The 72089-nt window shown below is 44.9% G+C and overlaps 4 protein-coding genes across 4 annotated transcripts in view; 3 read left to right on the top strand and 1 right to left on the bottom strand.

Annotated features, from left to right (window-relative positions):
• The window catches only part of ptpn1 (protein tyrosine phosphatase non-receptor type 1), a 9543-nt gene extending 2423 nt beyond the window's left edge, over positions 1-7120 (bottom strand). Inside the window, exons 1-7 of the mRNA XM_080533349.1 lie at positions 6958-7120; positions 5979-6069; positions 5175-5275; positions 3968-4066; positions 3597-3734; positions 2743-2952; positions 1-139 (exon numbers count right to left, since the gene is read on the bottom strand). The exon at positions 1-139 is cut by the window's left edge and continues 23 nt beyond it. Coding sequence (XP_080389475.1) covers positions 1-139; positions 2743-2952; positions 3597-3734; positions 3968-4066; positions 5175-5275; positions 5979-6069; positions 6958-7014 — 835 coding nt within the window. The 5' untranslated portion in view covers positions 7015-7120. The remainder of the gene's footprint in view (positions 140-2742; positions 2953-3596; positions 3735-3967; positions 4067-5174; positions 5276-5978; positions 6070-6957) is intronic.
• A 1925-nt stretch (positions 7121-9045) lies between these two features.
• klhl12 (kelch-like family member 12) lies at positions 9046-27392 on the top strand. The gene is made up of 12 exons (XM_080533348.1): positions 9046-9361; positions 9657-9907; positions 10377-10530; positions 11100-11317; positions 16790-16939; positions 17183-17297; positions 17753-17859; positions 18273-18468; positions 19120-19278; positions 19524-19622; positions 20302-20488; positions 26126-27392. Exons 2-12 carry the CDS (start codon positions 9725-9727, stop codon positions 26250-26252), a joined length of 1695 nt encoding a protein of 564 aa, XP_080389474.1. The 5' UTR covers positions 9046-9361; positions 9657-9724; the 3' UTR covers positions 26253-27392.
• A 1006-nt stretch (positions 27393-28398) lies between these two features.
• On the top strand, positions 28399-34397 carry tuba5 (tubulin alpha 5). Its single transcript, XM_080533353.1, has 5 exons — positions 28399-28541; positions 30711-30942; positions 32183-32331; positions 32674-33354; positions 33799-34397. Exons 1-5 carry the CDS (start codon positions 28539-28541, stop codon positions 34096-34098), a joined length of 1365 nt encoding a protein of 454 aa, XP_080389479.1. The 5' UTR covers positions 28399-28538; the 3' UTR covers positions 34099-34397.
• Positions 34398-36060: 1663 nt separating this feature from the next.
• Positions 36061-69586, top strand: kdm5bb (lysine demethylase 5Bb; the record flags this gene model as incomplete). The annotated part of the gene is made up of 28 exons (XM_080535031.1): positions 36061-36213; positions 38284-38361; positions 40961-41083; positions 41442-41612; positions 43101-43157; positions 43998-44189; positions 44776-44872; positions 47254-47300; positions 48098-48256; positions 48613-48732; positions 49096-49254; positions 49807-49988; positions 50745-50907; positions 52457-52576; positions 53454-53648; positions 54174-54355; positions 55084-55208; positions 55749-55899; positions 58009-58123; positions 58874-59229; positions 60659-60797; positions 61412-61591; positions 61907-62077; positions 62737-63297; positions 64912-64996; positions 67028-67242; positions 67702-67977; positions 68603-69586. 28 exons carry the CDS (start codon positions 36061-36063, stop codon positions 68738-68740), a joined length of 4710 nt encoding a protein of 1569 aa, XP_080391157.1. The 3' UTR covers positions 68741-69586.
• Positions 69587-72089: the final 2503 nt, after the last annotated feature.

Genomic DNA, 72089 nt, shown 5'->3' with positions numbered 1-72089 from the left:
TGCTCTTGGCCCCTTCGATGACAGCCACGTAGGAGAAGCGGAGTTGATCGGCCGTCTGGATCAGGCCCATGCGATAGCGCCGCATCTCCAGCAGCACGTCACGGATGCGCACCGACGACGGGTCCTTGCGGATAGACATCTGCAACGTGTCACAAACTGTTACCACCAGTCAAAAACCTGACAGGAAGTCAGCAGCAGGTATGCTGTACATAGTATTCGCATGATATACTTGATGAACACCTTTTCACAATGGCTTACTTGGTTTGATCTCCTGTATTTTGTTTGTTGTTATATCTCATTTTGCTTTGTTGATTTTAATGTTTTGATATGTGGTTTTAAACTGTTTTGTAAGGTGTCCTTGAGAGCCTTGAAAGGCGCCCATAAATAAAATGTATTATTATTATTATGATGGCCGGCAGCTTCACAGGCAAGTTCCCTGATGTCACAACCAGCACCGTCGGGGTCCATTCTGATTTCCTTGCGTTCCACGCCTTTTACACACTCTCCAAATACTCCCATTTTGAAAAGGTGCGCGTTGGTCATAGCTCACCAAACAGGCCTTCCAGACCGTAGGCACTTAGAAAATCCGATGGGTGGCCAAGAGAAATAAATCATCTATGAGTTCAATTCAAGACAGATTTGTCAGAGGAATGTCCTATGGCTAGAAAACCTTTATTCTGAAGGCAGTCCTTCTGGATAGTCAAATAGAAAACCACTGGAATCTCATTATTAGGCTTTAAAGAACAACTAAATAGTTTGTTCTGTGCCATAGCCCATCTGCTTCGGAGTGGAATTGAATTGTATTGAATTCAATTGAATATTGAATTGTGAATTGGAGAAAATGGGCCATGTTTGCCACATTTATTCTATTCTATTATGGGGATTAATTGTGCTCTTTATCACTTAAAAAAATAAACTAAATCAATCAATCACGATCACCTTCCATGGTGCTTATTGCGTTGTGAAATCAGTGTTGGAAACGACAAGCCAAGACGCTTACTATTCTAACCGTCTGTCAGAAACGTCATGGAGCAGCACACAAGTATTTGCAAAGTATGTAACATTTGTTCTCAAAAGTATCTTCTGTAAAAAATAGTCACAGAACATGTTCAAAATGTACTTCCAATGGCTGTGCTTCTATGACCACAACTCCGCAGTCCCAATATCTACGATAGACCACACCCTCTTGTGTTACTGCGAAGAGCTGGGCATGAGAATAAGAGCGTAATTGTACTGTCATAGACTCTACTGTGTCCCAGTATACAGAAATATGACAATACAACTTTCAACTGTTATTCTGGGACCAGCAAGGCCGCTCTTTCTGATTGCAGGGTTCCCACACCTTCTGAAACATCAAATTCAAGCACCTTTCAAGGACTTTCAAGACTCAATTCCCTCAAATTCAAGGACCCAACACGGCAAAGTTTGAGACAAATCTAGATGAGAATTGATATAATATGAACTATCCGCTCACAGACAACAATTAAAAAGAGAGGCTTGAATGTGTGAACACTAGATGGTCTCTTGGTCTCAAACAATATATTGTGAAATATGTGTAAAGTTAAGCAATACAGAGACTTATTTACTAGTTGACGTGCTAAGTAAAACATTTTTGAATACAGTTTTTTAGAGAGAGAGAGAGAGAGAGAGAGAGAGAGAGAGAGAGAGAGAGAGAGAGAGAGGGGGGAATTCAAGCACTTTCAATCACCCATGTCTATTTTCACTTTTTTAAGACCTTGATTTATTTTTCTCAAATTCACAAACTTTCAAGGTTTTCAAGGACCCGTGGGAACCCTGTGATTGGTAAACAATAATGAGACACGTTTGTAACGATCTAAATGTAACACATTTAGGCTATTTTAGTCTATTTAATAGCAACTGACCCCAAGACGGTAGGCTAAACGAGACCACTAAAAATGTAAACGTACCACCACAGATGAGTGCTGCAGTATTTGCTGCATCAATGCTGCTACATATTAGTTGTTGTTTTTTCCATGACATGAGAAAGTTTACACGATACCTGATTAGCGTACTGTTGAATTGATAAAATCTTGATAATACAAGATGCAATTTCGAACCCTGCCCAAAGTGTTTAACTTATCTGGATGCAGTCTCTGGAGCACGCAGGGAATGTGGACATGTTTATAATATCAGATGAGAATATCTGGCATATCTATGATCTTCACGAGACACACCCCTAAAATGTGAGTTTCTCCCCCCCCCGCCCCCCAAAAGAACAGTTAGAACAAAGATGCGTACTAACATTAGAATACCCGCTGTAGTGCCGCACACACATAAATTGGTACATAACCTTTTGGTACATAAAGCCCAGATCAGCACGCATAAAGTGGTGGGCAAGGAAATTAGAATAGAGAGAGATAAGAAATCAGTGGCAAAACTGTTATAGAAATCAAAACAACTGACTGTAAGAACTGTAGTTTTTTTGGGGGGTTCCACAATTCACAGGTGCAAAAACCACTCAATCGATAGCCTTCACTAGTTGCCCACAAACAGGGTGAGGAAAGTAGCGCTTACGGACACTATAAATACTCTTAATGGGTTGAAAGAGAAGTAAGTGCTAGCCTAGCCCTCCGTAAACAAACAGATTCATTTCAGACCTCTCTCTCTCGCTCAGTAAGCTCTTGACCCATCATAATGCTAGAGGCCATTTACGCCTATAAATTACACCTATAAATAACACATCCTAAACAGCAGCGCTTCCCACCAGATCGCTGTACTGACCAGTACGAGGCAGGTGTCCACGAGGCAGAAGGTTCCGGAGCGTCCGATGCCCGCGCTGCAGTGCACCACCACCGGCCCCTGGTCGGAGGCCAGACACCCAGACTCCCGCACCTTAAACAGGAAGTTGAGGAAGGAGGCGGGGGACTCTGGTACCCCGAAGTCAGGCCAGGTGGTATAGTGAAAGTGGAGGATCTCCCTGGTTTCCTGAGTCTGTGGAGAGACGAAATTGTGGCAAAGTGGCACAAGGTTTTAATACAGAACAGAGAGATCACTGTGCTGCCCGCGGAACAAGTACCAACAGGCCAGTGGAGATAAGTTCCTAGATATCATGTTGTTAAAACGGAGTAGACAAGTCCAATAGGAATTGCTTGTGGTGGTGGGGGGGGGGTGCTATTATTGTATAAACCAATTCAAAAACCAATTCAAAGTAATTTCCAGCAAAAAGTAATCCCTATTCCTCTGAGTAGATCTCATCTTACATATAATGACCACTTTAAGTACCACAAAGGAAAGAGAAGATTCTCAACTCATTCCTCTGTAGAGGGCTCGCCAGTCTCATGACAGTGACATGGCTGTAAATTGTTCACAATTATGAATAAAGTTTGGTTTGACGACCCAGAGCTATGATTTAACCCAGAAAAAATAAACCTGAGAAGGGAAGGGAACAGATGATGGTACAAAACAAATGCAGTGGCATCATTAAGCCAGGGGCATCCGGGGCTATAGCCCCCCCCAATGTATTACGAAGGATCTCTAAAAAGTGAATAAAACTAGCGCATTGCCATCGATTTAGCGCGAATGTTTCAAGAACCTAACAGCTCCTCTCTGGTACAACGAGAAACAGGGAATCTCACCGACAGATTTTCTAGCTCCAGCTGACGGACAGTATAGTAGGACTTGATGTCTTCTGATACGAAGGTGAGCTTGAAGTTGGTGTCCTCGAAGACAGCGTCCCCCTCCTCTCTCGCTGGCCAGTACTGCGCACACTTCACCTGAGAGGCGAGATGACGACATTCAAAGTTCATAGTTTTTATCCACAAGGATAACAGATGTCGTATATACGGTTCACGTTATTCAGGTCAGCAGCACATCATCACAAATATATGACACATTCACATATGACACATTCACAGCTCTGATACTGGGGTTTTAAAAGTGGTAAGTGAGGTTGCCATCTTCTAGAAGGCACGAAAGAAAGAAAGAAAGAAAGAAAATGTCTACTTACAGATCCTTTCTCTATGACACGGTTCAGCATCACCACCCCTCTGGTCTTCTGCTCCCACACCATCTCCCAGAAGTGGCCGCACGTGTTTGGAAGGGGTCCCTAGAGGCAGGAAGGGGAGAGGCGCTGTTTGAGACGGGAGCGCATTTGTAGAGAGAGACGTTTTGGTAACACCCATGTAGTTTGACTTGATCAGTTTTGACTGAGGGTTGACAAAGAGGCAGAATTATTTTTGCTTATATATAGTTGTTTCTTTTTTCTTTTTTCTTATTATAATTTTTTCTGAGTGGGGCAGTCCCGGGAAAGTAAGGAGAAGAAGGGAGCGAGGACAGAAGGACACGGGCCGGATTCTAACCCATGCCGACATGGGCATATGTGTGCACTGTAGATCGTGGTGCTAGACCACTGAACCACCCCAGGCCACATATTGTTGTTTCGTATGTCCTATGCACCGACCTCAACAAGTCAATTTCCTGTACGTGCAAATATGCATGGCGATAAAAATAATTCTGACTCTAAACCTCTGATATAATGTTCACACTAACTGGAACAGGTCAAGGACCACTTCCACAATATTCCTTTTTTTTTTTTTTAAAGTTATTATTTCTGAGTGGGGCAGTCCCACTCATATTTTTCTTTATATTGTGATAGAGACAGTAGAGATTTGACAGGAAGGATGGGTGAGAGAGAGAGAAGGGATGACATGCAGGATATGTCCACGGCCGGAATCGAACCGGGAACCCTGCGGTTATATAGTCAATGCTTAGTCCGTTACGCCACCTAAGCGCCACTTCCACAATATTCTACCAGGAACCTGTTGTTGGTTCAACTTCTTTGAAAAGGAACACATGGTTGATAATTCAATAAAACGTTTATGTCAGGGGCGCCTGGGTGGCGTAGCTCACTAAAAGGCCCATGCCACGTAATCACAGGGTCCCTGGTTCGATTCTGGCCATCGACCTATCCTGCATGTCATCCCTCCTCTCTCTCTCTCTCACCCATCCTTCCTGTCAATCTCTACTGTCTCTATCCCAATAAAACAGAAATGCCCTAAAATATTTAAAAACTAAAACAGAAAATGTATTTCAAGGAAGCTTGACAAATCATTTGTGAAAGAAGCCCTTGCACAAGAATGACATTCTAATACCAAGTACCAAAACAGTGTTGGTCTCTTCACATAATAACTCCGCTCTAGACACAAAGTACAAACCTGAGTAAGAATGTAGCTCCTCTGTGCCTCTTCTACGGAGATCAGGCTTGCGTTAATGTAGTCGTTCGTACCCAGTTGTAGGCTGATTCTGCTATGGTCAACTGTTGAAAATGAAATGGGCTTATGGTTCGTGAAAAGAACAAACACTTCTGACTTTGTAACCTGAGATACCCCCTGTGCCTGTGGTTCAGCTGCAGAGCACAGACAGTTTGTCTTTGTCTAAAACACAGAAGTGTTCCTTTCAGGGTCTTGATTTTCTGAACCAGTCGAATAAACAAGAACAGAATTTGCCTATTTCTCCTGATCTAAAACAAACCGATAGATTCGGGATTGCGAAGTGAGTTAGTTTAATTAATAAGAGCCACTGGAATCCATAGATTGTTGTTTCACATTACTCATGTTCATGTCACAGCCAAACAGGAAACACAAACATATGAACAACACCCTGGGTGACATGTGACCGGGCTGTCCCATAGGGTTCACATTTGAATTTTGCATCTTTGAGAAGAGGAAACCACAACAGCTTAGCTATATCCAGGGGGTAGTCTATCGGCGTTGCTAAAAGGAAAATCCAGCCTTATTTTTCCACACGAAGTCTTGAAAGACTTGTCAGCATAAGCCTGGATTTTCCTTTCGCAATGTTGATGGAATACTCCCCACCCCCCAGTTAGCATTACGGAATAATACAAAATGTTTACAAAAAAGCTGTCCTGCCTGATGAAAAACTCCATGTTCTTGCCTCCATTTATGTTACACTCTAAAATGGACCACGTCAAGATTAAGTTGCAACATTGGAGAACTTACATGGACTGACATCTCTGTAACGATTCCGAGTTTTGTTTTCAGGTAGTTTGGCAAGTTTACAGGGCAGCTCGCTCGATTGCTGTCGGATTTCCTGTAAGCGAAAAAATACCCAATAAGAAAAGCTTCTCCAACATATAGGCTACTTTACCTGACTCACAAATGATTCTTGGGTGAAAAATTTATTATTTCTGACTCGTAAAGCATTACAGCAAATCACATTGCAACTGGACATGGACCTATACCGATACAGCAGCCTAGGGGATCTTTATTTAGCCTGTGCTCTCTCATCCTCTCTGGAATCTATTAAAGTCTAATTTCCCAAGTGAAGAGCAAACAGGAGCATCTAAACATCTGAGTATATTGTAATAGCCTAAATGGATGAATTCACAATGCAGACATGTTAAGGGGCCTGTTTCACAGACAAGGTTTAAGCTTAATGCTGGACTAAAAAGCATCTTCAATGGAGATTGTACATTGAAAGTGTGATTTAGTCCAGGACTAGACTTGAAGACCTTGTCTGTGAAGCCAGCCCATAACTGTATTAACCTACACCCTGGCATAGTCCTGGTATCAACTACACCTGAACTAGTCAGATAGGTGCAACTCAGCACACACACACACACACACACACACACACACACACACACTACACACACACACACTACACATACACACACTACACACACACACACTACACACACACACACACATACTACACACACTACACACACTACACTACACACACACAATACACACACTACACTACACTACACACACTACACACTACACACACACACATACTACACACTACACACTACACACACATACTACACACACTACACACACTACACAGCGAGATTAGTGTTTTATTAAGTCGTAGCAGATAGTACTAACATCTGATGACCTATCATTTCACCATACAAGAACTATTTGTACTTCTAACCCACCTTGGTGTTGGCAGTAACCCCCCCTACCCTACCTGGTAAATGGCGTTCCAACTCCCGGGTTCATCGATTTCCCGAAACTCGGCTTCCATCGCCTCTGTTCCCCCCACGACCAAACGGGTGGATATTCGTAAAGCGTTTGTCAATTTGACACAGACGGGTTGTCTAAGGAAAGCAGACAACTCTTTTGAAACTCTTTTTTCCCCCACTGTAAGCTACTGTATCTACATAGATAGATTGATATGACTGTGTTGAGTCTCTGGGCCTGGTCTAAGCGGAAACACGCCGTACGCTCCTCCTTATCACGGCCGCCCTGGGTGCGCTCAGCCCCGCCCTCAGCTCCTGACATTGGCCAGGGAGAATTAATATCACGGTGCGTTCATGACCTACTCGGAAACTCGGATTTTAATTCCCCCATCTGTGATGTCGGACCACCGAGTTAAAACCCTTTTAATCCTGGATTTAATTTGTTTTTATGGCTATAAAAGTGTTAGGAAAATGTCCCAGGAGAAAGTGCCTTTGCCCCTTTTTTCCAGGATTGCTTCAGCTTTCAATATATGTCAGTTGTTTAATATTACTGTATGTTATGAGTGTGTAAGACCAGTTTAAGAGCATTCAAGTGATTTAGATGGATAAAGGTACTTTATTGATCGCCGAAGGGAAATTAAGGCAGTAGCCTACAGCAGCAGCTCACATCACGAACGACAACAACAATAAAGTGACAATAGAATAAAAATATACATCTGAAACATTATATACAATAAGACTAGTATGATTTAACATCCCCCAGCCTTACTAATCAGCTCGATTACATGGAGTTGTACGGTCTTATTGCCGAAAAGAGCTCTTATAGCTACTTAGTGCAACGTGGTTGTAATAATTGTTGTAGTAAACTGTTCCTAAATGAGCTTCTCTGCTCTGCCACAGTGTCAAGTAGGGGATTATTAACCTTTATTTAACCAGATTGGTCAGTTGAGAACCAATTCTCATTGGTTCGCAGAATAGAGGCAAGTCTGTACACAAAACACAACACAGTATATACAATATAAAACACAACCCAATATATACAATATAAAACATGAGTGCAATACACGACAAGTATCAAAAACATCTATGGGATGGGAGGGATTGTGATGGTCAGGAGTTTGGTCCTCATCCTCCTATTGGCCGCCACCTCCACCATGCTCCATACACCATCAATTTTCAAGGTTGCTCCAAAACGCTCATCTAATGCACGAAAGCAAACATCAGTATGTATTGAACAGCTTAGAAACACATGGTTGTTATATTTCTATTTCGCATTATCGTAAGCTTCTAAAAAAATCCTGCCATGCTTGCGGTTACTTTCTTGTTATAATGACGTCAGATCAGATCAGTTTGAACAGGTCTAGGATGATACCCGAGTTTCCCACTTAGGGTTTCCGACTTGTCATGAACGCACCATTTGTCTGCTTGTGCACCGGGAGGGCGGGATTTGCACCTTTTCAACCATTTCATTGGTTCCCCAGCAGACCACACCTACCCGGCGCGTCGGGCGAGCCTGCTGCAAAAATAAATACATCTTCAGATCACAAACTGTGCAGCACCGCGCCGAATTTGTGCATCTGGAACGCACCAATCTTCATCTTTGAACAAGTCTTTGAGTTTCATACCATTTCTCAGTCTTTACTTTCTCACTTCCTGTAAAATGTGTTATTATTAAGAAATATATTATGAGAAACATGCGAATGCGTCGCGCCCGATAAATGAAACCGAACGCACCTTTTTGCACGTGCATTGTGCACGTTGTCAAGTCACCAAAATGATAGATATAAATACAGATACCGATATATCTATATGTGTATATAATATACTAAATACTAAAATAAGATTTAAAAATATATATAAATACTGCTTTAATTTATTTTCATTACGCACAGTTGCAGCCATAGAGATATATAATTATATAGTTGCATTCAACTCAAAGTGCGCGCACGTAATATGACGCAGCGCGCACGTAATATGACGCATTGTTTTTGTCAGTGCTGCTGTCACTGATGCTACTTTGATACCCTGCAGATTCACCCAGCTAGCTAAGCCTCATCCAGGACATAGACAACACGGTTCTGGGTTAACTATCTTCCCGACCATAAGACCACCTCGTCCCTGACCTGTCTGAGAGAGAAGCGCCATGGACCACCTCTGGCTGCCTCCGCTGCTGTGACTTACAACATACAAGTTGGGCTGCGTTCGTAAACTCGCTCTGAGAGCGCCGGAGCGCACACTTGGTTCAACGTCACAAAGGGACCAAGTAATTCGATTGGACAAGAGGCGTTCCATGAGTGCGGATCAGATTTCCAGAGCGTGTTTACGAACGCAGCCCCGGGACGTCTGTTGCTAGCCAAGCTAGCTAGCTCCTTAGCTTGGCTCGCTAAGCTAGTCGTCATAGCTGGTTTGGTGGTGGGTAGTTTTTCTGCTTTCTGCGCTGTGTCATATTTGGTGCTTATTTCGTTATTCGTTCCCAGTTCACATTCGCTCATCATTTGAATGTTTGAAATCTAAAAAATAAAATCGAGAATAGCTCAATAAATAGCCATGATAATAATGAGAAAGTTAGCTGGCTAGCTTAGAAATTCACCTTTTTGCTCAAAGGTGATCACCTTTTTGGCCATGCTCTCCTCCCCCCAAACTATCAGTCATGTTCCCAAAGACTCAAAAGTATCAGAAGTAATCTTTTTCATTTGTTTTCTTCCAGACATCGCCGTAACGTCGCTGAGATTGGTCAACCTCAGGGTTGCCAGTGGCACCCTGTCAAGCACCACCATGGCTCCCAAGGACATCATGACCAACAGCCATGCCAAGTCCATCCTCAACGCCATGAACGCCCTCCGCAAGAGCAACACGCTGTGTGACATCACCCTGAGGGTGGACGACACCGACTTCCCTGCCCACCGCATCGTCCTGGCGGCCTGCAGCGACTACTTCTGTGCCATGTTCACCAGCGAGGTAACTACTGTAAGCACAAGACATAGGAACTGGCATTCAAAGACACACAAGAGAACACACTCGTTCCAGGGTTCAGAAATTGCCCAAAAACAACAAAGAAGGTTGTCAAACCTCTTTGAAAATGGAAGCACAACAAAAGTAGGATATTCGTAAACAGAGTCTTATGTCACACACAATCGAGGCACATTTCAGAAATAGTCCAATCATTGTCATTCTGCAGCTCAGTTGACCCTAGCTTATCTCTCCTTTAACGTTATTGCCTCTCTAAGAATCACAAGGTGAGCATTACCTTTTACTAACAAAGCTGACTGTGATCCAAACGCTACCAACCCAGTATGACAATAAGAGAGAATGACGTGTCTCGTGAGAATGATGTGGTGTTTTTTTTCTTTTTTCGCCAGGGGTCAATTTTTGTTTCCTCCCCCCTGGCCATTTCAGTTGATGTGTGTTGCCATTGTTTCTTTTGCAGCTGTCGGAGAAGGGGAAATCCTTCGTGGACATCCAGGGCCTCACTGCGACCACCATGGAGATCCTGCTGGACTTTGTGTACACAGAGACGGTGCTGGTCACAGTGGAGAATGTACAGGAACTTCTCCCTGCTGCTTGTTTGTTGCAGCTCAAAGGTAAACAGATCGATCGCCTGGTCGTACCAGATCTTTATATAGCCTAGGAGGCTACAGCCAACTCCTATTAGTGTCGTTGTCATCCCCGAACATCTGCAGAAGACTTGACTATAAGCACCAGCTTAAGATCTTACACTTACACCATTTACCAGACGCTTTTAACCAAAGCGACTCTTCCAGTTAGAGATTACAGGGACAGTCTAACCCTGGAGTCATTTACGGCTATGTGCCTTACTCAAGAGCACACTAGTGGTGTTGTTGTTCCCAGGTGGGATTTGACCTCATGACCTTCTGATCACAAGTCCAACTCACTAATCCACTATCCGATTCTGTTCAAATAAGACAGCCAGGTCTGTGATATTTACAAAGATAAAATATTTTTTTAAATCGACCGCCCACAACAACTTAACGCAATGATCTACCCCAACTGAGCCACAGAGGACTTTGATGTGTCATTCTGGTTATGGACGATGCTATGTTAACCGTGATATACGATACGTGTGTGTCTGTCTGTGTGTGTCTGTCTCTGTGTCTGTCTGTGTCTGTGTGTCTTTCTCTGTGTACCTCAGGAGTAAAAAGGGCATGTTGCGACTTCCTGGATAGCCAGCTGGATCCCTCCAACTGTCTGGGCATCCGGGACTTTGCAGAGACGCACAATTGTTTGGAGCTGATGCAGGCGGCCGAGCTCTTCTCCCAGAAACACTTCCCCGAGGTGGTGCAGCACGAGGAGTTCATGCTGCTCAGCCAGTCGGAGGTGGAAAAGCTTGTGAAATGTGATGAAATCCAGGTAGGCAAAGAAGGTCGGACATGGTTAGATGATGCTGCTGATGATGATGTTCCGTGTGCGGTGTTAGTTAGTGCTGTAACTAGTCACATCATTTTGTTTCAATATAGGACATATGAATTGATTGATCCCGAATTGATCAACGGTTACAAAACTATTAACTATTGTTTACATTTACATTTTAACCTAGTTAAGCGCTGTTATCCAAAGCTACTTACAGTTTAGAGGTTACAGAGACAGTCTCTCTGGAGTAATTTGGGGCTAAGTGCCTTTACTCAAGGGCACACTAGTGGTGGTGTTCCCCAGGTGGGATTGGAACTCATGACCTTCTGATCACCAGTCCCACTCACTAGTATCCACCACTACCCCTATTGTGTTGAAAGAAGTTGCGGTATTACAAAATGGTTGACCATAGCTCTAGTTCAACGCTCAGTGTTGTCTAGTGTATAGTGCCCTTGGAAAGAGGAAGTATTTGTTGTTCTTCTTTTAGTCCTATGCTCCAAAAGTTTGGGTTTGAAATCAAACGATTGCTATGGGGGTTTAACAATACTCCCCTATTTCAGGGCTCCAAAAGTACTCATGTTTAGTATTTGGTCAACATTGACAAACCTTTGTGTGCAATTTTGCCTAAAGTCTGCGAACCGTTGACCCCACCAGACGCTGTTGGGTATATCATATCAGTTTTTTTTTAACAGTGTGGCGCTGGATTGCATTATCAAAATTCGACTCTGGATATAATTGATTCTTAATAGATTTAGTAGAACTTACAAAGCACAAAGAGCTTAGATCAATTGTCTCCAAAGAGGCCATTTTATGAAGCCAAGTTTACATGAGCGCAGAGATAAATGAGCAGACCATTAAGCAAGAAGCAAGCAGGAAGGCCCCAAAGATGGGTGGGACTCATATTTATAGACCTGTCCTTGGTCATGAGGTCAATATTCTTGGGAACCAATCATATTATACAAATCTGTGATTACACAAGTTATGGCCCTATCCATAGTCAGAATTATTCACTGCGCCACAGATCTTGGCTCATCCCTTACAGGAAGGAAATGGGCCTTCCTTGAGTGCTAGATTTCGCCCCTACTGTAGAGAGACTTACATTTCTCAGTATAACATCATATAAAACCACGACATTAGCCAGTTCTTGTGGCAGTTATACATGCCCAAATCACACCACCCCCTCCACCACGTTTCACAGATGAGGTATTATGCTGTAAATCTTGGGTAACGTAGATCCTTTTTTTCTCCTCAACTTTTCATGGCAGTCACTCTGGTACATGATAAAGTGTCTTATCTGTCTACAACACCGTTTTCTAAACCTCAGACTGCAGCAGGCGTTTTGGCAAACTAACTTGACCATCCCTTCTGAGGATAATAATAATAATAATAATAATACATTAGACTTATATAGCGCTTTTCTAGACACTCAAAGACGCTTTACAAACTGAAAAGATCGAGTGGTAATAATAAAAAGAAACAAAGAAATAAAAGAAAGTATAGGGGCCTAATTAAGGTAGTGCTGGGGTCACATGGGAAGGGGAGGGGGAGAGGGTTAACTGGTGAAGGCGAGCTTGAAGAGGTTGGGTTTGAGGGCCTGTTTAAATGTTGGCAGGGTGTTGGCCTGTCTGATGTGGTTGGGGAGGGTGTTCCAGAGGGACGGGGCTGCGGCTGAAAAGGCCCTATCACCCCAGGTCCGGAGCTTGGTCCTGGTGGTCTTGAGGGTGGTTTGGTCGGCAGACCTGAGGCAACGGGAGGGGGGTGTGGAGGGGGACGAGGTCGGCCAGGTAGGAGGGGGCCAGATTGTTGATGGCTTTGTAACTAGTGGTTTGCACCTTGCAGTGAAGCCGCTGTAGTTGGGCTGGTGACGTATTCTGAGGATGTTAGTCTCTGACACGTTCACACCTACCTCCAGCACTGTTCCTAATTTATTTATTTATTTTAATTTGTTTTTCAGATTTTATCCCCTTTTTCACCCAATTTGGTAGCCAATTGAACCCAACCTAGCATCCAATTATCCCCTGCCTATTGCGAAGGATCCGCCGCACGACCCCGTGGCCGGCAGCCCCAGAGGAGGCCGCCAGGCAGACTAGCTGACTGGCTCCTCGAGCCCAGCACCTGTTATTCCGGCACCCCGGGGGCGCTGTTGCGCGACGGATCCTTGTCCGGAAATACTCCTATACCGCCCTCGGGAGCGGCCGCCCAATATGCCGCTCCCCGTGTGTGCCCCAGCCATATCCGGATCTGGTGAGCTGGGATTCGATCCCAGTCCCCGGTGGGCAGCTTGCACTAGTGGCCAGTGCTTAGACCGCTACACCACCGCACTGTTCCTAATTTGTAGGATTTTCTTTATTTTTATTTTTTTATTTTTTTATTAATTATGGTGAGCATTCTTCGGTCATCCACTGTAGAAGTCTTCCTTGGCCTACCAACCCGTTTGCAATTTGCTTATGTAATGTTACAAACTGTTGATTTTGTCAAGTCTAAGGTCTTGGCTGTGTTTCTTCTAGCTGTATCTGATGTTTCAGCCTCGTAATGGCTTCCTTCACTTTCAACTGACGTCTCTTTGGTCCTCGTGTTCACAGACACCGCTAGCAGACTCCAAAGGCAAAACGCAAAGTCCAGAATCAATACTAGACATCGACAGCTCTATCATGTCTGCGTGAACGATGTGACACACCTGACCTGACTAAGCACAAACCCAGTTTGATTGATCTCAAACGCAAACAGGTCGGAGCCGTACAGAGCTAAAATAACACGAAACGCTTCCTCTCTGCTATACTTAGGCCTATTCCCCTCTCCACTCCACTCCACTCTATCCCACCTGGAGAGGGGAAACAGCTACGCGAGACTGCTCTTTGTGGACTTCAGCTCTGCCTTCAACACCATCCTTCCAGACAGGCTAGTGACCAAACTACTAGACCTGGGACTATCACACTCTATATGTGCATGGATCAAGGACTTCCTGTCTGACCGCCCCCAGAGGGTGCGGGTGGGCTCCCACACCTCCACAGCCCTCAGACTCAGCACTGGGTCCCCCCAGGGCTGCGTGCTAAGCCCCATCCTCTACAACCTCTACACCTACGACTTCACCCCCGTCCACCCCAGCAACTCCATCGTAAAGTTTGCAGACGACACCACCGTGGTGGGCTGCATCTCGGGGGGGGACGAGGCGGCGTACAGGGATGAGGTAGAGCAGCTGAGCAAGCTGTGCAAGGTTAACAACCTGCTGCTGAACCAGTCAAAGACCCAGGAAATCATTGTGGACTTCAGGAGGAAAAAACTGAGGTCCAGCCCCTGCTCGTCGATGGAGGGAGCGTGGAGAGAGTCTCAACCCTCCGATTCCTGGGGGTGCACATACAGGATGACCTGTCCTGGAAGATCAACACAGCAGCCATCATCAAGAAGGCACAACAGCGGCTCTACTTCCTGAGAGTCCTCAGGAAAGACCACATCGGACAGGAGATGCTGGTGACCTTCTACCGCTGCGCAGTGGAGAGCATCCTCACCTACTGCATCTGCATCTGGTTCTCCAGCTGCACAGCCGCAGAGAGGAATGCGCTACAGAGAGTCGTGAGATCGGCCCAGAAGATCACCGGCGCCCCCCTCCCCTCTCTGGAAGAGCTGTACAACACACGCTGCCTCAGGAAGGCCTCCAAGATCTCCAGAGACCCATCCCACCCTGGGTACGAACACTTTGCTCGGCTGCCCTCGAACAGGCGGTTCAGGACCATGTTCGCAAGGACAAACAGACTGAAGCTCAGCTTCTACCCCAGGGCCATTCAGGCCCTGAACACAGCAAAGACCTAGGTTCTAGGCCCTGGACAATCTAGACAAATTGATGGCAGCTACTAGATTGAAATCAAGTGTAATACTGAAACACAACTGTGTACATTTCAAACCTGCAAACTGCGACACTTTAAATGAATGTGCAATAACACTATGTGCAATATGACAACCCTAGGGTACATAAGGTTCAGAGAATAGGAAATGTTAGAATAGGTATAGCATAGCATAGAGTACAGCACAGTGTTTTATTTGTATAGTATAGTATAGTGGATAGTGTACATAGCCTTTATTTATGTAAACCAGCTCTTTTCCCTTCTTTTTTTTTTTTCTAGCACCAGGGAAGCCCCCCCTCCCAAATTTCGTTGTTTGGTACCTGTACTATATCAATGACAAAAAATAAAGACCATTCGACCATTCATGTAGTATGTCAAGTCTTTCAGCAAGCCATTGAAATGTTGTACTACTCAGATGTCTGAATTTGTATGTGAATCAATCACCCTGCCCCTCAGACGCATCGACAGATAGGTTTGACTATTTCCAGCCTAACCACAGTCTTAAAAAAAACTGCTAAATCCACCAAAAACCAGCCCATCTGGCAACCCTGCCTGCAGCAAGTAACAAAAAGTATCCGTTAATACCTTAACCAGAAGGACGGTCTCTACATGTGTTGAGGGGACACTTCTCACAAGTCTCAAATTGTCTTAAAATCCTGAGGTGGAAAAAACGCAAAGTACAAGTGAAGACCTGTTGTTATCTCAATTAATGCCCCCACCCCCCCTCCTCTCCATACCCTGTCTTCCGTGTAGAGAGGCCGACTCTGAAATTAAGGAGAAGGGAATCTGATTTAAGTATGCCTTTGTGTTGGAAATTCCTGTCTTTAACCGCGTGACTTGCTTTGTGAAAACATAATTATATTCATGTGGTGTTGATTTATAGATCACCGATTCATCAAAGGGTCGTGATGCCCCGTCACTTTTTTTTTCCTCTGTCTAGTTTTCTCGTGTAGCCGTGCACTTAAAATCAGAGGCAACACTTCCTCTAAGTACAGTAATTGTTATGAAGAAATCTCAGTCAATCTAAAAAAATGTAGAAGGCAGCGCGAACAATTTGTGTGGCTTTGAGCACATAGTTGCACTCGGGGATCGACACTCCTTTTTCCTTCCTGCCATTTTCTTTCTTTTTTTTCAAGGTTCTTTTTTCAGTGGGGGGGCAGACCCACTCTTATATTTGAATTTTTTATTGGATAGAGATAGTGGAGAAAGACAGGAATGTATGGAGGAGAGCAGGACATGGCCCCGGATTCAAACCCATGCCGACATGGGTTTATGTGTGCACTGTAGGCCATGGTGCTGGACCACTGGACCACCCCAGGCCACACAGTGGCCACAGTCACCGTCTGTTCTCAGGCCAGGAATAATGAAATGTGTGTGTTTTTTATTTGCCATGCAATCAACTTCGTCAATCAATTGTTGGAATTTGGAATTTGGTTTTATAGTCGGCGCTCCTGGAGCAATTAGGGGTTAAAAAGTGCCTTGCTCAAGTGCACATGCGGGGATCGAACTAGCGACCTTCCGATTGCCAGCCTCCCTCTCTAACCACTAGGCTACCGCCGCCCCTAGTTTTCCCACATGTACCGTAACATATATACATATATACTGTATAGTACATGTTTGTGTCTGTGTGCAGGTGGACTCAGAGGAGCCAGTGTTCGAGGCTGTGTTAAACTGGGTCAAACACAACAGGAAAGAGAGGGAGCCGTACCTGTCAGACATGCTGGAGTTTGTGCGGCTGCCTCTGCTCACCCCCCGGTACATCACAGATGTTATTGACTCTGAGGTGAGAGCCCACACACTACACTACACTACACTACACAACACAAACACATGTTGGCAGGTTTTCTTTTTTTCTTTCTCTCGACTCATATAGACCTCGCAGACCTCCCCCATACTTGGGTGTGTGTGTTTAACATAATACATTTTAGCTCCGAGCCAGAGGAGGATCAACGTCGGAGCTAGTTTACGTGTTGGCGGCGGCGGCGCTCTCACAAAAAAAGTGTGTGTATGTTGTGACATGTTCCAGCCCCTCATCCGATGCAGTCTTCCCTGTCGAGACCTCGTGGACGAGGCCAAGAAGTTCCACCTGAGACCAGAACTGAGGAGCGAGATGCAAGGCCCCCGCACCCAAGCCAGACTAGGTACTCCATCTCCCAGGGTGCACCTCTTTGAAGTTCAAAACTCAAAGCTTTATTGTCATTTTATTGTTCGTATTCAACACAGAATTAAATAATTAGAAGTGTACATTATAAAGTGCAGAATTGCTTAAAATATCTATTAGGTATAGTCCAGGCTGTTGTCCAGGCTGTTGTCCTGGCAATAAGGTCGGACAAAGCACAAGCTGGGTGGGGAGTGTATTATTATGTATAATAATAATAATAATAATATGTATTTAGCTGAGGTTTTTATCCAGAGTCTCTTACGTTGCAGTGAGTGCATACATCTTTCAGTACATATGGTCCCAGCAGGAATCGAACCCCCAACCTAAGCGTTGGCAGCGCACAATGCTTTGCCAACTGAGCCCCAGAGGACCACAGTGAGTGGCCGCCATGTTGTTGATGTGAAAAGGTCACTCACGTTTGTTCTTGGTTAAAAGGTGCCAAAGAGGTCCTGCTGGTTATTGGAGGATTCGGCAGTCAACAGTCCCCCATAGATATCGTTGAGAAGTACGACCCTAAAACTCAGGAGTGGAGCTTCTTACCTGTAAGTTGAGCCTTGTTTCAAACTGTCACACTACACTGTTGGGTCTCTTTCCTGATCTTTGTTAAGTTTACCGATCCCAAGCATATATCATTCAAATGTAAACATGTAAAATGTACAGTAAACTGTCCCTCCTAAAGACCTCCTCATCCCTCCTACCCCCCCAGTACAGTTTCTCTACTATTAATAAACAAAACAAAAAGAAATGTAATTCTTCCTTCCTCTAGCATTGTAACTGCCGATGGCCCCTGTAGGTCCTAGCATAGATTACTTACTCTTACGATGACTGAGGGTTAGATGATTCTACTTCCTTAGACAAATGCATTTGTTGTTGTAAGTCGCTTTGGATAAAGTTTGCGTCTGCTAAATGCGAAATAAACAACACATAGAGATCCTTAAAATGTTTAAATTTACAGAACATCGCGCGGAAGAGACGCTACGTGGCGACCGTGTCCCTCAACGACCGGGTGTACGTGATCGGCGGCTACGACGGCCGGTCGAGGCTGAGCTCGGTGGAGTGTCTGGACTACACGGCGGACGAGGACGGCGTCTGGTACACCGTGGCCACCATGAACGTACGGCGCGGCCTGGCCGGGGCCACAACACTGGGAGGTTAGAGGAGCTTCTCTTCTGATTGACAGCTTGCATCTCAGTGGCTCAGGGGGCGTCTTCCAAAAAAACTAAATGACACTGAAGTAAGTTTCAGTTTGTCTGTCCCGCAGGTTGTCAAAATACCCCCCAAAAGGGCCCCGCGGTGGTGTAGCGGTCTAAGCACTGGCCACTAGTGCATGCTGCCCACCGGGGACTGAGTTCGAATCCCAGCTCGCCAGATCCGGATATGACTGGGGCACACAGGGAGCGGCATATTGGGCGGCCGCTCCCGAGGGCGGTATAGGAGTATTTCCGGACAAGGATCCGTCGCGCAACAGCGCCCCCGGGGTGCCGGAATAACAGGTGCTGGGCTCGAGGAGCCAGTCAGCTAGTCTGCCTGGCGGCCTCTTCTGGGACTGCCGGCCACGGGGTCGTGCGGCGGACCCTTCGCAATAGGCAGGGGATAATTGGATGCTAGGTTGGGTTCAATTGGCTACCAAATTGGGTGAAAAAGGGATAAAATCTGAAAAACAAAATTTATAATAAAAAAAAAAAGTTTCAGTTTGTCTGTCCCTCAGGTTGTCAAAATACCCCCCAAAAAAGATTTCTAACTGAGATGTTCAAAAACATTTCTGAGGAAAAGCTTTTTTCCCCCGCATTTTCTGCCCACAGACATGATCTATGTGGCTGGAGGCTTCGACGGTAGCCGACGTCACACCAGCATGGAGCGGTACGACCCCAACATCGACCAGTGGAGCATGCTGGGAGACATGCAGACGGCCAGGGAGGGGGCGGGGCTAGTGGTGGCCAGCGGACTCATATATTGTCTAGGTGAGTACAAAATGATTGACATGACAGGTTGCAATGGTCTGGAATGTCATTGGAATATGGTCTGGAATATCATGACGAGGAAATTGCTTTATTAGGAATAACCCCTTGAGATATGATATCTCGTTTTCGAGGGGGGTCCTAGATCGAGGGGGTCCTTGATCGTATATCATTGGAATATGGTCTGGAATATATTGGAACATTTCAAAGTAGCTCTCACGTTTTCTCTGTCTCTGTCTTGTCCACAGGTGGGTACGACGGGTTGAATATCCTCAACTCAGTGGAGCGATACGACCCCCACACAGGCCACTGGACGAACGTCACCCCCATGGCAACCAAACGCTCAGGTGAGCACTCGGACTGCTGTCTGACAATAGAACTGTGTGTGCTGTATCATCCTGACAGGTTAGCACTACCTACAGTATTTTTTCACGCTGTCGATTGTGGACACTCTTCAGGCTGTCCCTCCTAAAGACCTCCGTATCCCCACTACCCCCCTCGTACAGTTTCTCTACTATAAACCCTTCCTTCTGTGCCCTGGGGTGGTCCAGTGGGCTAGCACCGCGGTCTACAGTGCACACATATGCCCATGTTGGCATGGGTTCGAATCTGGCCCATGCCCTGCTGACATGCCCTCTCTCCCTTCTTCTCCTTACTTTCCTGTCTGTCTTCACTGTCCAATAAATCTGTCCAATAAAATGAAAAATATGAGTGGGACTGCCCAAAAAACCCTTCCTTCTTCTAGCATTGTGACTGCCAATGGCCCCTGGTCATAGCAGAGATTACTGTTATCTTACGATGACTGATGGATAGATGATTCACTTAGACGAATACATTTGTACACCACAAGTCGCTTTGGATAAAAGGTGTCTGCTAAATGCCAAAAATGTAATATTATTATTATGTAACTTGTAAATCTAGGTTGGTACTTGGCAGTGTGTCTGAGGGGGGGCCTGATGGCCTGATGGTGTGTGTGTGTGTGTGTGTGTGTGTGTGTGTGTGTGTGTGTGTGTGTGTGTGTTGCAGGGGCTGGCGTGGCTCTGCTGAACGACCACATCTACGTGGTGGGTGGCTTCGACGGGACCGCACACCTGGACTCAGTGGAGGTTTACAACATCAGGACAGACTACTGGACCACGGTGGCCACCATGACCACGCCCCGCTGCTACGTAGGAGCCACTGTGCTCCGTGGAAGACTGTACGCCGTAGCTGGGTAAGCTGTTAGCCGTTAGAATCCAACCCAACATGTCTCAGTATCTAGTAATAATAATAATAATAATAATACATTAGACTTATATAGCGCTTTACTAGACACTCAAAAGATGCTTTTCAAACTGAAAAGATCGAGTAGTACTAAAAAAGAAACAGAATAAATAAAAGAAAGTATAGGGGCCTAATTAAGGTAGTGCTGGGGAAGGGGAGGGGGAGAGGGTTAACTGGTGAAGGCGAGCTTGAAGAGGTGGGTTTTGAGGGCCTGTTTAAATGTTGGCAGGGTGTTGGCCTGTCTGATGTGGTTGAGGAGTAATGATGATGATGATGATGATGATAATAATAGTAATAATAAATGCCATTCAGCTGACGCTTTTATCCAAAGCGACTTACATTGCAGTGAGTGCATCCATGTTTAAGTATGATCTAACTGATACATTATGTATTGATTGTGAAGAGAAAAAAAACAGTATCCAACCACAGGGTTCCCACGGGTCCTTGACATCCTTGAAAGTTTGTGAATTTGAGAAAAAGCAATCAAGGTCTTAAAAGTTTTTGAAAATAGACATGGGTCATTGAAAGTGCTTGAATTCCTCTCTCTAAAAAACAACTATATATAAAAAAAAAGTTTTACGTTATTATAGTAGATAGCCTCTACATTCAAAAGCCTCTCTTTTTAATTGTTGTCTGTGAGTGGATAGTTCCTATTATATACATTCTCATCTAGATCTGTATCAAACTATGCCGTGTTGGGTCCTTGAATTTGAGGGAATTGAGTCTTGAAAGTCCTTGAAAAGTGCTTGAATCTGATGTTTCAGAAGGTGTGGGAACCCTGCAACCATAACATATTTCTTTTAGACATTTTGAAGACGTTTTTATATGTTAATTTGATATAATGCCATCCTCCCCTCATGGACCAGTCTAGTGATAGTTGAAATGTGACGAATCAGTGATTGAACACACCCAGAAGATGTTCGATTCCCGCTGGGACAATATATACCAACAACCATATGCACTCACTGCAATGTAAGTCGCTTTGGTAAATGGTAAAATGGTAACTGGACTGACTTGTATAGAGCCGTATTCCAAAGCGCTTTCAGTGTTTCCTCCAGGATTTTTCACATTAGTGGCGGAGCGCTCATCTTTCGCGCGCAGCGCGCGAGATTTTTGTTTCGCGTGCACGCGCATAAAACGCGCACTGGTGCTCAAAACAAAGACGGAATTTCACCAAAAACTAGAGGGTGGCAACAATTATAATTTCTTAAATAGCGGTTAAGTCATTAAAGCCGAGCAGGTGATTTTATATAGAAGGTGATCAAATACCAATATATCCTACAGCTGTAGCGGAACATGCGGAACGCGCATTACACACACACACACAGAAAGATCAATACGAAGTACAGTATATCTCAAAAGTGAGTACACCCTTTAGATTTTTGAAAATATTCTGTTATATCCTTTCAGGGGATAACATTATCCTACTGAAACTTTGATATAACTTAAAGTAGTCAGTGTGCTGCTTGAATAACAGTATAGATTTATTGTCCTTTGAAAATGACTCAGTACACAGCTGTTAATGTCAAAACAGCTGGCAACAAAAGTGAGTACACCCCATAGTGAACATGTCCTAATTGTGCCCAATGATGTTGTTTTCCCGCCCTGGTGTCATGTGACTCGTTCGTGTTACAAGGATTCAGGTGTAAATGATAAGCAGGGCTGTTAAATTTGGTGTTTTGGGCACAATTCTCTCTGAATGCTGGACAACATGGCACCTCATGGCAAGGAACTCTCTGAGCGGCTGAAAAAAATGATTATTGCGCTTCACAAAGATGGCCTTGGCTATAAGAAGATTGCCAACACCCTGAAAATGAGTTGCAGCACAGTGGCTAAGATCATACAGCGGTTTTCCAGGACAGGTTCCACTCGGAACAGGCCTCGCCAGGGTCAACCAAAGAAGTTGAGTCCACGTGCTCAGCGTCATATCCAGAGGTTGGTTTCCAAAAATAGACGTGCGAGTGCTTCCAGCATTTCTGCAGAGGTTGCAGAAGTGGGATGTCAGCCTGTCAGTGCCCAGACCATACGCCGCACACTGCATCAAATCGGTTTGTATGGCCGTCGCCCCAGACAGAAGCCTCTTCTGAAACCGATGCATAAGAAAGCCCGCAAACAGTTTGCTGAAGACAATGAATCCAAGAACATGAGTTACTGGAACCATGTCCTGTGGTCTGATGAGACCAAAATAAACCTGTTTGGGTCAGATGGTGTCCGGCGTGTGTGGCGGCACCCTGGTGAGGAGTACCAAGACAAATGTGTTTTGCCTACAGTCAAGCATGGTGGTGGCAGCATCATGGTCTGGGGCTGCATGAGTGCTGCCGGCACTGGGGAGCTGCATTTCATTGAGGGACACATGAATTCCAATATATACTGTGACATCCTGCAGCAGAGCATGATCCCCTCTCTTCGGAAACTGGGCCGTAGGGCAGTTTTCCAACATGATAATGACCCTAAACACACCTCCAAGATGACAACGGCCTTGCTGAAGAAGCTGAAGGTTAAGGTGATGGACTGGCCAAGTATGTCTCCAGACCTAAACCCAATTGAGCACATGTGGGGCATCCTCAAGAGGAAGGTGGAGGAGTGCAAGGTGTCCAACATCCGTGGGCTCCGTGATGTCGTCATGGAGGAGTGGAAGAAGATTCCAGAAGCAACCTGTGTAGCTCTGGTGAATTCCATGCCCAGGAGGGTTAAAGCAGTGCTAGATAACAATGGTGGTCACACAAAATATTGACACTTTGGGCACAATTTAGACATGTTCACTATGGGGTGTACTCACTTTTGTTGCCAGCTGTTTAGACATTAACAGCTGTGTACTGAGTAATTTTCAATGGACAATAAATCTATACTGTTATTCAAGCAGCACACTGACTACTTTAAGTTATATCAAAGTTTCATTAAGATAGTGTTATCCCTGAAAGGATATGACAGAATATGTGACAGAGCCCACAGGTCCACAGGGGACGCCATAGCGACGACTCTCCACGCCACTCTATCCCACCTGGAGAGGGGAAACAGCTACGCGAGACTGCTCTTCGTGGACTTCAGCTCCGCCTTCAACACCATCCTTCCAGACAGGCTAGTGACCAAACTACTAGACCTGGGTCTATCACACTCTATATGTGCGTGGATCAAGGACTTCCTGACCGACCGCCCCCAGAGGGTGCGGGTGGGCCCCCACACCTCCACAGCCCTCAGCCTCAGCACTGGGTCCCCCCAGGGCTGCGTGCTAAGCCCCATCCTCTACAACCTCTACACCCACGACTTCACCCCCGTCCACCCCAGCAACTACATCGTAAAGTTTGCAGACGACACCACCGTGGTGGGATGTATCTCGGGGGGGGACGAGGCGGCGTACAGGGATGAGGTAGAGCAACTGAGCAAGCTGTGCAAGGTTAACAACCTGCTGCTAAACAAGTCAAAGACCCAGGAATTCATCGTAGACTTCAGGAGGAAAAAGTCCGAGATCCAGCCCCTGCTCATCGACGGAGAGAGCGTGGAGAGAGTCTCAACCCTCCGATTCCTGGGACATCACATGCGGGATGACCTGGCCTGGAAGGACAACACAAAAGGCACCATCAAGAGGGCACAACAGCGGCTATACACCCTGAGATGCCTCAGGAAAGAACACAACAAGCAGGAGATACTGGTGGCCTTCTACCACGGCGCAGTGGAGAGCATCCTCACCTACGGCATCTGCAACTGGTTCCACAGCTGCACAACAGCGGAGAGAAACGCGCTACAGAGAGTCGTGAGAACAGCACAGAAGATCACCGGCGCCCCCCTCCCCTCTCTGGAAGAGCTGTACAACACACGCTGTCTCAGGAAGGCCTCCAAGATCTCCAGGGACCCGACCCACCCTGGGCACGTACACTTTATCAGGCTGCCCTCAAATAGGAGGTACAGGACCCCGGCCGCTAAGACAAACAGACTGAAGAACTGCTTCTACCACAGGGCCGTCAAGGCCCTGAACACAGCAAAGGCCTAAGTTCTGGGCCCAGGACAGTCCGGACGGATTGTATGGCAGCTAGTGCTGAGGCACAAACATGTACATTTCAAGCCTGCAAACTGTGACACTTTAAAATAACGTGAAAGAATACTTTTGTGCAATATGACAACCCTAGTTGACTATCTGTGCAGTATAGTACAGTGGATTGTGTACATAGCCTTTATTGATGTAAACCAGCTCCTTACCTTCTTGTGATTTTATGCTTTTTCTAAAATGTTTTTTTTTTTTTCCTTTCCTAACACCAGGGGAGCCACCCCTCCTAAATTTCGTTGTTTGGTACCTGTACTGTAGCAATGACAAATAAAGTCCATTCCATTCCATTCCATGTGCAAAAATCTAAAGGGTGTACTCACTTTTGAGATATACTGTAGGCCTACATGAGAGTACACGCACAAAACCGGCTAACGTTACTCATTAACTGTTTACACAAGTAAAATCACAGTGTGACAGTCAGATGGAGCATTCAGTAAACAACAACAGCAAGGTAATGCATCAGCTGAGTTAAAGAAAACCAACTCTTACCTTTGAGGACACCAACATGAGCCCTGCTTACCCGTACCTCCGCCGTTCTGTTCGTGGTGATTTTAGAGGCAATAGATTATTTTTGCCCCGCGCACATTGCTATGAATAGTTCGAAGCTAGGTGCTTGGAGGTTAGGTGCGAGAATGCTCGGTTAACCCATTAGCAGGAACATTATTTGTTTCACAAAATAGGCTGATTTAATTGACCATGAACATCAGAGACATACATTACGAATGTTCATTTAAAATACTCTATACTGAGCACTGGTATAAGAACATGAACCAGAGAACAGCAGTAAATGCAATAACCCACAGTCGTCGCTGATGATGTTGCATTTTCGATTAGGATACGTTTACGGGATTAAAGGGACCGGCGACGGGCGAAGAGAGAAATCCAAATGTCCCGCTAAATTCGGATCAATCACAAAACTGTTTTGAAAGCGCGTCGCCTCGCGCCGCGCGCCTGTTGAGAGCGATTCAGTCTCGATTGCAGTGCGAACACAAACGACGAGGTTAATTGCAACATTGTAACATATTGTAACTAACTACGCCCTAAATCGTAACGAAATGTAGGTCTGGAAGCGGCCTAAATCTAGCTTCAATCTGCTTTTCTTCTGTTCTCCGGTCATAATAACTTGCTGCCTTTCTGCGCAGCCTGAATCAAAGTGGACTGTCTGAATCAATTAGTGGCGGAGGAAATTCATTCGTGGCGGCCCGCAACGAATAAATGCATATAGAGGAAACACTGGCTTTACAACGGCCTCTCATTCACCCATTCACACACACATTCACACACCAATGGCGATAAGTTACCATGCAAGGCACCGGCCCGCTCATTGGAAGCAATTTGGGGTTCAGTGTCTTGCTCAAGGACACTTCGACATGTGGCCAGCCGGGGCTCGAACCGCCGATCTGCCAAACTTGCGATCATTAGACGCCGGCTCTATCTCCTGCGCCACAGCCGCCCGCGTCAGCTAAATGGCATACATTATTCTTATTATTATGTTTGAATCTCAGTGACCTAAGCTCTGTTACACACCCCCCCCCCCACCTCCAGGTATGACGGAAACTCGCTCCTCAGCAGTATCGAGTGCTACGACCCGGTGATTGACAGCTGGGAGGTCGTCACCTCCATGGCAACGCAGCGCTGCGACGCAGGGGTGTGTGTCCTCCGAGAGAAGTGATCCTCGTCCTTACCAACCAATCAGCGGAGGAGTAGGAGGAGGAGTCAGCCGGAAGGCGGTGGACACAGGAAGCCGGTCTTGAACCCTGACGTTAATCTGCCACTACCATGGAGTAACGAACAGAGGTGTCAGTTGGGGGGGGGGGGACCAGAGTACAATAATGTCCTCTCTGAACACTGGTTTTTGATCGCAACTTATTCAGACTTTCACTCTCACCTGGAAAAACGGAAAAACATCCACTTTTCCCTGTTGGATAGGGTTTGCACAACCGCGACGAGTTTGTTTTAGACTTCCTATATCAATGGGAAGGTGGCTACCACCAAGTAACCCCCCTCCCCCCCCTAACCACTTAACGCATGACTGACTCTCTGTGGTGGTGTTTGTTGCTGTGGTTCCCTGTGAGATTATTAGTTTCGATTTTGTCTTTTTAAAGTGCAATATATTTCTACTTCTGTAAAGTAAACAAACTATGGAGCAGAGAAACAAAACCTCCAGCTGCTGCTCCTGCTGCTGCTGTTGCTGTATGCCTTACGCCCTCCTGGCTCACAGTGAAACACACCATCCATGTTGCCTCTCATTCATTAGGACTGGAATGATTGTTGTCATGCCATCAAGTCTGATCAATGATTCAACAAAAAAAAGAAGCATTTGCCAGATTTTCAATCATCAGCAAACTGTTTGTAGTTTTTTGTACCTCTGTATAAAGTGCTTTTCAAGATCTAATTGTTTAAGAAGGAAAGAAAAAATGTTTTATTATGACACGACTGTCATTGTTTTTTTTGTTTTTTTTTATCAACACTATTTTGAGATTTATTAATCTTATTTAAAGCAACATATAGGTTTGTTTGAATGGTTGAAAATATGGTTATTTGCTCTTATGTCCTTTGTATGTCATCTTGTACAAATCTCTTTGTTCCCTGCAATGTGCCCACCCAGTGGTTTACACACGCCACCGAAGAACACTGCTGACACGAAAGAGCTAAAAAACGAGTTTTCATGGGTAGCTATGGTGCATGCAATTGTGCTCAATGGATTTGTTTGGACGCAAAAAAAAGACACTTGAGATGTGTTCCATTGAAGATAAGGGCAGGTACACAGTCTTGAGTTTCTTCCGTGATGTAACTTGAAAGTGAATAAACATTATGTGATGATAATTTACACCTTTTTAAATGTGTGGTCAGTTATTATTGTTGTATGGCATTGTAGTAGCGTACTGATATTCAGATTCAGATTCATTTATTTATTCAAGGGACAGTGCATATTAATAAAACTAAAATAAATTGTAAATACGCCAGAGTTAGCCCGAAAGCTAGTTTTCATCAGCAGTCCCTATGCCATGATGTTGTATACGGCTCCCTGGAGGAAAAAAGTACATTTAAAAGATAAAATATAAGTAGACAGGACAAGCATTTAGCTTAAGGGCATAACATAGGGGGTTAAAAGAGCATACATTAATCATAGGTAGTTAAAAAGAGGGTACATACTGTATAAGCACGGTAAGCAGACTAAAAGCAAGCAGCACAGACTGTACAGGTAAGACATGTTAGGCGGTACACAGACATTTTGACATAATGACATACATGTAGCGTACAAGCATGACATACAGGTATAGGACAGGACATTTCAATGTTAGCAGGTGTGTGTGTTGATCATCCACTGTTTTAGGTGCTTTCTAAATGATGTAAAGGTGCCTAAATCTTTGAGGTGCCCTGGAATCAGGTTCCATTCTCATGACCCTCTAACTGACCAGGCAGACTGACTTAAAGGCACCCCTCCTAAATGGGATGGTGCATTTCTGGTCTATTCTAGAGTCCTGAGACACTTCCATCAGTTTAAATATCCAGCATCTCTCTGTTCTCCACCTTCTTTCTGCCTTTCCTTCAGATGAACTTTGAACCATGTGTGAAAAAAAAATAAGTCAGACGTGTTAACTACAACTTTGTAGTTCTAATTAAATACATTTTATTTTTATATATGTTTTAAATGTCATCTAATAATAACCACCACGTGGAAATGGGCTTCAATGATATTCGAGGGGGTCTAAGGTTAGGTACCCCAACAGGGCAGGACGGTGTGTCTGACGCTCCAACAGAAGGTTATAAAAGCCTCCCCGGCGCGTCCGGAGCGCAGTACGTTACATTGCTGTGTTGGCGAAGACACGTAACTCGTCCGAGTCGACAGGGCTGAAACACTTTCTACAACACATTTCTGCCAAAATTGCTAAAAAAATAATTTTCCCGAAGACTTTTAAACTTCTTTCCAGCTTGTCGAACGTTTGAGAGAAAAATGGTGAGTGTCCGTTTACAGTGAATTTTACCTTTTGAAAAATGAAATCAAAAAACTCGTCAGACCGGATTCTGATTTGTATTTCCTTTATTCTGAACGTTTGACTTTTGACTTTGAAGTGTCATTTAGGAAGTTGGTTTAATGTAATTTTCCAATGAAAAAAAAAAACTATGAAGACAGCCTGGAATGTATGATTTAAATCGCATGCACCGTGACCTACATTTCTCCATTTAATTCACTGAATTCAAAGTCCGTCGATCGCTCTGAATAAGGCTCTTTTTTTAGGAAGTATTCTAGTGGGTAGGCGGGAACTGTATTTGAGTTCTGCAAGACAAACATGTGAGGAATGTGTCTTTGCCTTGGGTTAGGAAGTCAGATAGGTTTTAGTATGGGGGGATGGCCGTCGCAGCTGGCCCAGCTAGTCACATGCCAGTGCGCAACTTTCCTGAACTTTAGAACCTTTTCCATATAGCAAATTCTATTGTTAAACTTGACCGACTATATTTATAAACCGGTCATGTGTGATAAAAAAAACGTCCTACACACCATTCGGTTCTAAAATACACTTAGAGTTCCCTGTCCTACTGTACATACCAGACTGCAGCATGGTGGATTGGGTGCAATGAGTCCAAACTTTTTTCAAGGCCATCTGCTTTCTCATTCCTCACTATCAGCCTACCGAGCCCTCTCATTCCAGGGCAAAGTAGTCAGCCAGTTAAAACCTTCTCATTCCAAAGTCTACACTGCGCTACCATCATACTATTTAACTGTAAAAGTATCACAATGAATCATTTATATTGTTGATTAGTTTTGATCTTGTATTGCTTTACTCTTGAATGTTTTAGCATAGTATTATTAATACGTTAATACCACCGCTGTTTCTAATGTCAGTGGATCAGGGGCCTAGTGTGAACGAAAATCCATTTCCCTCTGAAAACCATAAAACCTACTAGGCATGTTGGGACGGGTGTCTAGCCAGATTGCAGCATTAACCCCTTTCTTTGAAATAGGACACTGAAATTTGGGCTTTCAGGACTATCCTGTTTGTAAAAGGTTTTCATGGATGCTCACGCAACAGCAATGAGAAGAATGTCCCATGTGGTTGGGCCCTTTGCACGGCAACTTCCTTTAAACAGAATTCAGTTTTAAAACAACCAAACTATACACACATATATATACATATATAAGAAAGGTACATATATATACATATATAAGAAAGGTACATACTGCATATATATATGCCATTTACCTGACGCTTTTATCCAAAGTGACTTACATTGCAGCGAGGGTATACACAGAGACACAGACACACAGACACACAGACACACAGAGACACAGACACACAGACACACAGACACACAGAGACACAGACACACAGAGACACAGACACACAGAGACACAGACACACAGACACACAGAGACACAGACACACAGAGACACAGACACAAAGAGACACAGAGACACAGAGACACAGACACACAGATACACAGACACACAGAGACACACAGACACACAGAGACACAGACACACAGAGACACAGACACACAGAGACACAGAGACACAGACACACAGAGACACAGAGACACAGACACACAGAGACACAGACACACAGAGACACAGACACACAGAGACACAGACACACAGAGACACAGACACACAGAGACACAGACACACAGAGACACAGAGACACAGATACACAGACACACAGAGACACAGACACACAGAGACACAGACACACAGATACACAGAGACACAGACACACAGAGACACAGACACACAGACACACAGACACACAGAGACACAGAGACACAGACACACAGACACACAGAGACACAGACACACAGAGACACAGACACACAGAGACACAGAGACACAGACACACAGAGACACAGAGACACAGACACACAGATACACAGACACACAGAGACACAGACACACAGACACACAGATACACACAGAGACACAGACACACAGACACACAGACACACAGAGACACAGACACACAGAGACACAGACACACAGACACGTATACATTTTTACCATACATATAGTCCCGGAATCGAACCCACAACCTAAGCGTTGTTAGCACCACAGCTCTACCAACCACACAGGTTTGAGCCACAGAGGTTTTAGGAAACTAAAGCGGGTGGCTGTTGTATTTCCGGTCCACAGAGAGAGTGCATCTCCATCCACGTGGGCCAGGCCGGGGTGCAGACGGGTAACGCCTGCTGGGAGCTGTTCTGCCTGGAGCACGGCGTGCAGCCTGACGGGGTGTTCCAGGAAGCACCCGAGGGGTTGGCGGCTAACTCCCGCTCCGATCCGTTCAACACGTTTTTCAACACTGGAAGTTCCGGACGCCATGTTCCCCGGGCTATATTTGTTGACCTAGAACCAACGGTAGTGGGTAAGCACGTCATATTTTTTGTTTGTTAATATGTTCTTAGGGCATTGACACTGCTGTAATGGGATGGAGACAGTAGAGATTGACACTAGGAAGGATGGGTGAGAGAGAGAGAGAGAGAGAGAGAGAGAGAGAGAGAGAGAGAGAGAGAGAGAGAGAGAGAGAGAGAGAGAGAGAGAGAGAGAGAGAGAGAGAGAGAGAGAGAGAGGAGGGATGACATACAGGATATGTCAAAGGCCGGAATCGAACCGGGGACCCTGTGATTACATGGCTGACGCCTTAGTGTGCTATGCCACCAAGCACCCCAACTAATATATATTTTTTAGCGTTTTGTTTTCCTCTACCTTTCCCCCATTTACCTACATCTTTCATGTCTAATTACACATGACATGTCAGTGCATCTAAGATAAGATAAGATAAGATAAGATTCAACTTTATTGTCATTGAACAGAGCACAAGTACTGAGACAACGGAATGTAGTTCATGCACATGTCGCCCCCCCCCCCCCCCCATGGAGAACAGAGCTCTGGGCTCTGGCCACAGGGTCAGCCATCTTCGGCGCCCCTGGAGCAGTTAGGGGTTAAGTTCCTTGCTCAAGGGCACAACGACAGTGGTAGCCAGCTTAGATATGATGCCAGCAACCCTCCAGTCACCAGCTCACATGCAGCTCCCTCTTGGAGTGGGGATCAAATCAAACCAGCAACCTACCGATTGCTGGCCGGCCTCTCTAACCTCTAGGCTACCTACCGCCCCTGATCTCCATCCACGTGGGACACAGGCGGGCAAATTGGCAATGCATGCTGGGAGCTGTACTGCCTAGAGCATGGTATCCAAGCAACAAGAAAGACCCTAGGTAGTGGTGATGACGTCTTAGATATTTTCTCCAGTGAGAGTAGCTCTAGAAAGCAAGTACAAAGGCCTATGTTTGTGGAACTAGCTAGCTGTTAGTGTAGTGGTGGTGGTGGTGTTGTAGAATAGTGATCCAAACTGAGGAGGTTAGAGTTCACTGTTCAATAAGTAGATAATGAACTTGACGTTACATGAGGCATGGATGCATCCAAGCAAATGTTACGGGTTAAAAAGAAAAAAAAGGTCCAGTATGTGTTCATCAATCACGAATCGTGACCCTAACTAATTGTCATTGTATACAGAGAAAAAAAACCGGAACTAGTTTGGATTTCCATTGATTGTCATTCCATTGCTGCCCTATATCAACTGACGAATGGCTGTTTTTTTCTCTCAGATGAGATAAGGACCGGTAAGTATAGGCAGCTGTTCCACCCTGAGCAGCTCATCTCTGGAAAGGAGGATGCAGCTAATAACTACGCTCGCGGCCACTACACCGTCGGTAAAGAGATCATCGACGGGGTCCTGGAACGTGTTCGTAAAATGGTAAGCGCATCGTACCGGTGGGGGCGGCTGTGGCGCAGGAGGTAGAGCCGCTGTCTAATGATCGCAAGGTTGGCAGATCGGCGGTGCGAGCTCCGGCTGGCCACATGTCGAAGTGTCCTTGGGCAAGACACTGAACCCCAAATTGCTCCCAGTGAGCGGGCCGGCGCCTTGAGAGGCCGTTGTAAAGCGCTTTGGATAAAGGCACTATATAAGTGCAGTCTTATTTACCATCCAGTACCACGTTTGAACACCCGATAACAGTCCTACAATCAAAGGAATGATTTACTGCAGGTTTCAATAGAGTAAAAGAGTAGTGTTTTTTTGTTTTCTCCTCGTCTTCAGGCTGACCAGTGCAAAGGACTGCAAGGGTTCCTCATCTTCCACAGCTTCGGAGGGGGCACCGGCTCCGGCTTCACCTCCCTGCTGATGGAACGTCTGTCCGTCGACTACGGGAAGAAATCCAAACTGGAGTTCGCCATCTACCCAGCCCCTCAGGTGTCCACCGCCGTCGTAGAGCCGTACAACTCTATCCTGACCACCCACACCACCCTGGACCACTCCGACTGCGCCTTCATGGTGGACAACGAGGCCATCTACGACATCTGCCGCCGCAATATGGACATCGAGCGCCCCTCCTACGCCAACCTCAACAGACTGATCGCTCAGATCGTCTCCTCCATCACCGCCTCTCTGCGTTTCGACGGCGCCTTGAACGTCGACCTCACCGAGTTCCAGACCAATTTAGTCCCCTTCCCGCGCATCCACTTCCCTCTAGTCACCTACGCGCCCATCATCTCTGCCGAAAAGGCCTACCACGAGCAACTGACTGTCTCAGAGATCACCACCGCCTGCTTCGAGCCGGCTAACCAGATGGTCAAATGTGACCCTCGTCACGGCAAGTACATGGCCTGCTGTATGCTGTACCGTGGGGATGTCGTACCCAAAGATGTGAATGCTGCCATTCAAAATATCAAGACCAGAACTTCCATCCAGTTTGTGGACTGGTGCCCCACTGGTTTCAAGGTAAAAGCATGATTGCCGTCAAAATGATGGTACTGTACTGCTGTGACTTCAATCAATCGATCACATTTACTGAAACAGTTTCGTCACAATATAAAGCACAACGCCATATCTCTACTCTGCTTAAAGGGTAATCTGATAGATAGATAGATAGATAGATAGATAGATAGATAGATAGATAGATAGATAGACAGGTAGGTAGGTAGGTAGGTAGACCGACAGACAGACAGACAGACAGAACTTTTGTGATCCCTGAGGAGACATTCAGGAGTTACAGCAGCTCAAAAAACAAACAACAACAACAACAAAATAAAGTGACAATTGAATAGTAGTCTAAAACGAAACAATAAAATACAACATAAAACCAAGATAGACCTAATAGACATCTGAAAACCTTCCATACAGTAGGATTCAACATTTCATTCTGCTCTGTTTCCTCCTCAACAGGTCGGCATCAACTACCAGCCCCCGACGGCTGTGCCCGGAGGAGACCTGGCCAAAGTCCAGAGGGCTGTGTGCATGCTTAGCAACACCACCGCTATCGCCGAAGCCTGGGCTAGGCTCGACCACAAGTTTGACCTCATGTATGCAAAACGTGCCTTTGTACACTGGTATGTGGGCGAGGGCATGGAGGAGGGAGAGTTCTCTGAGGCCAGAGAGGACCTGGCGTGTCTGGAGAAGGATTATGAGGAGTTGGGGAACATGAACCCAGACTCTGAGGATGAGGAAGCGGGTGAGGAGTACTGAGCCTCGGTGACTGAAGCTGTCAGCTGTCTCGCCACGCCGTTTATAAAGTGAAAGGGAACAATGTCATATCTGTTTACTAAGAATGTCTTATAGTATCTGCTTAGGGTTAGCTGTAACAATTGTACAATGCATCACCGTGTGTATCTTCCTGAGCTCAATCACCTGAGGTTGTGGTAATGTTTGTTTCGACAGCCAAACTGCGCTTGTTCATGATTGCCTCCATGTGTCAATTCCAAAGTGTTAAAAAAAAAAAAGTATTTTGCAACTGACAGGGTTATCAGCCTCTGAATAAATTCTGTCTGGGAACAAACATGGATTTCTTAATCTCCGAAATGTATGATGATAAACATGTTACTCCTCAAGCTAAGACCTGAGTTATCTACGATACATTCTAGAGATCTGAAGAGGAACACCACTGACCAGCATGCATCATTGATCATCTTGTACCTTGGACTCAACAATTATTAACAATGCTGAAATACTGCCTTAGATAAGTTACAATACAATGCAATATTACAATACAATCTGATACAATTGTAAATGAATTAGAATACAAAGTCACATTATTATTATTATTATTATTATTATTATTATTACAATGCTATGATAATAGAATAAGGAGGATAGCTGCAACCACAGCTACTCTGACTGCAACTAACCTAGGCTATCATAGTGATAGGCCTATATAGCTTGGGAAAATAACAAACAATAACAGAGCAATTGAATTTCGATTTGTGACCGGCAGACAGATGCTCTGTTACAATGTTATTATAATGTGATCAGTGGACACATCCACATCCCCACCTCGGCGGACACGGCCAATCAAATACTCCATATGGGCTATTTAAAGAACAAGTTCCGGTAGCGGTGAAGGTGTCACCTGGAGGTATCCATCCGCGTAAGTAAACACTGCAGCTGGTCAGACTCGATGTGGAGCATTTTCACGATTAATAAAATACGGATAATCTTCTCATTATACTGTTGCCCAATAATGATTATTCAATTTGATGAGATGTTATAATAGATACAAACATTGTATTCGGTGATGAATATGTATAGTATGATTTAGAGTGGTGTGTATGGATAGACATTACATTAGGCTATGAAGCCCACAGGCAATGCAAATGTGAAGAAGTCTTTAACATGCGGTGCATCAATAAAATGTGATGTTTTGGTAATTATGTACCGGTATTGTTTTATTTTTAAAACAATTTTAGTTTCTATTAGATTTCACATATAGAAGTGTCTAAATAAGGATGTTAATCTTAATGGTTCATGTTTACAAATAATTTCAGTTATGATAATACACGAAATACAACTCCCATCAACACTAACATACAAAATAAATTATGAAAAACAATGGATATTGCCTGGATGCATCTATAAAGCTATTGCATTATAGCTTGTGAAGTTGGTGGCATGCCCTCCATCTTTTGATCATTACATAATTCTGTGTAGAACATAAACTAATGCCAATATGACGATGCTGAGTCAAATAAACATTGAGCTGTTCTCCTGTGTTTGTAAGATTCTCAATAATTCATATTTTTTTTCCGTAATAATCAGATTTGGATAACTAAAATGTACATTGTAGTGTTATCGACGATAATTCTAATATTTGCAAAAAATATCTCTTATGTTGATTTTTTTTTTAAACGTTAAATATGACACATAAAAAATGCCTGAAAAATATCGAGTTAATAAAACAAAAGGAATCTCAAACTATTTGGTATCTATTTTCTCAAGCGGACGTGGCCACTGCCTTACAACACTCGCCTCACTGTGTGTGTATGTTTGCCTAAGCTGCCTCGCAGCTTTTCACGTTGATCTCGATTGAGTCCAAAGGCAACAACCTGACCGACCTGGACACAGCAGGTTAGACAGCACCTTTGATACCCTGTCGCGACCGGGACTACTGGACCTTTTATTGTTTTATTACTACCGTGGACCAGGACCACAGCCATGACCCAGCCGCGGCCGGACGAGTTCCAGCCTCCCCCGGAGTGCCCGGTGTTCGAGCCCAGCTGGGAGGAATTCGCTGATCCTTTTGCTTTTATCAATAAGATCCGTCCGATCGCGGAAAAAACAGGGATTTGCAAAGTCCGCCCGCCCCCGGTGAGTGTGACCAGGTGCTGGTTTGCTCCATAAATGCATTAGAGAAACCCTTCTTTATACCGATATCATGCTACTCCAGATCCCAGGCACCAAGGGGTTTAAAGGGACTTCTCTCTCAACATGGCGGATGTATGAAGGCGATGCTGAGTCTTTTGTGTATCATTTAGCTGCCTAACGAGACTCTGGTACAACCAGATGGATATATGAGCTTCAATGTCAGCTCCCTCGTTGCTTTATGAAACGATACTAAAGTTGGATTATAATAATAATAATTATAAAACAGGTTTTTGCTTCCCTGGTTAGTTTTAGCTGCCGGTTTGGGAAAGTAAAGCGCTGTGGTCGAGCTGTCAGTTGAAACGAGATTATTTTCTCGAGCAGATGTCAAATCTAAGGCCAGGCAAGTTTATTAGTATAATAACACATTTCATACAACAAACAAGGGGCAATTCAAAGTGCTTAAACATACATTATTTAAAATACAGCAAGAGGAGCATAGTAAGGAAAATAAAAAATATAAGAAGTAAATAGATAATAAAAATTTAAAAAATCAACAAGACAATTAGTTAATGGATAAAAGACGTTGGTAGAAGTGTTTGTGTTGAATCAGAACCGTGAAGGTTATTTTAGTTCAGATTAATTAATAATCATATGTGGAGGTTCGATCGGGCCTGTGTGACTCCAGGACTCGGAGGAGGAGAGGACTACTGGCTTAGATAAGAATTGGTAGCAACTAAAAAAACGTGTCCAAACTAATTCAGTGCGAATTGTACAGAAACAATCTGAACAATAAATGTTGGAAATCTAGCCTTTCTACCACGTTTAATGTGACTCTTGTCTTGTTACCACTGTGTGACCTGGGATGATTTAATCCCTGGACCGACTGTCCCGAGTTTAAAAATATGACATTGTGTTAGGTTGTTTATGAATATGTCACGTATATTCCTAAGGGATCCCAAGACTGTAGTAAAAAAGAGGATAAATCATTTACGAACGACAAACGTTTCATTGAAATCTTTAACCACGTCCCATAGAACTGAGACGATCCGTTGCGATCCAGCTGTTAGACGGACCCGCTCGCTAACTCTACTACTTTGGGTGATTTTCATCACTGTGGCACTTTGACACGTTTGGGGGAAAAGTCTCAGATTAGTATGAAATGATATGAAGCAACTCTCAAGATACTCCATCCACATAGGTTTGTGTTCGCTTAAAATTAAAAAATGGGGTATTTTGGGTAGCTAAATGAGCTCATGTATACGGCCATATTCAACCACGGAGCGTATTATATATAAATATATATTATTATAATAATATATATATAAATAAATGTCCTTAGTTTTAGGACTTGTGGCCGCTCACCGTCAATTACTCCATCTACCCAGTAAGAGATGTTTTAAAGGTAAATGTAGATACTACACTTGACCTGACTATCATTGGTTTGGATGAATTTTCGCCACATCCAACATTACTACCACTGTGGGGAAATAAACATCTAAATAAGTCCAAAACACCATCATCAGCTGAAATAAGAAGGGGAAAGTATCAGTACAGGAGAGCATCCACACTGAGTTTCTCATCCATGTCCATGTTATCTGGTGGTCTATGGAGCCTGATCCAGGGTGCAGTCCTCCATGTTGGCTTTGTGGCAGGCTGGGTTGTTGTTCAATGTTCCACTTGGCCATTTTGTTTCTAGACTTTTGGTAAAATGTTATCTGATGAGAACCACAATTGTTCACACTGTTGGTTTTGTAACACTCTGTAAGCAAAGTTGTCTACTTAAAAAATAGGACTTTTCTTATGGAAGTTAAGTTTTTTCATAAGGATATAATGGACATTTAGTAGGAAAAGACAATCCAAAGATCTGCATTGAGCATGGGGCCCCACACCACAGTGTGTCCTAGCCTACAGTCTTGCATAGCACCCATAACCTGTCCTTGCTGTTGTTGCCAAATAGGCATCCATTATCCATCTAATGTAGACCTGCCTACCTACACCACATCTACTCATCACCCTAGTGTTGATTGACAATGCAGAGCATTTTCAAATGTGTTTTTATTGCGTTGCTTCTAGGATTGGCAGCCACCATTTGCTTGTGATGTTGACAGACTTCACTTTACTCCTCGGATCCAGAGGCTCAATGAGTTGGAGGTAAGGTCACCCACCCGCTTTGCAGTGAGGTATACCCCTCAGTCTTCATAGAGAGATAAGCTTGATGATGCTGCTATGCCCTCACACCCCGTGGTACCTTCAGTCATTGGCTACAGGCCAATGGGGGTAGGAGGAACATGACTTTGGCTAATGTGGGACACCTGTGTTTATTTCCTGTTATGACGAAATCTCGTCAACAGGACTTGTACTGTAGGTGTAGCATGAGTGTCTTGTGACTGAAATCATGACTAGATTTAGCCTAGTTAGAATACGAAATAAACACACTGAAGCTTAGGTGTCTAACATTACAGTCCAACGTCCCAGATTACCCAGATTCAGCCTATATATAGTAGCCTATAGTGTAAGTCTATGCGGTAAGCAAATATTGTATATAGGCCTACATAATAATAATAAGCAAATACTGCCATTTGTCCCATAATGTAACAACTTTAAGAATGAATTAATACATTTTCAATTGGCCTAGATAAAAAATGAAAAGTCATCATACCCCCCTTCTAATATATCCAATTTATGAAAAGGTATGTTTGTCTATGGGGTAAGATGATCAGGCACTAACAGATGCCCAGTTGATGGCAAAATGCCATCGCCTGAGTAATGTATACATGGATATAGTAACACTTAGCCTAATATTGTTTTTGTACTGTGCCTGTGTAGTCTATAATTGCTCCAGTAACAACATTGCATATTAACATTTATTAAGCTGAATTAACCTAACAATAACATGAATCATATGAATAAACAAACTGGAAAAACAAACTTGAATTAGAAAGAAATGACTAAAACAAACAATATGCTAATGCCATGTTTTTCTGTTAATAATTAATGTTGATGCACATTGACTTTTACATTTTTTCTGAAATGGCTGCCTTTCTCAATGTAGAATTGTAGGAAAAACTGTTGTGCAATGTTTAGCATTTGTTATGGAAGGCACTTATCTTATTGAATGGAAGTGATTGCTCAGTGTCTCCCTCAGTGCAGTTGTCTACATAGTATAGTTCTGTGGTGCAGTTGTCTACATAGTATAGTTCTGTGGGGCAGTTGTCTACATAGTATAGTTCTGTTGTGCAGTTGTCTACATAGTATAGTTCTGTGGTGCAGTTGTCTACATAGTATAGTTCTGTGGTGCAGTTGTCTACATAGTATAGTTCTGTTGTGCAGTTGTCTACATAGTATAGTTCTGTGGTGCAGTTGTCTACATAGTATAGTTCTGTGGGGCAGTTGTCTACATAGTATAGTTCTGTGGGGCAGTTGTCTACATAGTATAGTTCTATGGTGCAGTTGTCTACATAGTATAGTTCTATGGTGCAGTTGTCTACATAGTATAGTTCTGTGGGGCAGTTGTCTACATAGTATAGTTCTATGGTGCAGTTGTCTACATAGTATACTTCTATGGTGCAGTTGTCTACATAGTATAGTTCTGTGGTGCAGTTGTCTATATAGTATAGTTCTGTGGTGCAGTTGTCTACATAGTATAGTTCTGTGGTGCAGTTGTCTACATAGTATAGTTCTGTGGGGCAGTTGTCTACATAGTATAGTTCTGTGGGGCAGTTGTCTACATAGTATAGTTCTGTGGTGCAGTTGTCTACATAGTATAGTTCTGTGGTGCAGTTGTCTACATAGTATAGTTCTGTGGTGCAGTTGTCTACATAGTATAGTTCTATGGTGCAGTTGTCTACATAGTATAGTTCTGTGGGGCAGTTGTCTACATAGTATAGTTCTGTGGTGCAGTTGTCTACATAGTATAGTTCTGTGGTGCAGTTGTCTACATAGTATAGTTCTATGGTGCAGTTGTCTACATAGTATAGTTCTGTGGGGCAGTTGTCTACATAGTATAGTTCTGTGGGGCAGTTGTCTACATAGTATACTTCTGTGGTGCAGTTGTCTATATAGTATAGTTCTGTGGTGCAGTTGTCTACATAGTATAGTTCTGTGGTGCAGTTGTCTACATAGTATAGTTCTATGGTGCAGTTGTCTACATAGTATAGTTCTGTGGTGTAGTTGTCTACATAGTATAGTTCTGTGGTGCAGTTGTCTACATAGTATAGTTCTGTGGGGCAGTTGTCTACATAGTATAGTTCTGTGGTGCAGTTGTCTACATAGTATAGTTCTGTGGTGCAGTTGTCTACATAGTATAGTTCTGTGGGGCAGTTGTCTACATAGTATAGTTCTGTGGTGCAGTCGTCTACATAGTATAGTTCTGTGGTGTAGTTGTCTACATAGTATAGTTCTATGGTGCAGTTGTCTACATAGTATAGTTCTGTGGGGCAGTTGTCTACATAGTATAGTTCTGTGGTGCAGTTGTCTACATAGTATACTTCTGTTGTGCAGTTGTCTACATAGTATAGTTCTGTGGTGCCTGCCGTAATCACCCCCCTTAGAAGCTCTGGCTAAAGACGGGTCAAAAGGTTGCTGACGATGAGGCCAGTCAGCAGAAATCTTGGCTTTTCACTGCTGAAATCTTTTTGTTGTCCGTCCCATTGACGAGTCAGGTTATCACCTCCAGTGAATGTCTCCGTTTCATTTCCGATGGACACTTGTCATTGCCCCCCCCCCCCCTCCGTCCCCCTCTGTCCCCCAGGCCCAAACCAGAGTCAAGCTTAACTTCTTGGATCAGATCGCCAAGTTCTGGGAGTTGCAGGGATGTTCCCTGAAGATTCCTCACGTGGAACGGAAGATTCTGGACTTGTATCAACTCAACAAGGTTTGATTTAGTCAGATCAAACCGTTTAACACTAAGCGCCGTACATTTCTTGTAACTTTTTAAATAACATTGAACAGCATCTGCTGTAAACAACATTGTGACACACACACACCCCTTTTTCTGTATTGTACTGCATCTCGTCTTATTGTACTTTGCACCGCATTTTGCACTATTGAATCCACTGTAGTACGACTGATAACTTACTATTATTACTTGTTCTACTTATTTACTTTATTATTGTGATTTTGATTGATTGATGCTGCAATGCCAATGTTGAGGAACTAAAGCCAAAGAGTTTTCCTCTTGTGTACATTTGGATGTAGGCCTAATAAAAGCGATTTGTTTTGATTCGTTACAGTTGGTGACAGACGAGGGGGGATTTGACATTGTCTGTCGGGACAGGCGATGGACCCAGATTGCTCTACAGATGGGCTTCGCTCCTGGCAAGGCCGTGGGCTCTCATCTCCGGGCTCACTACGAGAGAGTCCTCTATCCCTACAACCTCTTCCAGAGCGGCGCCAACCTCCTGGTGAGTTGGACGGATGCGTCACGTCCGTAGTTAATCTGCCCATGCCTGCTCCATGCTGCATACAGAGCTTTATTTAGCAGCTTATGATGTCTTAAACGGGCAATCTGGGATTGGTGCATCCATTTTGGGACTTAAGTAAATTATATAAAGCCATTGATGACGTAAATAATATAACCGAAAAAATTCCACATGAGTTTTGTTCAGCTGTCTTGCCCCATCGAATCCCAACATATAAACAGGTTTTTTTGTGCATATTGTTTGAAAACATAGTTTTAACAATCATTTTTTAGATCTAATTCATTGGCCAGTCGTCACATCCATAGCTCGGCCTATGAATTTGAGAGGGGTCAGATTCCCCCGGCCCCGTCCCTCAGCTCACCAAAGGAAAATGTCGGGGTGACCCAAAGTGTCGGGGTGACAGTCACTTTGTTGATGTTTGAATCCCAGATTGCCGCTTGTGTCTCCCCTTGTACAGTCAGCAAGCTAAGCACTGCTAAATCAATACAACAACAATGCTTAGGTTGTGGGTTCGATTCCTACAGGGACCATATATACTGAAAAATATATACACTCACTTCAATGTAAATAGCTTTGGATAAAAGCGTCACCTAAATGGCATGTATTATATATTAAATCATAGCTTTTACCTGTAACTTTCAACTATGAACTTTAATCATGGCATATCTGTCCTATTCTGATAACATCACTAGACACAAACCGAAACTGTTTACATCCATACAAGGGCTCTTATTTAATTAATGTTAGCAGACGTGAAGCTTGAGCCCATGATGTGTCAGGTATGTGGTCGTAAAAGGTGATCTCACATCCCTTTTTCTTTTTTTTCATCACTTGTTTTTTTGTGATACTGGCAACGCTACACTGTTATTTACCAGGTGGAGAAAGTCAATAGCTGTCACGGTCACCTTTTACTGGTGCTTAGCACAGTGTGTCCGGAGTCAGGAGGACTGCATACAGAGTGTATAGGGAACTGACATTGTGCCAAAATGTAATTTTGTACCCTTCTGGTTGTCTAGCAAGGATCTTTTTGACGTGTCGAGTACTAATTTACGTTACATTACTTTTTTGGCATTTAGCAGACGCCTTTATCCAACGTGACTTACAACAAACAAAAATGTTTTGACTAAGGAAGTGAATCATCTGTCCCTCAGTCATAACAGGAAAAGGTAGCCTAATCTATGCTCAGGCCAAGGAGGCAGTCATAATACTAGAAGAAGAAGAAGAAGAAGAAAGAAGAAGAATTATTTATCTTTTTTCAAACATTTTATTTAATTATTTGCAGTAGAGAAACTTGAGTACTCACAAACGTTCTTGTGTCTTCACTGATTTCAACAATCAAGATTTCCGAGACCTCTCCTCAGTCAGTTCATGCTCTTATACAAACACAGTGATATGTCGTCATGTCTTGCATGTTTTCTAGAAGCCCGCGGAATATTGTGTGACTTTCCGAGCTTTTCCCTGTTGCCATAGGCGCCAGAGCTAGCTTCCAAGCTGATGCGATTAGTGGCTGATCCTGAACTTGAGAAGGTAGGCCTCTGTCTGCATGTGTCATAACCGCCCAATTTATATACTGCACAGGTTTATGGCAGTTTTGTAACAGTTGTGAATATACTGTATATATATTATTCTTTTTTTAAGTTATACAGAAATGAAACAGATTCAATTATTTATCTCAAATTGAGCTTTGTCTGTGCATTGCTGCCATAGAAGGCTTTGTCTGTGCATTGCTGCCATAGAAGGCTATGTGTCTGTCTGTCTGTCTGTCTGTCTGTGTCTCTGTGAGCTGTTTTTGTCCCCTCTGTGGGGGACATATTCATGTAATGATCACATGCTTCAAAAGCCTCGTCAAACTGGAGGTTTTCAAATATTTTAAACTGACTATGCCTGCCGCAAGTAAATTGTCTTCTAAAGGTTTTTTCCCCCACTACCACACACTGACAAACACTCAATGTAAACATTTGATCATATCCTTATTTTTCAACAAAGGACATTGTATACATTTATGCAATTAGATGTGAGACCCTTTGAATCCATCCTCCATAAACGTTAATAGAAATCTCGTTCCAACTTCGGACATCGAGGTCAATTCTACTTCTTCCTCTCTGCTTATCGTATTAATGCTGTTTTCATATTTCGACTATATCTGTGTGTGTTGGCCTGGGGTGGTCCAGTGGTCTAGCACCGCGGTCTACAGTGCACACATACACCCATGTCGGCATGGGTTCGAATCCGGCCCATGCCCTGCTGACATGCCCTCTCTCTCCCTTCTTCTCCTTACTTTCCTGTCTGTCTTCACTACATCTGTCTATAAAAAAAAGACTATATCTGTGTGTAAGATGACTAAGGTGACCTATTTGATGCCTGCAGTGTGTCCAGAAGCCGAGCCCGCCGGGCGCCGCGGGGGACCAGGCGTACACGCCCCACGCCCTGGCCCAGAGGCACCTGGTCCAGCCGGCCGAGACCTGCCCCATCGCCCGCCGAGCCAAGCGCATGAGGTCCGAGCTGGACGACCTCGAACAGAACCTCACGCACTTGTCCGACGAACTCCACTTAAAACCAGTAATTCAGATCACTCTTATCTATCTACCCTATCACATTCACCGCCCTCTTCTCTCTCTCTCTCTCTGCTGTTTAATCAACGTAATGTAATGTAGTTAAAATAGTTGCCCAAAGGCGATAATGTGTATCACAGTGTTTTTGTCTGTGTCGCCTCTTTGCATGTGTGTTTTCATCAGTTAAGAGTGGAATCCGAACTCAAGAATCCACGTGGGAAAATCGTGTGCGTTGATTTGAGTTTACGAGCAGATGTCTTTTTATTTATTGCAAACAAGTTGTAATCAGTCAATGGCATGAAGTAATAACAGTAATAATCAGAAAAAACAATACAGCATATCATTCACTTTAAGGTCCGTAGAGAGTCCTTGTTTGTTTTTTAATTAACTTTATTTTTTAACCCCCCACTCCCTACCCACAGGTATAATTGGGCCACAAATAATAATAAAAAAAAAGTAAATAAAAAAACCGCGCAGATATCTTGTGTTGGGTTCCATCCTCTGGCATTATCCTGGATCGTCACTGTTGTTCACTGTTGCGTGTTGTCGTGGTGACGTGGTCGGTGTTAACAGAGAGCATCTGTTTCCTCTAGCCGTGCTGTGTGAAGACGGAGCCGGGGACGGAGCCCTGTGAGAACAGACCCAACCTGAGGAGGAGGATGGGCTCCTTCGTAGCCAAGCCTGAGCCAGGTGAGATAGCCCTCCCCTGTTTCCTCCCCTCTGTTTCCTCTCCTCTGTTTCCTCTCCTCTGTTTCCTCTCCTCTGTTTCCTCTCCCCTGTTTCCTCCACTCTGTTTCCTCTCCTCTGTTTCCTCTCCTCTGTTTCCTCTCCTCTGTTTCCTCCCCTCTGTTTCCTCTCCTCTGTTTCCTCTGTTTCCTCTCCTCTGTTTCCTCTCCTCTGTTTCCTCTCCTCTGTTTCCTCCCCTCTGTTTCCTCTCCTCTGTTTCCTCGGCTCTGTTTCCTCTCCTCTGTTTCCTCCCCTCTGTTTCCTCTCCTCTGTTTCCTCTCCTCTGTTTCCTCCCCTCTGTTTCCTCTCCTCTGTTTCCTCCCCTTTGTTTCCTCTCCTCTGTTTCCTCTCCTCTGTTTCCTCTCCTCTGTTTCCTCTCCTCTGTTTCCTCTCCTCTGTTTCCTCTCCTCTGTTTCCTCCCCTCTGTTTCCTCCCCTCTGTTTCCTCTCCTCTGTTTCCTCTCCTCTGTTTCCTCCCCTCTGTTTCCTCTCCTCTGTTTCCTCTCCTCTGTTTCCTCTCCTCTGTTTCCTCTCCTCTGTTTCCTCCCCTCTGTTTCCTCTCCTCTGTTTCCTCTCCTCTGTTTCCTCTCCTCTGTTTCCTCTCCTCTGTTTCCTCTCCTCTGTTTCCTCTCCTCTGTTTCCTCCCCTCTGTTTCCTCCCCTCTGTTTCCTCCCCTCTGTTTCCTCTCCTCTGTTTCCTCTCCTCTGTTTCCTCCCCTCTGTTTCCTCTCCTCTGTTTCCTCCCCTCTGTTTCCTCTCCTCTGTTTCCTCTCCTCTGTTTCCTCCCCTCTGTTTCCTCTCCTCTGTTTCCTCTCCTCTGATTCCTCCCCTCTGTTTCCTCTCCTCTGTTTCCTCTCCTCTGTTTCCTCCCCTCTGTTTCCTCTCCTCTGTTTCCTCCCCTCTGTTTCCTCTCCTCTGTTTCCTCTCCTCTGTTTCCTCTCCTCTGTTTCCTCTCCTCTGTTTCTTCTCCTCTGTTTGTTCTCCTCTGTTTCCTCTCTCTGTTTCCTCCCCTCTATTTCCTCCCCTCTGTTTCCTCTCCTCTGTTTCCTCTCCTCTGTTTCCTCTCCTCTGTTTCCTCTCCTCTGTTTCCTCTTCTCTGTTTCTTCTCCTCTGTTTGTTCTCCTCTGTTTCCTCCCCTCTGTTTCCTCCCCTCTGTTTCCTCCCCTCTGTTTCCTCTCCTCTGTTTCCTCTCCTCTGTTTCCTCTCCTCTGTTTCCTCTCCTCTGTTTCCTCTCCTCTGTTTCCTCTCCTCTGTTTCCTCTCCTCTGTTTCCTCCCCTCTGTTTCCTCTCCTCTGTTTCCTCTCCTCTGTTTCCTCCCCTCTGTTTCCTCCCCTCTGTTTCCTCCCCTCTGTTTCCTCTCCTCTGTTTCCTCTCCTCTGTTTCCTCTCCTCTGTTTCTTCTCCTCTGTTTGTTCTCCTCTGTTTCCTCCCCTCTGTTTCCTCTCCTCTGTTTCCTCTCCTCTGTTTCCTCCCCTCTGTTTCCTCTGTTTCCTCCCCTGTTTCCTCTCCTCTGTTTCCTCTCCTCTGTTTCCTCCCCTCTGTTTCCTCTCCTCTGTTTCCTCTCCTCTGTTTCCTCCCCTCTGTTTCAGCATCTGAACTGGAGCATTTCTTAAAATTATATATATATATATATATATATGTGTGTTTTAGAACATTTCTGCTTTATTGGGACGCAGTAGAGATTGACAGGAAGGATGGGTGAGAGAGAGGAGGGATGACACACACACACACACAAGATTGATTTCTTCATTACTTCTTGCTCACTTAACTACATTGGCAAGTCACCCAAGGTTAAACACTAAATATGTTTTTACGGCATTTGTGCTTTATTGGGATAGAGACAGTAGAGATTGACAGGAAGGATGGAGAGAGAGAGAGAGAGAGAGAGAGAGAGAGAGAGAGAGAGAGAGAGAGAGAGAGAGAGAGAGAGAGAGAGAGAGAGAGAGAGAGAGAGAGAGAGAGAGAGAGAGAGAGAGAGAGAGAGAGAGAGAGAGAGAGAGAGAGAGAGAGAGAGAGAGAGAGAGAGAGAGAGAGAGAGAGAGAGAGAGAGAGAGAGAGAGAGAGAGAGAGAGAGAGAGAGAGAGAGAGAGAGAGAGAGAGAGAGAGAGAGAGAGAGAGAGAGAGAGAGAGAGAGAGAGAGAGAGAGGACATTCAGGACGGGTCGATGGCCGGAATCAAACCAGGGACCCTGTGATTACGTGGCATGAGCCTTAGTGAGCTACGCCACCCAGGCACCCCAGCTGCAGCTGCTTAACCACAGTATCTGTGTTTAGATATCCAGTCTAGAGAAGAAGATGCACTCACAATTGTTATAATACTTTTCTTGTTTCCCCCCTTGGCAGACAAAGAAATCCCCATTCCAGTGAAACAGGAACCCACGGAGGTTAAAGAGCTGGTGAGTGAGGCAGAGAGAAACCAGTGTCCATGACTGAGGGATAGATAATAATAATAATAATAATAACTTTTTATTTGTATAGCGCTTTTCCTGCAAACGTTGCAGCTCAAAGTGCTCCAATCGTTATATAATCATCATTTAATTATTATTTAGTAATTTAAAGGTCAATATTAAAAAGATGGGTTTTTAGTCTTGACTTGAACATATATGCTGAGGTTGCATCCCTAATGTAAACTGGCAGTGCATTCCACAATCTGGGTGCATAAAATGAGAACGCAGCCTCACCAAATCTCTTCTTCTTTTGTACATAGATGATTCACTTACACTCGTCTGTGTATTTGCTTTGTAAATGGCTTTGGATAAAGGAGTCTGGTAAAAGTCAAATGTAGATGTGAATATGAAAAGCACCTCAGGCTCTGCAGAGAGGACAAGTGTGGGTGTCTTCCATCCACGTGTTGATCCACGTGTTGTATGGTAGAGATGACTCTTTGTAACAGTACAACCCTTTCCTATCTTTACTTTAGAACATGTTTTGCTTGTTTTCGTGCATCATATTAGAAGTGTTTCAATAATCGGAAGCAAAATGTAGTTATCTTTGGGCCCTTCCACGTTCCTCTTCATGTTTATAGACGGTTCCTTTGTTTAACTGGTTTACTACACGTTGTATATGTGAATAAAGAGGACATTCTGTCTCTGGAACAGCTATAAAGAAGCCTATCTACCTCCCTCTCTCGCCCCCTCCCTCTCTCCCTCTCTCCCGCCCCCTCCCTCCCTCCCTCCCCCTCCCTGTCCCCCAGGTGGACATGTACGTGTGTCTGGTGTGTGGCAGCGGGTCAGAGGAGGACCGTCTGCTGCTGTGTGACGGCTGTGACGACAGCTACCACACCTTCTGTCTGATCCCGCCCCTCCACGACGTCCCCAAGGGAGACTGGAGGTGCCCCAAGTGTCTGGCTCAGGTGAGAGGCCTCCACTGGTACACACACACACACACACACACACACACACACACACACACACACACACACACACACACACAGGCTCAGGTGAGCGACGGCTATTTTTAATAAAAAACATTTGAAAGGTTATTTTTTTATGAGTGGGGCATCAACTACCTCCACTGGTACACACACACACACACACACACACACACACACACACACACACACCTCCATCAACTACCTCCACTGGTACACACACACACACACACAAACACACACATATTCTACTGAATAAGACGTTTCTATTGACAGACACATTGAGGAGCAGCGTTGTAGCGTTGTGTGTAACTTCCTCTTCTGAACCTCATGAACAGGAGTGCAGCAAACCTCACGAGGCGTTTGGCTTCGAGCAGGCGTACAGAGACTACTCTCTACGCTCCTTTGGCCAGATGGCCGACTCCTTCAAGTCAGATTACTTCAACATGCCAGTTCACGTAAGTAACAGACGGTCTAATCCTCATCAACAGTGTATGAACAACTGTGATCAATAGCAAGTGGAACTGGTACACAAGCCTTTCCTTGTGTTTTTGTTCGGGGGTGGCGGTAGCCTAGAGGTTAGAGAGGCCGGCTAGCAATCGGAAGGTCGCTGGTTTGATCCCCGCCTTGGCAGGGAGCTGCATGTGCCCTTGAGCAAGGCCCTTAACCCGTAATTGCTCCAGGGGCCCCGACTATGGCTGACCCTGTGTCTAGAGCAAAACAACTAAACAAATTCCAACAATTGATTGAAAAGTTGATTGAATGGCAAATAAAACCTTCTCCTCCTTCTCCTTCTCCTCCTCCTTCTCCTCCTGTTTCAGATGGTTCCCACGGAGCTGGTGGAGAAGGAGTTCTGGCGCCTGGTGAGCACCATCGAGGAGGACGTGACAGTGGAGTACGGAGCAGACATCGCCTCCAAGGAGTTTGGGAGCGGGTTCCCCAGAAGGAACGGAAGATTTAAACTTTCTGCTGCAGACGAGGTAGGTGACTTGGGACTATAACAGGTCCATAACTCCCAATATCTCCATAGTAACCTCAATGTACCTCAATAAACATGTCCTTTTTAAGACTTCTAGTATGTCAAGCACGAAATGACTAAACTTTCTTCCTAATAATCTAATTTAGGAGCTTTTTTGGGGTGATGCGTCATTGTTTTTGTATATATATATTGTAAATCAGTAGTTTAAAACGAGCAGGTCATGTTTTTAGTCAAGGAACTGAAGCCTAATAATATTACTCTCTCCTACTTGTATAATAATGGGTTGTAAACAATAATTATTATTATTTTTATTTTTTTATTATTATTTCAGGGAATAATACAAGGGAGTGGTAACATATGATTAAACAAAGGAGAAATAGAATGACAAAAATCCAGTACAAGTACAAAATTCCCATAAGACTTCCACCCCCCCTTCCCAATCTCTCTTTGCCCCAACAGTTCCCCACCTCCCCCTCCTCCCACATACCTAAACAATGAACTTGATTCTGGTTCTGACCTCCCAAATGCTCTGTTGTTTCCGTCCCTCCTGCAGAAGTACCTCAAGTGTGGCTGGAACCTGAACAACATGGCCATGATGGACCCCTCGGTTCTGACCCACGTCACGGCCGACATCTGTGGCATGACCCTGCCCTGGCTCTACGTGGGCATGTGCTTCTCCTCCTTCTGCTGGCACATCGAGGACCACTGGAGCTACTCCATCAACTACCTCCACTGGTACACACACACACTCACACACACACCTCCATCAACTACCTCCACTGGTACACACACACACTCACACACACACACACACACCTCCATCAACTACCTCCACTGGTACACACACTCACACACACACACACACACACCTCCATCAACTACCTCCACTGGTACACACACACACACACACACACACACACCTCCATCAACTACCTCCACTGGTACACTCACACACACACACACACACACCTCCATCAACTACCTCCACTGGTACACACACACACACACACCTCCATCAACTACCTCCACTGGTACACACACACACACACTCACACACACACACCTCCATCAACTACCTCCACTGGTACACACACACACACACACACCTCCATCAACTACCTCCACTGGTACACACACTCACACACACACACACACACACACCTCCATCAACTACCTCCACTGGTACACACACACACTCACACACACACCTCCATCAACTACCTCCAATGGTACACACACTCACACACACACACACACACACACCTCCATCAACTACCTCCACTGGTACACACACACACACACACACTCACACACACACACACACACCTCCATCAACTACCTCCACTGGTACGCACACACAAACACCTCCATCAACTATCTCCACTGGCACACACACGCACACACACACACACACACACACACACACACACACCTCCACAAATCAGTATTAACCTGAATCGCGCTCTAACCAGTTTGTTTTCCCGTCCTAAGGGGCGAGCCCAAAACGTGGTACGGGGCGCCTGGCTTTGCTGCGGAGCAGCTGGAGGCGGTGATGAAGAAACTGGCCCCGGAGCTGTTCATGACCCAGCCTGACCTGCTGCACCAGCTGGTCACCATCATGAACCCCAACACCCTCATGGCCCACGGGGTCCCGGTATGAGTCTGGACTACACACACACACACACAGCCAGGGACAGCCCAGAACTACACACTTACAGCCAGGGACAGCCCAGATCTACACACTTACAGCCAGGGACAGCCCTGCACCTACACAACTACACACACACACACACAGCCAGGGACATCCCCGCACCTACAGAACTACACACACACACACAGCCAGGGACAGCCCTGCACCTACACAACTACACACACACAGCCAGGGACAACCCTGCACCTACACAACTACACACACACACACACACAGCCAGGGACAACCCTGCACCTACAGAACTACACACACACACACAGCCAGGGACATCCCCGCACCTACAGAACTACACACACACACACACACACACACACACACAGCCAGGGACAGCCCTAACCTACAGAACTACACACACACACACTCACACACACACACACACACACACAGCCAGGGACAGCCCAGAACTACACACAGACAGCCAGGGACAGCCCTGCACCTACAGAACTACACACACACACACACACACACACACACACACACAGCCAGGGACAGCCCCGCACCTACACAACTACACACACGACTACACACACACACAGCCAGGGACAGCCCTACAACTACACACACACAGCCAGGGACAGCCCTGCACCTACACAACTACACACACACACACACACACACACACACACACACACACAGCCAGGGACAACCCTGCACCTACAGAACTACACACAGACAGCCAGGGACAGCCCTGCACCTACAGAACTACACACACACAGCCAGGGACAGCCCTGCACCTCAGAATAACCTGTGTACTGGGGGCGCTTGGTGGCGTAGCACACTAAAACGTCAGCCATGTAACCACAGGGTCCCCAGTTCGATTCCGGCCGTCTACATATCCTGCATGTCATCCCTCCTCTCTCTCTCTCCCGCCCATCCTTCCTGTCAAATCTCTACTGTCTTTATCCCAATAAAGCAGAAAAACTCACTGTAAAAACTCTGCACTGCACTTTACTTTATACCGCACTATCCAATGCACTGTTGTCTGTCCTGTGTTGTTGTTGTTGTGTTGTCCTGTTTTTTGACATGTGAAAAAAGTATAAACGCACTTGCTGTGGTGACGAAGCAAATTCCTATATGTGTAATGCATAGTGGCAATAAACGTTATCTCAATCTCAATCTCAATCTCAATCTCAAATGCCTTAAAAAGATATAAAAGAACCTAGGTACCTCTGTGTAGTATAGATGAATGCGCCCTTCAAACTGCTTTCAGTAAAAAGAAGTGTTTGACCTCGGGTGATCTGACAAAGTAGTAAATCAGAAACAGATTTATTGCCAAGTAGGTTTTTTGCTTTGGTCTGGTGGTGCATGACGATAAACAAGATGAGGACAAAAGCAGACATAAAAACATGGGTGAAAAAATAAATAAATAATAATAGACATGAAGAGTATAGAATAGTGCAGTGTGACTGTTTGTTGTCACTAGAGGGTCAAGATAAGTCAATGTAGTGAAGTAATGAAGAAACTGATGGAAGATGTTGTGTGTTTTCTTCAGATCTACAGGACCAACCAGTGTGCTGGGGAGTTCGTCATCACCTTCCCCAGGGCCTACCACAGCGGCTTCAACCAGGGCTTCAACTTCGCAGAGGCCGTCAACTTCTGCACCGTGGACTGGGTGAGCTGTCATCTGTGTTACTACAGATTATTATTATTATTATTAGACACACAGACGCCTATATTTTATTTATTCGTCTATTTAAAAGGGACAATGGACAGTCATTGACTCTCCCTGAATTAGCTGGGTAGCTAAATTACATCAGCAGTCCCTGGGCAGGTAAATCCACAGGGGAAATACGTCCTCAGATTATAAACAATTTAAAACAGAACTACAGGAAATAGAAACATAACCATAACATAAAGTAAACACACTTTACACTCAAGAAAAAAGAAATGTCCACAGACTATATCCTCTATATCCACACACGCACATGGTCAGAGTCTGGATCTTACACCACTTGATGACTTGGGACTGATTTCGTAGCATTAACATGAAATTGACCATGTAGACTAGAGGCACCACCGCCGCCTCTACGCGGATGCAGCAATCACGCTACTCAGTCACGACCTTTCACTGTCCTGGAGCCCCGCTGGTGGAACCAGCTGCCCACTGCTGTCAGGACTGCAGAGTCACTGCATGTCTTCCACCGTAGATTAAAGACCTCTTCTCTTCAGTCTACAATCATAACTGTCCCTCCTCATCCCCACTATCCCCCTCTATACAGTTTCTCTACTATAAATAAAACATAATAATAATTCTTCTAGTGTTGTAGCTGCCAATTGCACTTGGTTTTGGCATAGATTACTGTTTCTTATGATGACTGATGGATAGACAATTCATTTACTTCGACAAATGTATTTGTTGTAAGTCGCTTTGGATAAAGGCGTCTGCTAAATGCCAAAAATGTAAAAAAATATATAATGTAAAGCTACATTCTTGTTTTGTTATGTGGGGGTGTTTATTCAGGTTGTATTTTTCTTCTGGTTGACCTCAGATGCCGTTGGGCAGGCAGTGTGTGGACCACTACCGGACGCTGAACCGGTACTGCGTCTTCTCCCACGACGAGATGATCTGCAAGATGGCGTCCAACGCCAACAGCCTGGACGTGGTCCTGGCCTCCGCGGTCCAGAAGGACATGGCCATCATGATCAGGGAGGAGCGCGACCTCAGAGAGAAGGTCCGGAAGATGGTAAGGATGGAGGAGGAGTCACCACGGCAGACTTTATTTAACCATTTAATGAGACGGATTTCACATCTTCTCTCTTGATCTTAAGTCAGAACCTGAGAGAGCGAGTGCGAAAAATGGTAACGATGGAGTCCCCACAACAGACTTTATTTTTTACTTTACTATTATTTTATCATTTATATTATTTTATTTTACTATTTAATGAGACGGATTCAGCTTCGTTTTACCTCAGAAAAAACATGAGCTTCAGAGAATGGTTGTTATTTGACAAATCGTGTATGTTTTGGGAGTTTTTCAGATGACAATATGTCATGTGTGGTGTATAAACAGCCAGGGCTGCTGGTAGGAGCGACAGTAGAAGACAGTAATGTTGTGATGAGCACTTATGGGACTCAGAAACACTAATGAGGCTCCTTCCAATTAAGGAGAGCCGCCGGCTGCCTGGTTCCCCCCCTCCCTCAGGACCCGCTGTCTGTCTTAACACACGGTTGTTTGTGTGTCCCCCCCCCACTCCCCCCGCCCCCCCAGGGTGTGTCGCGTAGCGAGCAGGCGGAGTACGATCTCCTCCAGGACGACGAGCGTCAGTGCACCAAGTGTCGGACCACCTGCTACCTGTCTGCCATCACCTGTCCCTGCAGCCCCGGCACCCTGGTGTGCCTCCACCACATCCACCACCTCTGCTCCTGCCCCCTCACCAACTACACACTGAAGTGAGTCCCTCTGAGGCTCCTGAGCCACTTACAGATGTACCGTACATGTAATTGGCAGAGCTGATGGTGCTTGTTAACCAGGACAAAAGAAGAATGTGTTTTTGGGCGCGTAAGTGTGGTGTAGCTCGCTAAGGCGCAGACCGTATGTGACTGGGTCTGGTAGAAAAAGTCCCCAAGTAGGGCAATCTTTTTACAGATTATGAAAGTGCAGATTGTAAGCTTCCAAATGATGGGTTTCATACATCATTGAAAATAGTTGAAGAACATATGCTTGTTTGAATGTCGGTCTACCTTAAACCAAATACCGGAGAAAATCGAGAGAAATCAAAACAGTGTTTACTACCATCACGTCGGTAGCTAGCTAGCAGCTAAGAAAGAAGAAGATCGCTATGAACATCTAACTGCATGTTTAGCACATCACAACATGCTGATGGAACATCAACATGCTAAAGACACATAATTAGATGATCACACAGTCCTTGCTTTTGAACACGTCCTAAAACGTACGTTTGCAAGCCATGTATTACTAGCCCAGTAGCCTATGGCAGACGATACAGTGAATCCAATTCACAAAGTAATTAGTGATCCTGAAACTGTTGTTTGTTATATTGAGTGGGCTCTTCAACACTTAAACTTTTGTAATATGAGAAAAAAAAACTTTGGATTATTTGCACAATTTGAGAATTGAGTTCAATCCCCACTGATCATTTCCCTCTTCCTGCTCTCAGTTATAGATATACACTGGAGGATCTGGACCCCATGATCAGCTGCGTGAAGCAGAGGGCGGAGTCCTACGACGAGTGGGCCGCCCAGGTGACCGAGGTTCTGGAGGCCAAACTGGACAAGAAAAGAAGTGAGAGCGCTTCCCTGTGTGCTTGGTCTTTTAGCAGAATAGGCTAGGTCTAGATGGCTTTAATTAATTATAATTACAACTAATTGTGGTTCTTAGTAAAGATGTAGATAACATGCTCATGAACGTTGTGATTTGTTTAAGCACATATTGTTGTTTTAAGCACGTATTGCTGTTTTAAGCACATATTGTTGATTTAAGCACATATTGCTGTTTTAAGCACATATTGTTGTTTTAAGCACATATTGCTGTTTTAAGCACATATTGTTGTTTTAGCACATATTGCTGTTTTAAGCACATATTGCTGTTTTAAGCACATATTGTTGTTTTAGCACATATTGTTGTTTTTTTCCCAGTGCCAGATTGAGCCTAGGTCTATTCCCGGGCGTTGTAAAGCATGCTTAATCTGAAGCCGGGCAACAAGCCCTTTTTAGTTTAACAGAAATGTGCAGAGACTGCTTTCAAAGGTGAATCGGGCCTAACATGTAAGTGCTTGCCGGTACTATCATTCTGATTCTCGCTCCCCCCCCCCTCCCCCCTCAGACTTGTCGGTCTTCCGCTCCCTTCTTGACAAGTCGGAGGCCCAGATGTTCCCTGAGAACGACCTCCTGCGGCAGCTACGCCTGGTCACCCAGGACGCAGAGAAGTGCTCCCTGGTGGCCCAGCAGCTCCTCAACGGCAAGAGGCAAACCAGGTATGAACACAGTAAACCAGGTGTGAACCCAGTAAACCAGGTGTGAACCCAGTAAACCAGGTGTGAACACAGGCCAGGGCCACTGCTGGCCATCAGGGTGTCCTACATTCATAATTCTGATCATTATCAGGATCATTAGGCTGTTGTAGTGCCCCCTCCCCCCGGGCACCCTGCCCTACGCACAGCGCATGATGCATGTGTACTTCTGTAGTCTACATTAGGCCGGTCGCCCCAGATCTGGTATTCCCTATGCTAACCTCTATGCTAACTCCCATCACCATCACTGTCTTCCCAAACAATGATACTAAAAGAGGAGGCGGCTAAGAGGAGAAACCGCAATGTGGATGCACTGCGTCATTAAGTCTGTTCACCTTGACTGTTGACCCCCCCCCCCCCCACCCCCAGTGTAATTTCACATGTTTTTTTATATTTTTCGATAATTCAGATGATTGTAATATATAATCCCTTTTATAATTTTTTGGCACGTTTTTTTAATAAATAATATTTTCTCGTGTCATGTTCTGGGGGTCAGGGTAATCGGTCCTGCCACTCGAGGTTATGGAGTAACTGGACCCCTAAGTGCTTGTTGGAGAGCAATAAATATCAACCCCCATCAGCACCGGTGTCCTTGTGTGTGGCTGTGTAGCCTGTGCAACAATAACACAACACAGTACAGAGTAGCAGTAGGGCAGTACCCCATTACCCTGGGCTGGGACCCCTCCCACCCCGGCCACAGCCTCCTCACCCTGCTTCCCTCTGGAAGAAGGTTGCGGCTGCCTAAAACTGTAAAGGCCCGCCACAGGCTCAGTTTCTTCCCCTCAGCCGCCAGGCTGATAAATGACTCTGGCTTCCCCCTCCCCCCCGCCCCCAAGTCTGCCCAGGACTGAATATGCACTGGACTCACTGTAAAAACTCTGCATTGCACTTTTATACTGTATATGTAGCACTATCCAATGCACTGTTGTCTGTCCTGTGTTGTCCTGTTTTTTGCATTTGTTGTTGATCATGTATACACGTGAAAAAAGTATAAACGCACTTACTGTAACGCCAAAGCAAATTCCTATATGTGTATGCATAATGGCAATAAACGTAATCTGAATCTGAATCTGGGATGAGAGGCAGGTAGTCTAGAGGTTAGAGAGGCAGGTAGTCTAGAGGTTGGAGAGGCAGGTAGTCTAGAGGTTAGAGAGGCAGGTAGCCTAGAGGTTAGAGAGGCAGGTAGCCTAGATGTTAGAGAGGCCAGCCAGCAATCAATAGGTCGCTGGTTTGATCCCCGCCTCAGGAGGTGAGCCGGTGACTGGAGGGTTGCTGGCGTCATATCTAAGCAACCACTGCTGTTGTGCCCTTGAGCAAGGAACTTAACCCCTAACTGCTCCAGCGGTGCCAAAGATGGCTGACCCTGTGCCTCTGTTCGTATGCAGAACTATGTACTAACTATGTTGTGCTCTGTTCAATGAAAATAAAGTTGGTTCTTATCTTAAAATACAGTTTTTCACAGTGTCCACAGTATTTGGGACTGAGTTACATGCATAGATCATATTAGGACGTTCGTCTATTGTCTACGTCAGCTGTAATATTAACACCAGTTACACAGACATACTGTAGTCAGATGGGAAGTACGAGTATTATATATCCTCTATTGCTCGAACATTAGATTCGATTCGATTCGATTCGAACATAATAATACATTAGACTTTTTTCTAGACACTCAAGGACGCTTTACAAACTGAAAAGATTGAGTAGTAAAATAAAAAGAAACAAACAAATAAATAAAAGAAAGTATAGGGTTCTAATTAATTTGTATATATATCTAAGTGTCATTGTAGGACAATCTACTCTGTATACTGCAAGTATATCTAGATTTCGGGCGGAGAAGCGGCGAACAAGCAACGCCAGCGACCTCTCTCGACCGGCATTATTTATTTTTAAAAACATGGTCTGTGATGTCTGTCTATGCAACATACTGTACAACTCCATCGCCCGTTTAACTTGGGTTGTTTTAATTCCATTCCATTCCATTTTTGGCATTTAGCAGATGCCTTTATCCAAAGCGTGAGTAAGTGAATCATGTAAAAAATGTGAATCTTAATTGCCCCCCCCCCCCCCCAGGTACCGCTGTGGTGGGGGGAAGTCCCAGAGCCAGCTGACTGTGGAGGAGCTCAGGTCCTTCGTCCGGCAGTTGTACAACCTCCCCTGCAGCCTGAAGCAAGCCCCGCTGTTAAAGGTAGGCTTACACTACAACACATACATCTGTCTAAGTAAGCCAATCATCTATTCATAGATTTCAAGATCCTTCTGCTTGTTTATAAAGTTCTCACTGGCACAGCACCTTAGAATATATGAAATATCTTTTGCTAGAATATCAGCCCAATAGAGCTCTCAGGTCTTCTGACGCTGGTTTTCTCTGTGTACCACATGTACAAAATGTACAAAAGAGGAGATTTGGTGAGGCTGCATTCTCATTTTATGCACCCAGATTGTGGAATGCACTGCCAGTTCACATTAGGGATGCAATCTCAGCAAATATGTTCAAGTCAAGACCAAAAACCCATCTTTTTAATATTGCCTTTAAATGACTAAATAATGAAATGATGATTATATGATGATTAAAGCACTTTGAGCTGCAATGTTTGCAGGAAAAGTGCTATACAAATAAAAGTTATTATTATTATTATTATCCATCAATCAGTCATATAGCAATACAAATAAAATAAAAGTTATTATCCATCAATCAGTCATATAGCAATGCAAAGTAATCTATGCTAGGGCCAGGGGCCATTGGCAGTCATAATGCTAGAAGAAGGAAGATGTTTATTATGATTTATTAATTTACAGTAGAGAAACTAGTAGAGGGGATGAAGAGGGACAGTTGAGGTGTAGCCTTAGGGGTGATGGGAGTCCATAACCCTGAGATAAAACATCTGAATCAACCATCGCTGTTCAATCTCAATAACAAGAAACATTTGAACCCCAGGAGCTTCTGAATCGCATCGAGGACTTCCAGCAGCACAGTGAGAAGGTCCTGGGGGACGGCGCTCCCAGCACCGCCGAGATCACCAGCCTGCTGGACGTCAGCCTGGACTTCCACGTGGAGCTCCCTGAGCTGCCCGCCCTGAGGGAGAGGCTAGAGCAGGCCCGGTGGATGGAGGGGGTACTGCAGGCCAACGCCCACCCTGCCACCCTGTCCCTGGAGACCATGCGGATGCTCATTGACCAGGGGGTGGGCCTGAGCCCCCACCCCTCGGTGGAGAAGGCCATGGCGCGCCTGCAGGAGCTGCTCACCGTCTCCGAGCGCTGGGAGGACAAGGCGAGCTGCCTGCTCAAGGCCAGGTGAGGGCAGCACTGAGTCACGTGTGTGTCGGTTTAGTCAGTGTGTGTAAAAAAATTCAATAAAAAAACCTGCCAAGGAAGGAGTCCAGAATTGTTTTTTTAGGGATCCACTGTGAAAGGAAGAAGACTACACTGACTGTATTCAGGTGAAAGAGGTGAAAGGTCATTGTCTGTTTTTTTGGTTAGTTAAGATAAGGATCCAAACTGACATTTCAGACCTTGATAATTCAATAATTTAATTAGTGTCCTCGCTCAACTCAACTACGAAGCTAAAAGAAAAGAAAAATACAACGCTTTTGTCAGAAAGAGGCAATAAAAGGTTGAAATAAAGAATGGCGTTAATGCTTCCCCATTCTCTATCCTTAAGCAACATGACGCTAGCTAGGCTTAATCATGGGTAGGAGTAGTAGTAGTAGTATGGATATCTCTGCTTTCATTAATGTACAAACATTTGCACTGGTGACTGGTGATGACTGACTTGTACATTAGCGCAAACTATGTCAGTGTCCCTGATTTTGCTTCATTTTAATTACAGCTAGTGTGCTGTAAAATGCTGCTGCTAGAATGTTCCACAAGACCAACAAAAAGTGAGCATGCATATATCTAGTTCTGCCTTCATTCCATTGGTACCCAGTGCTTTTTTAATAACCACTGTCACCGGCGTTTTTCTAAAAAAAAAGAAGAAAAAAAGAACGCTTTTTAATGGCATGGCTACCAGGAATGCGCTCCAACACATACCCCACGGTTGAACTGTTAACCAGCTGATATTTTTAATTCTCTGCATCTTCCTAGAAACTAGAGCCCATTCCTATGTTTTCTTTTTAGCCATTTTAGAACTTTTTAGTATGGTCCGACTGTACTGTTCTCTTTTAGCTCATCAAGGATGGCTGGTTTGTTTTGTTTATTTGAATACTTGTATGAATAAGTATGTTGAAAACAAAATATATGTATATGTGGGAATGATCCAATGGTGTATTATTGTGGTTGCAAGGAGTGTTATGGTTGCCTATGTGAAGCTCAGTGGTTCATCGGTGTTAGAGGGAAAACTTTGCATGGTTCACAATCACCACCACAGAGAAGTCTGCCACATCTGAAGCGTTCAAAGCTTGAATTGAATTTACCATTGTATAGCTTGCAGTCTTATAACATACGTATTCTGTTAAGGAATTGTGAACTACTCTGTTGGATATAAACATAGCTTTTCATGACGGTGTGACCGCAGTAGAACCATCTATTCATGATTTTAATACCACCTGAGGAAAAATATGTCTCTTTTTTACAAAACGACGACTATGTGCTCCACGCCGCCCGCTCCCGAGACGCGTATAACACGGCCTTGTTCCCCGGCCAGACGTCAGGCCTGGTGGCGGTGTTCTGGTGAGGGGCTTTGAGAGCTAACTGCTGTTGTTGTTTCCCTGCCTTCCTCCAGGCCCCACCACTCTGTAGAGACCCTGAGCGAGGCGGCCGACAAGGTGGCGGCCATCCCAGCTCACCTTCCCAACTGTCGTCTGCTGCAGGATTCCGTGGCCAGGGCCAGAGGGTGGCTCCAGGAGGCAGAGGAACTCCAGGTAACTATGGAAACGGAAGCGCATGCGCACACATTTAAATAAAAAAAATACACATTTAGGAAAATGGACTGTTAGGGCTGAAAGTGTCCCAAGAAAACCAAAAGGGACTAAACCAAAGTGCAGTATAGCCGTACATAAAGCAAGCCACAACATAAGAAATTGGACAGGGTCACTGAAATGGCGTATACAAGGTTAATATTTACTACCACGTTTTCTAATGGCGGCAAATATGTACCTCTTCGAACGAAAAGGTAAAATCGGTACGTCAAGTGCCATTGCTCGACCGTGACGTCGGGCTTAAGAACCAAAACAACACTCTTTACTGGACGTCCCGTGTCATACGATCTCACCCCTTGATCTCGCCGATTCACCTCAGCCATTTAAGCACTACTTTAAAGCTCAAACAAATGTTAGTGGTACTAACACTACCGTATAATTCTCCTTAACAAGCATCTCTAACACTATCAACACTGTAACAGGTTGATGAATGAGTATTGTAGCTTTTTATATAAACACGTGGGAAACAATTATCGGCATGTGTGTTGAGTATGTAAACAAATTTGCAACCGACGGTCGACGGTTGTTGAACTCTGATTCAACTCTTGTTTTCGCAGCTCGGAGGTCGCGCGGCGCCGTTTGACAGCCTGTCAGACCTGGTGCTGCGAGGATACGGCCTGCAGGTCCATCTGGAGCCGCTGGCCAAGCTGGAGTCCCTGGTGGCGGAGGTGGACGCCTGGAGAGACGCCGCGGCTGAAACCTTCCTGATGGAACACTCTCACCTCTCTCTCCTCGAGGTACTGGGAAGAAAGGCCCCCCTAACAATTTCTCCCAACAGTTTCTTTTTATTATTACTCCTACTCAATGTTTTGAGTTTGTAAAGCGTCTTTGAGTGTCGAGAAAAGCGCTATATAAGTCTAATGTATTATTATTATTATTATTATTATTATTATTATTATTATTATTAATGCAGATTCAATTATTAGTGCATAATTCTTAGAATTCCAGGGATGGGGGAAATGTAGAAGTTTAACCCCCCCTACAAACACACACACACACACACACACACACACACACACCAGTCATTGGAACTTATCCCATGTTTCCGTCAGGTTCTGTGTCCGAGGTGTGAGGTGGGACCCGGGTCTCCGAAAAGGAAGTCGAAAAAAGTGAAAGTGAGCAGCTGCTCCTCCCAGCAGCACGGCAAGAAGAAGCCGGGGAAGCTGGAGTGTCTGGGAGACCTGGAGAAGGCGCTCTGCGAGAGCACGGACTCTACCTCAGCTGTACGTGCTGCACTGACACAGCCCTCACACCCCTCAGTGTAGGGTAGCTTACCCTGACTGTCACCTGACTACATCAGGACCATGCGTTCAGGGAAAAACTCCTGCCCCCCCCCCCCCCCCTCACCTCACACCTAAGACATGAATTAGAAATACGCTAGACTTAAAAACTCTTTTTTTTAGTGCAAGATGCTGATCCTGACCATGTGTTCAGGGAAATCTCCTGACCCCCCTATCACACATAATACATGAATTACAAACACGCTTGGATTAACACTTTAATAAAAAAGTGCAAGACGCTGGCCCTGGCAATGTGTTCAGGGGAAAAACTCCTGGCCCCCTATCACACATAATACATATATTAGAAATACGCTTGGGGGGCGCTTGGTGGTGTAACGGGTTAAGCGGTGACCACGTAACCGCAGGGTTCCCGGTTCGATTTTGGCCGCGGACATGTCCTGCATGTCATCCCTTCTCTCTCTCTCACCCATCCTTCCTGTCAAAATCTCTACAGTCTCTATCAATAAAAAGAAGAATATGAGTGGGACTGCCCCACTCAGAAAAAACTTAACACCTTTGAAAGATTAACACCTTTTTAATCTTTTTTTTTGAAGTCCAATATCCATATTGACATGTTCTCTCCCCCTGTCCTTCCTCACCAGATGGCGTCTCTGGAGGAGGTGCGTTCGAGGGAGCTGGAGTCTCTCTCGTCTCTCAGGGCCGCCAACGAGTCCAAGCTCCTCCCCGCCGCCGACTGTGCCGACCTGAAGGTGTGCGTGTGCCTGAAGCCGCCCATGGGCGCCATGCTGCAGTGCGAGCTGTGCAGGGACGCCTTCCACAGCGTGTGTGTCCGGGGAGGGGGGGGTCCCTCCTCCTCGTCGGGGGGGGGGTCGGGGTCCTCGGCCCAGCAGCAGGAGGAGGCGTGGCTCTGCCCGCAGTGCCGGCGCTCGGAGAAGCCCCCCCTGGACAAGGTGCTCCCCCTGCTGGCCGCCCTGCAGCGCGTGCGGGTGCGCCTGGCGGAGGGCGACGCCCTGCAGCACCTGGTGGAGAGGACGGTCAGCTGGCAGCGCCGGGCGCGGGAGGCTGCCGCCGCCTACGACCTCCCCGACCTCCAGGGAAGCCCCTCGGAGTCGCCCGCCGCCGCCTACGACCTCCCCGACCTCCAGGGAAGCCCCTCGGAGTCGCCCGCCGCCTCCCCGTCCCGCTGGCCCTCGGACAGACAGGTGGGTCTCATACCCTCCCCTTCCTCTGGATGGCGAAGGTTGGGTTAGGTTGGGTTAGGTTAGGTTAGGTTAGGTTGGGTTGGGTTAGGTTGGGTTAGGTTGGGTTGGGTTGGGTTGGGTTGGGTTAGGTTAGGTTAGGTTAGGGTTGGGTTGGGTTAGGGTTGGGTTGGGTTAGGTTAGGTTAGGGTTGGGTTGGGTTAGGGTTGGGTTAGGGTTGGGTTGGGTTAGGTTAGGTTAGGGTTGGGTTAGGGTTGGGTTAGGGTTGGGTTGGGTTGGGTTAGGTTAGGGTTAGGTTGGGTTAGGGTTGGGTTAGGGTTGGGTTGGGTTAGGTTAGGGTTGGGTTGGGTTAGGGTTGGGTTAGGGTTGGGTTAGGGTTGGGTTGGGTTAGGTTAGGTTAGGGTTGGGTTGGGTTAGGGTTGGGTTGGGTAGGGTTGGGTTGGGTTAGGGTTGGGTTGGGTTAGGGTTAGGTTAGGGTTAGGGTTGGGTTAAGGTTAGGTTAGGTTATGTTACATTAGGTTAAGGTTAGGTTAGGTTAGATTCAACTTTATTGGCAGTACCAGAAAACGAAATGCAGTTGTAGCATCTAACCAGAAGTGCAAATAGTGATATAGTGCAAAACATGATGTTGTAGACAAAATGGGATATATACAGTTATGAAATGATAATTACAGTAACATAGTACATAGGATATGTATAGTTATGAAGTGATAATATACTGTAATTAAGTACAGTAGGTAGTATGTATATATACAGTGGTCTATTCATTCTAAAGTTATATATTATTAATTTAAAGACATCATTCTAATGCCAAGTGACCCTGTCAGTTAACTGTGTGTGTGTGTGTGTGTGTGTGTGTGTGTGTGTGTGTGTGTGTGTGTGTGTGTGTGTGTGTGTGTGTGTGTGTGTGTGTGTGTGTGTGTGTGTGTGTGTGTGTGTGTGTGTGTGTGTGTGTGTGTGTGTGTGTGTGTGTGTGTGTGTGTGTGTGTGTGTGTGTGTGTGTGTGTGTGTGTGTGTGTGTGTGTGTGTGTGTGTGTGTGTGTGTGTGTGTGTGTGTGTGTGTGTGTGTGTGTGTGTGTGTGTGTGTGTGTGTGTGTGTGTGTGTGTGTGTGTGTGTGTGTGTGTGTGTGTGTGTGTGTGTGTGTGTGTGTGTGTGTGTGTGTGTGTGTGTGTGTGTGTGTGTGTGTGTGTGTGTGTGTGTGTGTGTGTGTGTGTGTGTGTGTGTGTGTGTGTGTGTGTGTGTGTGTGTGTGTGTGTGTGTGTGTGTGTGTGTGTGTGTGTGTGTGTGTGTGTGTGTGTGTGTGTGTGTGTGTGTGTGTGTGTGTGTGTGTGTGTGTGTGTGTGTGTGTGTGTGTGTGTGTGTGTGTGTGTGTGTGTGTGTGTGTGTGTGTGTGTGTGTGTGTGTGTGTGTGTGTGTGTGTGTGTGTGTGTGTGTGTGTGTGTGTGTGTGTGTGTGTGTGTGTGTGTGTGTGTGTGTGTGTGTGTGTGTGTGTGTGTGTGTGTGTGTGTGTGTGTGTGTGTGTGTGTGTGTGTGTGTGTGTGTGTGTGTGTGTGTGTGTGTGTGTGTGTGTGTGTGTGTGTGTGTGTGTGTGTGTGTGTGTGTGTGTGTTGCTGCAGGCTCCGTGTCTGACTCCAGAGTGGAACAGGACCGGCCACGCCCAGACCGTCTTCTACACAGAGCAGAGATGCATCCCCCTGCAGGGTAACACACACACACTACTGTACTACACACACACACTATTGTACTACAGTGTAGTACAATTGTGTGTGTGTAGTACAGTAGTGTGTGTGTAGTAACTACACACACACCCACACTACTGTACTACACACACACACATACACACACACTACTGTACTACACACACACACACACTATTGTACTACACACACACTATTGTACTACACACACACACACTACTGTACTACACACACACACAAGCTCAAGCTCAGAATCAGAATCAATTTGATTTCCAGACTTGCGTGTGGTGTAGAGGAGAAAGGAGAAGAAATGGGTGTCTGTCCTGTTACTGACGCAGGTCTCTGTATATGACCTCCTGTATATGACCTCCTGTATATGACCTCCTGTATATGACCTCCTGTATATGACCTCCTGTATATGACCTCCTGTATATGACCTCCTGTATATGACCTCCTGTATATGACCTCCTGTCTATGACCTCCTGTATATGACCTCCTGTTGCTCAGTGAATCAAGTCTGTTTTCTCAGACATTATTTCCCATATGCTGAGACGACATGTCACATTTCATACAGCATCAGAGGCGTCGTTGGGCCTGGGAATCCGGGGCCATAGTCATAGAAAAAATATAAAAAATCTACAAAAATAATAACGTCCTATTTGTATGTACTCTAGGTCCATACACTATGTCTATCTATATTTAGCGCGGCCCATCACCATCAATTTAGCGCGAGCACCCCCCCCCCCCCCCCTCCCCTCTCATATGTGCTATCTGGGCTGGGCTAAGCCCCCAATGTTTCAAGGTCCTACCACCGCCTCAGTGCAGCATAGAGCTGGGTTACATGGCTAGCATAGAGCTGGGTTACATGGCTAGCCTGTTTGTAAAGTTTGCCCAGAGTCAAATATAACCCTCCAAAACCCCTTCACCGGCTATTTTTGCGAGTGAGTCAAACAACATTTTAACACATTTTATTGAGAATTGCTCCTAGCTATATCTGGTGTTGCTTTCCTAAATAGCTCAGTGCATGACTAACATGAACTTGGTGCAGCTGTTCTGTCTGTCTTTTTTTTGCCAGGAAGCAAAAAAAAATCACATATTTGGTTCCTTACTCTGAAACGAGTATAAGATTCAGATTCAAGATTCAAAAAAACGATATTGTCTTTCACATAATGATAGAAAATTGTCTGGGGTTAGGGGGCTCACAAACAACGTAAACATCCCACCCAAAGACTCACATAAAACTACATTAAAACACGAAGAATTCCATAAATAAATAGGAACAGGTGTGCCAGGCTGCGTTAAACACTAGTGACGGTCTGTTTGGTCTTGTTTAACATGGATACTGCAGAGGGAATGAAGTAGGCTATATGGACAAGGACAGACCTCCTACAGGGGTTATATGGGTGAATCCCTCCTGTGCCTTAACCTTTAGTATTTGAAATGCACAAAGACATCTGTGTCTACTGACGCCTTGTGCTATTATTATGATTAGTATTATGAGTCACCAGCTATCTTCCGCCGTAGACTAAAGACCTCTTCATCTCTTCAGGTTTAACTGTCCCTCCTAAGACCGCTTCCCCTCTACCCCCCTGTACAGTTTCTCTACTGTTAATAATAATAATAATAATAATAATAATAATAATGCATCTTCTAGCATTGGGACTGCCAATGACCCCTGGTCTTAGCTAGATCTTTTCTTAGGATTACTGATGTGTCGATGATTCACTTACTCAGACAAATGTTCTTGTTGTAAGTCGCTTTGGATAAAGGCGTCTGCTAAATGTGTGCAAAAAAACAGCGTCCGCACACTCAAAATTATGCCTGAAGAAGGTCTATGACCGAAAACTTGCGCAATAAACTACTAGTTTTTTGAGTGTGCGGATGCTGTTTTTTTTGCACTCTATTGATACTCTTCAGTTCCAGCACCTCAGCTGAGTCTGATCACGGATGAGCGGTGGTACTTTCAGTATAAATGCCAAAAATTTAAAATGTAGTATCTCAAACGTGTGTGTCCTGACGTGGTGCTGTGCTGCAGGTCTGGAGGCGGAGCTGGAGGAGCTGATGGTGGAGGGCCTCCTGCTGCAGGTGTCTCTGCCTGAGGTGCAGCACCTCCACCAGGTGTTACTGAACAGGCCGAGGACGCGTGGCCCCGCCCACGGACCCCGCACCACGCCACAGGACGACGCCCCCTCGGACTGTGACGCACGCAAGCAGTGCAACTCTCAGGGAAAGAATCTGCCACAGAAAGAGGTTAGTAATCAACTTATTACCGAAGCCTTGATTAATGATTGACTTGTATTGACAGTATCTTAAGGATGCAACATATGTAACTAAAAAATGAGGAGCTTGGTGGCGTAGCACACTTGTAATCGTCAGCCATGTAATCACAGGGTCCCCGGTTCGATTCCGTTCGATTCCAGCCGTTGACATATCTTGCTTTACCATCCCTCCTCTCCCTCAGCCATCTTTCCTGTCAGTCTCTACTGTCGCTATCCCAATGAAGCAGAAATACCCTAAAAACATATTTAATAAAAAATAATAATAATATGACGATCTCAGTATCTTAAGGATGCAACATCTGTAACTAAAAACGGTCTAATCCAACTACACCCAAGGTGAGAGGTCAAACCAGGAAACCATATCAAAGAGTGGAACGTCCCTTAACCCCTTGCTCTAACAACACTGTGTGATGTTTCTGACCCGCTCCAGGACGTCCACGGGCTGAAGAAGGATCTCCTGAGCGGAGCGGAGAAGAAGGCCAAGCGACGCCTGGAGAGGGAGGGCCTGGAGGCGGAGCGCCGGGACAAGGCCAAGAAGTTCAGGAACAAACGCCAGAAGATGAACAAGGAGAAGAGCCTGGAGCGCCACCGGGCCACCTCCACCTCCTCCTCGCCCCGCTCAGACTTCTCCCGCTCCGACGAGGACTCTGACGAGGAGCTGGTGATGTGTCCCGCAGAGGGCTGCCAGCTGCCCGCAGGAGACGAGGTCAGCACCACCTCGCGTAATCCTCTCTCACTGGCACCATGTCCATATTCACTGGCTCCATGTCCATATTCACTGGCTCCATGTCCATATTCACTGGCTCCATGTCCATATTCACTGGCGCAATATCCATATTCACTTTTTTTTTTTTTTTTACTAAATGTTTATTCATCTTTATGCAAATCTCTGATTGAACAATGTTACATTGTTGCTTCGTCGGCAAATTAAGGAGAGGAAAAAAAACTGAAAAAGACAACTATGTACGTTTCGACAAACAAGGAGAATTATAAATCATGCCATCATATAGATTCATATTCACATCGTTTAGCATATTGTTATCTTGTGAATGATAAGTTGTGCATAGTTTGGTGTGTATAGTCCACATTTCATTAGAATATGCCATTTAAGCAGATGCTTTTATCTTTATCCAAAGTGATTTACAATTACAGATTACGGGGACATTCCCCCTGCAGTAACTGAGGGCTAAGTGCCTTACTCAAGGGCACACTAGTGGTAGGCGGGATTTGAACACACAACACACAATCACCAGTCCAACTCACTATCCACCAGACCACCATTACTCTCTAGGTTATCATCATTAAAACAGGTGTATTTGTCTTTCCTCCAGGTGGACTGGGTCCAGTGTGACGGCAGCTGTAACCAGTGGTTCCACCAGGTGTGTGTAGGTGTGTCGGCTGAGCTGGCAGAGAAGGAGGACTACCTTTGTGTCAGCTGTACGATAAAGGACGATCGCATGAGGAAGTGAGGAGGAGGAGGATGAAGAGGAGGAGGAGGAGGAGGAGGGAGTGGATGAACTGTTTTGGAAAGGAAAAATTGAGGCGAGCACCTCTTCACTCCGTTAACAAGCCACCACCCCCCCCACCCACCCAACCAAGCACCCCCTGTCCCAGGCCCCTCTATGCCCACCCCCCGACCCTCCACCCCCCAGTACCCTAATTGTAACAACAGGTGCTATCTCCTCTTTATCTAAATTGTTGTCCAGAACAATATTACTGTTTGGTTACTTTTTGTATTTTTACATATATTTCTTTCCTCCTACGAAAAACTGTTTATTGTTGTCTAAATAAGTGACATGGTGTGGACTGCGTGTGCTGCATGGGTTTTCCATTACATTCGTGCAAAGGAATCTAACAAATGATGCACCCTGTTTAAAGATCAAGGGTTTTATATTACACACCGTTCTGTGGAACTTCCTCGCATGCAAGTCCAGAGACACAAGGAGTTGGGGGGAAAAGGTTTTTCACCCCACTCTCCCCCCTAAAAAAATTAAATAATAATAATAATAAACAATAATAATAATAAACAATTAAATAGAGAGAATTGTATTTTTTGGGACGCCCAGTGTTTAGTACATGCATCTTAATATAATTATTCCCCTTTTTTGTAGATTAGCTTTATTTATCTGAGCAATAATGTTGGCTTGTACTCCACTGAACTGTGTGTTGGTGATTTTAGCGATGCTTTGACGTACAGACAGAAAGCTAATAGACTGTGTTGGGTGACAGTTTGTGGACTAGACATGTAGCAGAGTGAAGGGAAGGAACATTGCTCTCGGGTTTCTCTATGGAAGGAAGGGCGTTGGGGTAGCGAAGACGTGCAGTTTTTATTGTGGAATAAAACCTTTTGTTCGAATATCAAATGAACGTTTCCTATTCTTTCTCTTGGTCATATTGAAATAAAAGAAAACACTTCTATGATTTCCCTCATCATGTCATAGTTTTTTTTAACCCCGTTGCATATTGTATCCCTATCAACCTTTCTAAATAAATGTATATTATATAAAGAAAGCATACTGCGTTCAGAGATGATTAGTTAGGCCTACCATTTTCTGTTCATTAGAACGTTTGTCAACATTGGGGCGTTCGTAAATTCGCTCTGAGAACGCCGGAGCGCACACTGGGTTCAACGTCATAAAGGGAGCAAGTAATTTGATTGGACAAGAGGCATTCCATGAGTGTTGATCAGATTTCCAGAGCGTATTTACGAAGGCAGCCATTGTCATCGCCTGCTATCTCTGCTCCAGTGATCTTAATTTGGGCATTAAGTTGGTGCTGAGAGAGGCGGACCGCGACCTGATTGGCCAACACTCCCTCCCTGTCCAAAATAAAGTATTTCAAATACTCGGAGCTCAGTTCAAAGGGAGTTTACCTTGTCTATCACGTGTTATCGGGAGTCCGATCGTATCAAAGATCCTACTATCAAAAGCAAAAAGGTTCGTGCAAAGCTCTGTTCGTGGGAACATTTTCCAGCAGGAGGGGGAAACTACAGAATCAGAGGCAACGCAGGGATGCAGGACAGCGAAGATGACGCCGACTTTGACGACCTGTTGGACAGTTTGGCCGGTCTGACATCTGCAGAGGTGCAAGAGCTAGAAAATGAATTAATCGACATCGACCCAGACCCGTCTGTGCCGGTCGGCCTCAGGCAGCGAAACCAGACAGAAAAGCAGCCGTCAATAAAATACAACCGGGGTGCAATGCTTGACTATTGTGAAGAAGAGACCAAGAAATTAATTCAAAGGGAGCAGTCCTTTGAGGTATGATAATGATGATGAAGTCTATAGGTTTCTGTGTTTCTCTATGGGGTAGAATAAGTAGGCTTATCACTACCAATTGAACAACTTACTTCAGGGTATAATCATACAGTCATACAGACTTGATTGCACCTATAGAAAATTAAGAATTAACAACTAAGAATTTAATTTGATTAGATTAACTTTGCACGAGAAAAACTACGTAAGTGGGTAAATAAAAAACGTACATGTATTGTGCAGGTTTAGACTTAAACAGTATGAGAATACAAATGGCATAAGAGACTTAATAAATTGTGTATAAATACCAGTTATTAAGATTGTGATACACCTCCGATGGGTTGTTTTCGCCATTTTCCATGATTAGTTTCAGATCTAGTTACCATATGACAATTCCAGTATCCCATTTCACTGATCAAGTTCATTTGTTAAGTGCAAAAGCAACGTGATGATAATGAAGACGGACGTTGACCTAGTTGACACTGAGCTTGCCTTCAGACTTAAGATATGTAGACACCCAGCCTAGTGAATATATATATAATACATATTATGGGCTCCAACAACAGGTGTTACGTGTGGAACACGCGCCATTTGGAGACAGCCGCGTGTGTAGACTGACACCCTAATAAGATGACTTGTTGTTTGAGAGATCTGCAGCATGTGGATGGAAAACCTTCTTCTACACACGGTGGCATCATCACTCTCAAAGCTGCTAGGCAGTGTGTTTTTTTCTTCATAAACAAATTCCCCACTAGAGCCCCAATAGTTTAAAGCCCCTCCTTCTATTATTCTCCTCCTATGATTTTATTTTGTCAACAAACAACCATGGAACATTAGGTGTTTTCATAACTAATAATAAATAAAAAAAAACGGATACACCTGTCATGTCAATAATAATACGACAGGTATGATTTATGAGTATTGTCGTGTACTTTGCATTACATATTACATACGTATTAAATATGTAAACATTTGTTTGGAAGAACATTGTTATTATAGTTTGTAGTTGCGCCGGTTATTGCCCACTATTACCACCATGCCATGTGTAAACTTCATTTCGTACGTGATAGTTTCAGTCTCAGTTTTCTCATGCGTAGCTCCAAGAGATTTCGGGAAGGTTTATTAAATGAACATTAGGGAAAGAGACAGGCTCTTTGAATAATGAGGACTCGCTCATGCTGGCACGCTGCTTTCAGTTTTAAGACGAATGAAATTCCTGAGCGCGAGGCTCTTACCCATAATACCTTTTAAGGATACATCTGCCAGAGTCCTTTAGACAAGAGCGCCTCGCAAAACCCTGCAGACACGTTGCTCTGTGAAGGGGGTCATGCAAAACAGTGGGCTATATACAAAATGTGCAAACAGAAGATGCTCAAAGATAACAAGGCAATGTTCCCAGAAAATCCCACAAAAAATGTCTTACGGCTGTGTTGAAGTATTGTATCTGTAATCGATATATACCTCTGTGATCCATAGCACTATCTTTTTGTTACACACTGAAGGTGGACCCGAATGTTGAAGGAGGGACACTGGATGAGGTGATGACGAGGATGGGGAGGAGTGA

The sequence above is a fragment of the Nansenia antarctica genome (assembly GCF_963989245.1).
Source record: "Nansenia antarctica genome assembly, chromosome: 6".
In the NCBI taxonomy this organism is placed as follows: Eukaryota; Metazoa; Chordata; class Actinopteri; order Argentiniformes; family Microstomatidae; genus Nansenia; species Nansenia antarctica.
Note: the sequence above shows the minus strand (reverse complement) of the source record. Positions and strands in the feature narration are given on the sequence as shown.

Coding starts and splice junctions, on each gene's coding strand:
- klhl12 (XM_080533348.1), top strand. CDS start 9,725: ATGGCTCCCAAGGACATCATGACCAACAGCCATGCCAAGTCCATCCTC. Junction 16,940..17,182: donor CAGATGTTATTGACTCTGAG/GTGAGAGCCCAC, acceptor GACATGTTCCAG/CCCCTCATCCGATGCAGTCT. Junction 20,489..26,125: donor AGACTGTACGCCGTAGCTGG/GTAAGCTGTTAG, acceptor CCCCACCTCCAG/GTATGACGGAAACTCGCTCC.
- tuba5 (XM_080533353.1), top strand. Junction 30,943..32,182: donor CCTAGAACCAACGGTAGTGG/GTAAGCACGTCA, acceptor TTTTTCTCTCAG/ATGAGATAAGGACCGGTAAG. Junction 33,355..33,798: donor GGTGCCCCACTGGTTTCAAG/GTAAAAGCATGA, acceptor CCTCCTCAACAG/GTCGGCATCAACTACCAGCC.